This window comes from Malus sylvestris, chromosome 17 (genome assembly GCF_916048215.2).
Source record: "Malus sylvestris chromosome 17, drMalSylv7.2, whole genome shotgun sequence".
NCBI classification, from domain to species: domain Eukaryota; kingdom Viridiplantae; phylum Streptophyta; class Magnoliopsida; order Rosales; family Rosaceae; genus Malus; species Malus sylvestris.
The window spans coordinates 580,770-649,938 of NC_062276.1; the positions used below are offsets into that span (position 1 = coordinate 580,770).

At 36.3% G+C, this 69,169-nt stretch overlaps 7 protein-coding genes across 19 annotated transcripts; 5 read left to right on the plus strand and 2 right to left on the minus strand.

Annotated features, from left to right (window-relative positions):
- Nucleotides 1-243: 243 nt before the first annotated feature.
- Nucleotides 244-4,249, plus strand: LOC126611418 (uncharacterized). 3 transcript variants are annotated; one of them, XM_050279707.1, is made up of 7 exons: nucleotides 244-653; nucleotides 1,183-1,314; nucleotides 1,425-1,513; nucleotides 1,900-1,967; nucleotides 2,565-2,646; nucleotides 3,552-3,600; nucleotides 3,702-4,249. In XM_050279707.1, exons 3-7 carry the CDS (start codon nucleotides 1,437-1,439, stop codon nucleotides 3,765-3,767), a joined length of 342 nt encoding a protein of 113 aa, XP_050135664.1. In that variant the 5' UTR covers nucleotides 244-653; nucleotides 1,183-1,314; nucleotides 1,425-1,436; the 3' UTR covers nucleotides 3,768-4,249. The 3 variants fall into 3 exon arrangements, with proteins under 3 accessions (XP_050135664.1, XP_050135662.1, XP_050135663.1); XM_050279705.1 differs by having other exon boundaries at nucleotides 252-653; nucleotides 1,183-1,332; XM_050279706.1 differs by having other exon boundaries at nucleotides 257-653; nucleotides 1,183-1,332; nucleotides 3,552-3,629.
- A 15-nt stretch (nucleotides 4,250-4,264) lies between these two features.
- Nucleotides 4,265-8,314, minus strand: LOC126611421 (uncharacterized). 5 transcript variants are annotated; one of them, XM_050279711.1, is made up of 4 exons: nucleotides 8,269-8,314; nucleotides 7,995-8,060; nucleotides 7,828-7,916; nucleotides 4,265-4,475 (listed from the first exon to the last, which is right to left on the minus strand). In XM_050279711.1, exons 1-4 carry the CDS (start codon nucleotides 8,288-8,290, stop codon nucleotides 4,392-4,394), a joined length of 261 nt encoding a protein of 86 aa, XP_050135668.1. In that variant the 5' UTR covers nucleotides 8,291-8,314; the 3' UTR covers nucleotides 4,265-4,391. The 5 variants fall into 5 exon arrangements, 2 of the variants coding, with proteins under 2 accessions (XP_050135668.1, XP_050135667.1); XR_007618859.1 differs by lacking the exons at nucleotides 7,828-7,916; nucleotides 7,995-8,060; nucleotides 8,269-8,314 and adding exons at nucleotides 4,681-4,835; nucleotides 6,322-6,687; XM_050279710.1 differs by having other exon boundaries at nucleotides 7,828-8,060.
- Nucleotides 8,315-13,178: 4,864 nt separating this feature from the next.
- On the minus strand, nucleotides 13,179-25,240 carry LOC126611416 (ABC transporter I family member 11, chloroplastic). Of its 4 annotated transcripts, none has more exons than XR_007618836.1 (10): nucleotides 24,887-25,240; nucleotides 24,717-24,796; nucleotides 24,519-24,570; nucleotides 24,302-24,435; nucleotides 24,008-24,122; nucleotides 23,796-23,882; nucleotides 23,585-23,633; nucleotides 23,148-23,251; nucleotides 14,166-14,286; nucleotides 13,179-13,816 (listed from the first exon to the last, which is right to left on the minus strand). XR_007618836.1 is itself a non-coding variant. In XM_050279703.1 (10 exons), exons 1-9 carry the CDS (start codon nucleotides 25,061-25,063, stop codon nucleotides 14,208-14,210), a joined length of 858 nt encoding a protein of 285 aa, XP_050135660.1. In that variant the 5' UTR covers nucleotides 25,064-25,238; the 3' UTR covers nucleotides 13,179-13,810; nucleotides 14,166-14,207. The 4 variants fall into 4 exon arrangements, 3 of the variants coding, with proteins under 3 accessions (XP_050135660.1, XP_050135659.1, XP_050135658.1); XM_050279703.1 differs by having other exon boundaries at nucleotides 13,179-13,810; nucleotides 23,148-23,232; nucleotides 24,887-25,238; XM_050279702.1 differs by having other exon boundaries at nucleotides 23,148-23,232; nucleotides 24,887-25,238.
- Nucleotides 25,241-30,094: 4,854 nt separating this feature from the next.
- LOC126611406 (uncharacterized) lies at nucleotides 30,095-33,217 on the plus strand. Its single transcript, XM_050279684.1, has 4 exons — nucleotides 30,095-30,382; nucleotides 30,565-30,767; nucleotides 31,382-31,611; nucleotides 32,430-33,217. Exons 1-4 carry the CDS (start codon nucleotides 30,288-30,290, stop codon nucleotides 32,706-32,708), a joined length of 807 nt encoding a protein of 268 aa, XP_050135641.1. The 5' UTR covers nucleotides 30,095-30,287; the 3' UTR covers nucleotides 32,709-33,217.
- A 5,480-nt stretch (nucleotides 33,218-38,697) lies between these two features.
- LOC126611710 (probable WRKY transcription factor 75) lies at nucleotides 38,698-40,729 on the plus strand. Its single transcript, XM_050280090.1, has 2 exons — nucleotides 38,698-39,224; nucleotides 40,432-40,729. Exons 1-2 carry the CDS (start codon nucleotides 38,731-38,733, stop codon nucleotides 40,607-40,609), a joined length of 672 nt encoding a protein of 223 aa, XP_050136047.1. The 5' UTR covers nucleotides 38,698-38,730; the 3' UTR covers nucleotides 40,610-40,729.
- A 5,233-nt stretch (nucleotides 40,730-45,962) lies between these two features.
- Nucleotides 45,963-48,601, plus strand: LOC126612215 (teosinte glume architecture 1-like). 4 transcript variants are annotated; one of them, XM_050280573.1, is made up of 4 exons: nucleotides 45,963-46,117; nucleotides 46,402-46,745; nucleotides 47,239-47,387; nucleotides 47,742-48,601. In XM_050280573.1, the coding sequence occupies exons 1-4, from the start codon at nucleotides 45,986-45,988 to the stop codon at nucleotides 48,278-48,280; spliced, it is 1,164 nt and encodes a 387-aa protein (XP_050136530.1). In that variant the 5' UTR covers nucleotides 45,963-45,985; the 3' UTR covers nucleotides 48,281-48,601. The 4 variants fall into 4 exon arrangements, with proteins under 4 accessions (XP_050136530.1, XP_050136531.1, XP_050136532.1 ...); XM_050280574.1 differs by having other exon boundaries at nucleotides 45,965-46,117; nucleotides 47,251-47,387; XM_050280575.1 differs by having other exon boundaries at nucleotides 45,990-46,122.
- A 12,820-nt stretch (nucleotides 48,602-61,421) lies between these two features.
- On the plus strand, nucleotides 61,422-62,075 carry LOC126611689 (uncharacterized). The gene has a single exon (XM_050280068.1). It carries the CDS (start codon nucleotides 61,493-61,495, stop codon nucleotides 61,877-61,879), a length of 387 nt encoding a protein of 128 aa, XP_050136025.1. The 5' UTR covers nucleotides 61,422-61,492; the 3' UTR covers nucleotides 61,880-62,075.
- Nucleotides 62,076-69,169: the final 7,094 nt, after the last annotated feature.

Here is a 69,169-nt window from a genome sequence, read left to right on the forward strand (position 1 = left end):
ATTAATATAAGATGTTGACGTGGCTTATCTGTGATGGTTCGAATAAAAGGGGAGGGAAGGGGAGGAGAAAAAAGAGGGGAGAAAATCTTACTCCAGTAATCCTGATGACAAGACATCTTGTCGGGCTTTTCGAGAAACGGGTGAAACAGCTGGTTGATGCAACTGTTTCCGGTATCAAAGTATATCTCCGTGATCTTTTCTTGTTTTTAATGTACTAGATTATGTTTTGGAGGAGGTAAGGAGGCCAGTCTCATGGATTCAAAGTTTTGGAAATCTAATCCATTCCCTCCCCTATCATTTAGTTTACATATTTGGTTTTCAAATTTAATCTTCTTAACATTATGTTCTCCTTTGTTTGATAACTAACAAAACGAGATATAAGAGGGAGAAGTTAATCTAAGAACCTCGGATGTCAAAAGTAGATGTTCGACAACAAACGACATGTAGCTTTCTTCTTGTTAGGGGTGTTTTTGTCCAGATAATTGGTGAAGCCTGTGTAGGCCGTGACGGCAAAAAGTGGAGGGACTGGATTTTATCTTTACACAGAAAGAACTTGGACATCAACTTCTTCTTCTTCTTCTTCCCGGGTCGCCGCCGGACGTAAAGGACGACACTCTCTTCATAACTCGCCCCGCCGCTGTGAAATCTGCTGGGTAAGAGATTTCTTGCCTTTTCTATTTTCGATTCCGCTTCGTTCACTAATTTAGGGATTTAGAGATATTGCCGTTACAAACAGATGAATTCGAAATTTTCCAACTTGTTCAGTGCATGGTTGGCAGCGATTTTCTCTGCTTGTTAATTGTCAATTGTAATCAATTTTTAATAGCTTCTGAAAAGTGAAAACTATATATGAGAGTGAGACTAGTATTCATTGAAGATTCAAAGGGACAGAAACTGTCGAGTTCTGTCTATGAATAACTTTCTTTCTCGGTGTAAAGTCTGTTGATTCATTGATGCTTTCGTTGGGTGGCCGGAAAAATCAAACAATTAGCTTATGCATGAGAAAACATGCATGTGCAGATTAAGGAATTAACAGGTTCCATAAAATTGCGGAAATGTCATAAAACAAAGGGGACTGTAGGAAAATTGGCCTAAAGTTTCATCCCCCCGCACTTTTCATTCCTGGGTTTGTGCCTCTTCTGCATTCTACGTTCTAACATGCAGTTCCAAATGTCACTGCAGGTTTAATTTCATTAGATGCATTTTTCTGCTGCCGAATGTTTCCCAGATCATTTTTATTGAGCCTTTGGGAAGGCTTTGTTTGACAGAGTGGATAGCCGACTGTTTGTCGTTGGCTTCAGTTTTAGCACTCTGGTACAAGTCTTTAACATGGTTAGCCTTATTTTCACCACAGTTATAATTGTGATTGTTATTTGCCATCTCTGTCAATTGTGGTTAAATCTTCTTTCTGTTTTTATTCTCAGGAAGTGTTCAGGATGGCCATATTCCAACTCGGCCCACCCCAACTAAAAGGTTTGCCCTTCATACAGTTCAACAAGTTATACAACCTCAGGTAACAACTATAGATCCTTCATGTTCAGGGTTCATCTTATTTATATCTTCTTGTTTCCCAAAAAATTAAGTCTCTGTGTAAATGCATGCGTAGTTGTTTATGGTTTTGCTTCTCAAGACTGAAATACAGTTGTGATTTCATTCTCTTTCTGTTTGCTACATTTGGACACATTTTCTTTTGCTACCTTTGTCCTATAAAGGCTCCAATTTCTAATTTACCAGTGAGTCCTTTACTTTGATTCTAGGCTTTATCCTTGGTGTTCAGGGGAGCGTTGCTTCACCTATATCCTGATTGTACATTAGCCACATTTAAATCTTTATTATTATTTTTTCCGAATGCTGTTGATTGGTCTATAACAATTGGGCCAATTAATTTCTTTATGACAGAAACAAACAAAGTTGGTCCAAATCAGTTGTTAGAAAATATCTTTCGGACACAGGTTCAGGAACTGGTGGTATGTTTCTCTTTCTTGTACTTGAGGAACAAAATGTTTTGATTATACTTGCGAAGTATACTGCATTTCTAGTTCTTTCTGCATATGTTAGCATGGTGGTCGTCTACTGGAAATTATTGTTTGTGACATGCTAAAAAAAAAAAAAAAAAAAAAGACCTTATGCTTATTTGACGTGACAGTCATGTATCCTCTTTCTGATCGGTGCGCCTCTCTCTGTGTCTGAGCTTGATTCTTCATTTTAATCGAAGCTTCGAGAACCTCTAGAACTTCGCATTTCGTGTTTTCAGTTTTCCTATTATTGGACTTGGTCGAGACGCTGTGAAATTGCTAAAGGTTAAACATTATGTGAATTTCTTGAAGATTTTTTGGACAAAGATTATCTTAATTTTTTATTTATCACTCAAATGATCCTGTAATTTTCGCTAGATAGGAACTAATTTTTGAATTGATGAATCCGAAATTGGAAATTGATCGATGCATACGGAATTTGTTACTGTTCTTGGTCTAGATTAGTAACTGCACTTTTGTTTTTCTTTTCACAAGTAGATTCAGATTTTTCCATGTGATGCTAATGATTTGAATACTCGTGCTGTACAGAAACAGCAAAGAAGGATCTGGGCTGTGATTTTGGCACAAATGGAGATATTTACATTGAGAAGTTTAAGCAGTCAAAGTACTTTCAGGGTGCGTTTGTTGCACCGGATTGTCTCGGACTGGACTAGCTGCTGGGACTAAATTGGACTGGCTTATACTAGACTAAGCTGGACTAGTGTTGGACTATAAAATCGGATAATAAACAAACTATAATATTATATTATTTAATGCATATATTATAATATATTATAATATTTAATGTATATATTGTAATATTTTATATTATTTGATGCATACATAATAATATTTTATTATTTAATCAACCTTTTAACCTTTTTTTTCTCTTGGAAAACTATCACTCTGGAATCATCTCTTCTTTTCTCCTTCTGGCTCCGTCCATTTCTTCTTTTCTCCCTCATTTTCCTGGACAACGCAGGTGTGAAGCTCATCACAAATCCTTCAAAAAAAAGCTCATCATCTTCACCCTCTTGCCGCCATTAAGCATCTCCACCTTCCTCATTTTTTTTCTTCCAAAAATTTTCGGATCTCTCTTCCATCTGATACATGATTTGGCTTCTCTGCCTGCAAAGCCATCTTAGAATTTTCTGGCACGGGGTGGACTTTGAATTTGGTGGTTGGATTTGGTTGTTGTTATTGTTTTGCGTTTTTTTTTTAATTTTGTGGTTGGATTTTGAGATTTAGGCAGTGGGTGAGGCTTTTGTTTCAGATATGGGGGGGTGGGCAAACGGTGTTGCAGAGAAGAACGCTTGCAGACGATGCAACGGGCAAACGAATCAGATTTGGGAACGGGATTAGCAATCCCATACCTATTGGGAATCCTCGCTAAGACGACCTAACGAAAGACTTAGTTGGTGCGAGTCCGACTTAGTCTCATTAACGGTAGTCCTTGTTCGCACCAAACACTGGCTAGCAATCCCAGCTAAGCCAGTCCAATCCAAGGAAATTTAGTGAGGGCAAACAAACGCCCCCTCAGGCTCTTTTTCAGCAGTCTAATATCGGAACGGCTGTGAATGATGTGGTATTACTTGCCTCGGATCTTGTTTGTCGGTAATTTCCTTGGCTTTAACTCTGTAATTTACTACGGCTGGGTGTGCTAACCAAAATTTCTGTCTGTCCTAGGGAATTCGATCGGAGAGGCAGGACAAGTTGACTAGCACGTTATCAAAACATGACAGACAAAGTTGACATCGCTGTGTAAGAGTTTTCATACAACAAAAGGCAGAAGCGAGTATCAATGAGCCTGAAACACCAACTTTTGGGACGACTTTAGAGAACTTAACTCAACAAAAAACAGAGGTGACAAAGAACGACCTGAAGCTAATCAGCTATGAGCTAACTTTATTGCTCATATGGTTAAGGAGTACTTACAGGAACTTCGCTTTCATTATCAGACACTAGAAGAATAGTGCAAGTGAATGAACTGGCTTATAGATGGATGGCTTCCTAATCTGTATGACTACCATGTTTAGTGTTATTGTCGATTCTTCATTAATCCATTCATGGTAATTGAATGAACAATTGTCCATTTTACTGTTCAGGTTTGTCAAAAACTTGCTCAAAGAGTAGACTGTCAGTGTGATTTGAGCTGGTTGTAAATAGTATCATTTCTTTGTAAATAACACTTTAAAATCATCTCTCTCAGTATAAACATATTATATTTAAAATAATATCATTTTAAACGATCATAAAACCCGCGGTATCGTGCGGGGCTCAATTGCTAGTAATGACTAAAACATAATACTCTTGACTTAAAAAATCCATCCACGAGTTAAAGATGAATATTCTTTACAGATTACAAACATAAAGTCTTTAAGCAACATCAACGTCATGGGTGCCACCCATTGGTGGAACCCATTTGTTTCCACCTGATGCTTCCAAGTTTTCATCACAAATCTACAAATAAAATAAGAAAATTAGAACTCATAACTAAAAACGCATCATTGTAAAAATAGAGAATAATTGTAATAAGATAAGTATCTTCAAATTAGACAATTTGTTCATAGCAACACTTTTACTCCAAATAATATTCATGCATTTTGTTTTGTATTACTCTAAATAATTAATTGCAAATATTATAAAGAAAGAATATTGCCCGCACCCTTTCATGCATTTGTTTTTTCATTCATTCTTCGATCAAACATTTCTTTCATTTGATGTAGTAAGTTCATACCCTTAGGTATTTCTGTCGGCATCCCGTTCATTTACTAAAGGGATATGTTTGTTCTAAGTTACTTTTCTCCCTTTCTCACACCCCTGCATATAAATATGGTTTGGAAATGAAAATTTTAAAGTGCTAATGACAGTTCATTTTGATCAAATTAAGATAAAAGACATTGTTGTATGATATTGATCATAAATTAAGAATTAAACTTTCATTAGAAAAGTTTGATTGAATTTGTTGTTCTCTCAAGTATTGGGTTGATTTATTTAGAACCGTAGAAAAAATACCAAAGTGAATTATTATGTTCCTTGTTGCAAATCATTAAACTTGGATTGGGTACTGATATAAACTACTCTATGTGAGTTGTGAAAACAATATTACATAACTTATGTTAGTTTTGTAATCTTTACTTAGCTATGCAAAACGTTTGACAGTTCATTAAATATATAGAATGATTTTCTCACCGACTTCGGTAGATTTCAGAAAACTTTTGCAAGAGGAAAACGACGTAACCCTCGAAGAACAAGAAGTCTACCAGAGTTGCAAAGAAAATCCAAAGGTTGATTTGATTAAATGATAATTGAATGATTACAATAAAACAGCCAAAAGGTTTAATAAATGGATTAAAACTCCTAAAACAAATTACAACTCCTAAAACAACTCAAAGGACTATTAATTAAAACCAAATTAATTTGACATTAATCGGACGGCAACAAAGGTTTGATTTTTATTACGGAAATTAAAATTGCATTTTAGAGCTTGAAACGACATCGGATGGCTAAAAACTATCTTATGTCATGGCAAAACAGTGAGTTTTCAATTTGGTGTCGCTCTCTTTTCGAATAGGTATCATGGGCTCAGCAGCTTGGACAACAAATCTACAAATTCCCACTGTCTTTTTGTTTTTCCACAATGCATTTGTCCATTTGTTCTACATCTATTAATTAGTAAGTACTCTAGTAACAATTCAGAAGGAATTTTAAGTGCAGGTTGATGCAGATACACTATTCATTGGACGACATCTCTAATTCAAGAGAGCCAACTACCTCATTGAAACCAACAAGTTTACCAAATAAGTGCTTGGGCCAAAAAAAACCCTACCTAATGGATAGAGCCGGCCCTGAGGTTTCGGGGTCCTTGCGAAAGTGAATTGGAGGTCTTAAAAAGTACTAAAAAATTTATTTTTTTGTTCAAAAAAATAATATTAGTTTTCAATTGAGCTTCTATAAATTCTAATAGAACAAACAAATTTAATAAATCAACAAGTGGAAATGTGGCGTATTGTTTTTTCTTAACTATTTAGAGAGTCAGGGTTCGAATTTTTATGTTATTGTGTGGAAATTTTATATTATTTTGTGGAAGCATATGCATTTAATAAAAATAAACTGAAAAAATGATGGAGATGAGTTTTGAACCCATCCCCTAGCCGGATGTAAAGAAGCAATAATAACACTTGCGCTAAGACTCAAATTTGTAATATTCTACACGTACAACTATATATATGCATATGCATGCAAAATTGCAAAATCGGGGGCCCTTCCGTTTTGGAGGCCTTGTGCAGTGGCACCACTTGCATACCCTCAGGGCCGGCCATGCTAATGGAGAGGAAATTGGAGATGTTGGACAGAGAGACGCAGGAGCGGCACCATGTGAGATTCACATCCCGACGTGCACTCGAGACCAATAACTCTAAAAGTTAAAGTTTTTCTTGACCGGAAGCTGCTTTAACTTCATTAAATCTCAATATTTATTGGACGGCATCTCCAATTTAAGAGAGCCAACTACCTCCTTGAATGATTAAATCTTAATATTTATTGGAAGACATCTCTAATTCAAGAGAGCCAACTACCTCCTTGAAACCAACATGTTTAAATTAGGGACAACTTGATATAAGTCCAATTTTTTTAGCCAATAGTAGGAATGGTCTAATTTATTAAAATAAGTCCAATTCTTTAAATTTAATTATTTTATTATCAATAATTATCTATTCAATGATAAGATTTATTATAAAAATTAAATTTCTTCCTAATTATCTCTTTGATTATTTCTTTTTTTTTGTTTGTTATTTCTTGCTCTTCCTCCTGCTTTAAACCCCATTTATAGATTTAATTTTTAATTTTTATAATCAACCTATATCACAGGTTAATTATTTTTATGTATCTATATGACATATTTTTTTTTATAATCAATGTGTCACAGATTAATGTGTCTTGCTTGTATGTATATTATGTTTTTTTTTAACCTTTTAGTTAGGTTTCATATCTCGCTTACAGGTATAATATACCCACATATATTTGTTACTTGTAACTTGAGTTAAGGTAGAATGTTTTGTAGATAATTTTTGTTAGTATATTTGTTTTTTTTGTTATAAGATATTAATTAGTTTTTTTGGAGTTGAAAAATGCATAATATTAGAATATTTTAATTGATTTTTAATATTTAAAAAAATATATAAAATGAGTATAAAAGAAATAAAAACATGTAATTAGATACCTGGACTCACTCCTAAAAAGCATCTATGTTTTTTTTATCTAGATCTAAAAGCCCCTTTAAATTATTAAATCTCAATATTTATTGAACGGCATCTTTGATTCAAATCTGCCAGCTGATAAGCAGGATCGTCGTGTCTTGGGAAGTGAGTCACCTCCGAGAGTCGAATTAATTGAACTGTTGACTCACCTTCACCAGTGATAGCAATCTGAAGTCTCCCGAACTTTATAACCTTTTTGTAATTATCTGAGACTGAAAATTAGACTAGTGATAAGTAGGAAATAACAGTCGTGCAACATCCAAAACAAAATGAGGAGAATAATAAGGAAAAACCATATCGAGAATTACGTATTTGAGGCTTTTTTTGTCGACTTTGCCTGTTACCTGGAATCATAAGCTAATAGTATAAGCTAATAGTATTCTATGACATTCTGAGGATTCCAATCACAGTTGTTCCTTTTACTTTTGATGTTTGAACCACAGAAGGAAAACATGCAAACGAAAGATACGATTTTGGAAATCTTATTTTGGAAAGATAGCTTACAACCCCCACTGATATTAAAATTATCTTTGGGTATGAGTGAGGGTACTGACCTTCGCCGGGCATGTCGTGTTCGAAATTGGAAGAGTTTGAGATGTGATTTTGGTGGAAAATGGGTAGTGCTGCAGAGAGAACCATGTTTCTGTGGAATCGAAATTGCAGAAATCAAACGATGAGGATTTCGAAGATTCCGAATGCAAGAAAGAGAAGAGAAATTTACCTTTGGGGAAGAGTTGTGGCGGCTGCTTGAAATTGAAGAGATTTTGGCAGATGAGTCGAGAAGGTTCTGATAAGAGTGATTCAAATACCTGATTAGTTAAGATATAATTAAATATCTATAAAATTTACATGTTGTATTAGAGGTGGCTAATTGAGTTTTGAATTCATTCAATTGTTGATAACAGTACACAATCCAATTTTAATGATTTGCAACAAGGAACACAATAATTCACTTCGGTATTTTTCCATACGGTTCTAAATAAATCAACCCATACTTGATAGAACAACAAAATCCATCCAATTTTTTGGATGAAAGTTTAATTCTCAATTTCTGATCAATATCATACAACAATCTCTTTTAACATATTATGTGAGATGGAAACAGATCCTCTTCGAACCCAAAGGAATTGAGCCCACTCATCAAATGATCTGAGTTATTGAAATTTGATTCAACAGTTATAAACAGGAAACCTTCAAATGTTATAATGGTCGGGATCATTTGATCCTTGGCCTCAATTCCTTGGAGTCCAAAGAGGATCTGGTTCCATGTGAGATTAACACATGTGGACCACACTTGCAAGCAATTTGATGAAATTTATTTCAAAACTTGTATGTCTTGCTATAATGAATGCCAACTTGAAACAAATAATTTCCGTGTATATGTTCTGAATTTTCTAACTAACTAACTAACTAACTATATATATATATATATATATATATATATATATATATATATATATATATTAGATCTGTGAGACCTTGTTAAGTTCCTCACTCATTTTGTGGTTTGGTTTTCATTCCAATGTGAATGTTGTGTTTTTTCATAAGATTAGTATGTCGATCTTACCTGATTTCGAAAGATTAGATTTTAGAATTTTCTATTGACTATTTTGTGGTGATCTTGATAGTGTTCTTTCTGAGATCAGATCATTTATTGGCATGCGCCTGTTAATTATCTTGTTCCATAAAAATTTAGTCAGCAAAACAACAGGAGATGGGGCAAACAAGATGCCGGCCACTTTGATTTGAGCGATATAATGCAACTTATTGACAGGCGAGGATGCTTTAAACTCCTAATTTCTTTCTCCACGTATCAATCAAGTCAATCATCAATTATTCAGCTTTCTTTCCTTAGGGGATATATGATGTAGAGAAAACTCGAAGGAGATCATCCTTTATGTAAGTTGGTCGGAGATTGGTACATGGGTTGTTTTCGAAAAAGAAAAGTTTGCCATTTAAATCGCTCTACAATCTACATGCTGCAGTTCGCTCAATCGTTGTTAAGATTAAAGCGCTTTAAGATTGGACGTAAATGAAGATAGTTGCCAAGGGAGCTTGGAAACTTTGGTCCCAAAGTTGCTAACAATAAAACCAATTTACAATAATGTAAGGTTCTTTCTTTCTCTTATATGAGATTAATTCTCTCAACAGAGACTGCTTTGTCCAAGGGAGAGTATTGTAAAAATGCATGGTAAATATGGATGTCCATTATGAAATTCAAGTGTGGATGCCACATATGAAGGATGTGTTGGATATAAGTCAACAATCTGTGATAATTTATATATGCTAATAAATAATAAATGCAATAGAAACTAACAAAATATAAACTAGAATATGAATTATAAAACAGACAACTTGAAGATCGAGGCTTGCGTACTGCAATGTCCTTGAAACAGAAATTTTGTCCCTACTCTGTGCTTGTAGTTCTACGGACGTCTGCTTCACCAGGATTCAACGATCAAGTTAAAATTCCAGCACCGGAAAATTTAACTTCTGGCGAATTTAGTGTGGTTCTCTCAGTAAGAAGGTTTATGAATGTAGAAGATGAAGTTTATTATTTCTGTGTTCTAAATGCTATGCAGATGTATGTATATATAGCATATAGATGCCTATTTGCAACAGGTATGAGAATGGGGTGTGACTGTTGGGAGACATCTCTTCAGAATGGTGCTTTGCTCTGTGTTCAGAAAGAACTCTCAGACTTCATCTGAAAAGATGAGTCTTTTCATAAAAAAATAATTAATTAATTAAATTCGAATTTAATTAAAAAATAATTAAGTAAATCCGAAAATAATTAAAAAATAATTAATTATATATTAATTACCAATTAATTATTACACCCCAAAGCCCAACCCCAAGGGTGAGCCCAATTTTAGTCTCCAGGCCTATTACTCCAATTACTTTCTTTAAAGGACAAAACCTTATAAAGTGATAAAATCTTTTGGGAATGGCCAATGTGGGACAAGGAAATTTCTACTCAAACTACTCAAATTTCCAACATGATGTCCACTATGTAGTGGGTGTGGTAGGTGAAGGCTTAATGGGTGTAGTAGGTGAAGATATTAAGTGAGTGGTAGGTTTTGATTTAACATTTTGCCTATTCATTTGCCTATATAAGGAAGGCCAAAGTGTAAGAAGAGAACACACATTAAGAAGAGAGGGAATTATGAAGACAACATCAAAGAGAGGAAGAAGAGATGAGAGAATAGAGAGAGTTATCTTTGAACTTCTATTATTCCAGAAAGTACGATTGATGCCCCGAGGATGTATTCCAGATTATAAATGGGATGGAACTCTCAGAAGAATATGGCATCTAACCAGCTAATAGGTAAGTTTTAAAAATTTCAATTGCACAAATGTATGCTGAAGCTATTGATTTCTTATCAAGTTTAGGATTGAATGCATGAACCCAACCACTTCCCATGCTACCTCATTATGACCAGCCCCAACAATGACCGTTCTCCCTAAGATTTTTACTTTATCGTAAATATCTGTGACTGAAAATACAAGTAGTAAATAAAAGTCATGCACCATCCAAAACAAATAGAGGAGATAAAGGAAAAACCATATCCAGATTACCTATTTGAATCTCTTTATTACGTACTTCAGTTGCAATCCTGGAATCCAATGCTAGGAGTATACATACCATCAGAGAAAATCATTGTAATGATGGTTGTTCCTTTTGATTTTGATATTGGGACCATAGAAGAAAAACCTGCAAAAGAAATATATGATTTTGGAAATCTTATTTTTGAAACATAGCATACAAACCCTAGTACCAATTTTTCACACATTTAGGTTTTTTTTTTACCAATGTCCTTTAGCAGTTTCCCAAAGAAAAAAAAAACAAAGAAACTAACTTTTAAATTCATGATATCAGTAAGTAAAGAAAACAAAAACTTCAATACATGGGAATTTTAAAGTCACCTCTTGAAATTTTTGTTGTAAGTATCATGAAATACAGCGACCATGTATCCACCAGCAAAAATTTCAAGAGGTAACTTTAAAATTCCCATGTATTGAAGTTTTTTTTTTCTTTACTAACTGATATCATGAATTTAAAAGTTAGTTTCTATATTTTTTTTTTGGGAAACTGCAAAAGGACATTGGTAAAAAAATAAAAATAAAAAAAATAAAAAAAACCTAAATGTGTGGTAGTGGGGGTTGTATGCTATCTTTTGAAATTAAGATTTCCAAAATCATATCTTTGTGTTGCAGTTTTCTTCTATGGTCCCAATATCAAAATCAAAAAGAACAACCATCATTACAATGATTTTCTCTGATGGTATGTATACTCTTAGCATTGGATTCCAGGATTGCAACTAAAGTACGTAATAAAGAGATTCAAATAGGTAATATGGATATGGTTTTTCGTTCATCTCCTCTATTTGTTTTGTATGGTGCAGGACTTTTATTTCCTACTTGTATTCAGTGACAGATATTTATGATAAAGTAAAACTCTTAGAGAGGACGGTCATTGTTGGAGCTGGTCATAATTAGGCAGCATGGGAAGTGGTTGGGTTCATGCATTGAATCCTAAACTTGATAAGAAATCAATAGCTTCAGCATACATTTGGAATTTTAAAAACTTACGTATTAGGTAGTTGGATGCCATATTCTTCTGACAGTTCCATCCCATCCCGCGTACACCATCTTCCACACAAACACTGAATTTCAAGTCACACAAAACTTGCATCACATAGTGAGATCAATGCCCTTCGAATATCTGAGTACACATCAGACCTTTCTCCCAATTCAAAAGTCTGATGATCATGTCTTCTGCTCCGCCTGCAACCGATCGCTTGCGCGTTACAAATTTTGCTGACCCAAATGCAAGCAGAAACATTACAAATCAAACAAGGTTTCATGTCAATAGCGTTATGAGGGATGCTCTCCTGCGCATCAAAACACAAAAAGCATTCAACTTATTGGCAAGGCAATGCCTAAGTACCCTAAATTCCAACGTTAAACACTTCAAATTTTGCTTACCTATTTAGTCAGCAAAACAACAGGAGATGTGTGTGCCTTTGCTTTATGCATGTTCTTAGAAATCCATGTACAAAACAAGTCAATCATCAATTATTCAGCTTTCTTTCCTTACGGGGAGATATGATGTAGAGAAAACTCGAAGATTGGTACATGGGTTGTTTTCGAAAAATAAAAGTTTGCCATTTAAATGGCTCTACAATCTACATGCTACAGTTTGCTCAATCGTTGTTAAGATTAAAGCGTTTTAAGATTAGACGTAAATGAAGATAGTTGCCAAGAGAGCTTGGAAACTTTGGTCCCAAAGTTGCAAACAATAAAACCAATTTGCAACAATATAAAAAGTAGTTCAATTACTTATAATCACATGTAAATTTTTTCTTTCTCTGAGATTAATTCTCTCAACAGAGACCGCTTTGTCCAAGGGTAGGCAACAAAAAGATAGTGCTTAGATGGGGTATTTTCTTTGTCATCCCAAGGCATAGGAATTATGCCAGTATACGATTTTTATTTTGTTTTGAGACCATCCATTTGAGGTTATCCATTTGAGATATGGTTTAATGTTTTCAAACTCTCATCAATGTCCAGATGGGTAGACGCGGCATTCATCCTTCATTTAATCTAGGAAACCCGATCGAGAACATACAAATGCAGTTACTTGGGTGGCAAGTTTGCAATTAGGATCACCAATGTTATACAGTTGCTTGGCCGATAGTGCCGAAACCGTAGGCAATCGGATGTCGATCACACTCACACTGTCGGGGGTTGGAGGAGTCACTCTCAGAAATTTGAAATATTTATTCCGGCTTCATCGCACCGGCCACTCGGCCACCCAAATTAAAGCATAAATCATATGCTAATTCACACAAACTTTTCATTCGAACACCAAATCAATCGCCATTGATACATACATCGATCGTTAAAAACCACCGACCTCAACGGCACTTGATTAATAATAAGGCTTCTTGTTCTAAAAGACTGACATAAGTTTTTGTTTTTGTTTTTGAACAAAAGACGGACATAAGTTAAATATTACAAATGTGTTTACCTCACGTTCCAGAAGGGCAATTTTCAGTTGCGCGGTGTTTCTCCTTTCCACAACATCCACAAGGACCGTATCTAAGTTTTTCTTCTTCTTCTTCTTCTTCGGGTGTCAGTTTCGTCCCAGAGCTAGCATCCTTTCTTTCAAGGTATTTATCCACTGTTTTCGTGGTTCCGTTGTCAATGGTTAGAAGTGAAATAAAAAATCGGTTTACATGCACAAACTATGAATATATTTTCTGTATGGACTCTTCACTTTCTCTTCAGTCCTTCGTTTGCGTTGTGGAATGATCGAGCCCACTTGTAAAAAGGTCCAATCGAAGATGTACGCGTGCATGGCTAATGACTCTGTCTCTAAGCCTACAGCAGCTTTACCCTTTCCTAATCAATTAACTTCCAGAGATGCTCATGAAGGCATGAGATGCTAATATTCAGGGCCATCAACCTTGTCCTGCTGCCTCCTCCATCCAGAAGATGCTTAGACTTGAATCCAAACACTATAGCTATTTACTGTACCTGCACGCAAGGTTTATATACTTAAATAACAGAGAAAATAAAGCGAAAGATGCACCAATGACATCAGTGAAAGCTGCATCAATGTGCCAATGAAAGAAAAATGGGTTTTCTTTCCCTTCCTGTGACCCAAATATAGACATGGCACATATATCACACCATGCTTTCACAATTGGTCATCAAAGCACCCACTATCCAGGAAAAGAACTGAAAATGAAAAAATCTCTACCCAAGTGCGTGCTATTTCATGCATTCCACTTTCATTTTTTAAGCATATTTTTCCTATTCCTAAACAATCCATGTCAAAGATTAATATGTTACAAGTAAATATCAGTAAAGATAAAAACCTCACAGCAGACGATGTTTATCAAGAGGCAGCAGCATATTGCTGAAATTAAACGGGTAGGGGCTCTTCCCTAAGAACCCCACCCATCTCCATCCTCCAAGAACGATCCACTATAGCTGCTAACTCCCTGAAAGAGAACACAAAATGCGTATAACATGAGACCAGATAAGGTAATTCATTTATAACTACTTTTGACAAGTAGTAATGAATCTAGGTGGTAGATAATACAAGTTTCAAGGAAACTACTACCAGTTTTTTGATAATATGATAAACTTCAGCACCCAATACACTCAACTTTAAACTGACTCGGTATGTCATTTCAATTTGCAACAATAATCAAGTTATGGAAACTTAAAGAGCATATTGCATTGTAAATGTAATTTGAAATAACTCCACAGGCTTTCAATTACAATTATATCCACGTTGCTCATCAAATACTAATAGAACACATTATGATTCTGACACTCTATGTTCTCTGGTTTTATAACTTTGATGCCAGGCTCACACTTTTTCTTCAAGTTCTGGACAGAAATGTCCTTCACAAAGTTAATAAAGTTGCCACATCTCATACCTCATTTTTTGACACAAAGTTATTAGGTGTTAGATGCAGAAACTTTCTCAACTTGACAGAGCCACATCCATCATCTCATGTCCTTGTTAAAATGAAAACACATGGGTCCATACATTATGGGTAGCACTAGTAAAGAATACAACAACAACAACAACAACAACAAAGCCTTTTCCCACTAAGTGGGGTCGGCTATATGAATCCTAGAACGCCATTGCGCTCGGTTTTGTGTCATGTCCTCCGTTAGATCCAAGTACTCTAAGTCTTTTCTTAGAGTCTCTTCCAAAGTTTTCCTAGGTCTTCCTCTACCCCTTCGGCCCTGAACCTCTGTCCCGTAGTCACATCTTCGAACCGGAGCGTCAGTCGGCCTTCTTTGCACATGTCCAAATCACCAGAGCCGATTTTCTCTCATCTTTCCTACAATTTCGGCTACTCCTACTGTACCTCGGATATCCTCATTCCCAATCTTATCCTTTCTCGTGTGCCCACACATCCCACGAAGCATCCTCATCTCCGCTACACCCATTTTGTGTACGTGTTGATGCTTCACCACCCAACATTCTCTGCCATACAACATCGCTGGCCTTATTGCCGTCCTATAAAATTTTCCCTTGAGCTTCAGTGGCCTACGACGGTCACACAACACGCCGGATGCACTCTTTCCATCCAGCTCGTATTCTATGGTTGAGATCTCCATCTAATTCTCCGTTCTCTTGCAAAATAGATCATAGGTAACGAAAACGGTCGCTTTTTGTGATCTTCGCTAGATTGCTCCGGTCATTAGTGTGGATAAGTATATAAATGGATAGAGATAGGAAAGCAAACACAAGATGTACGTGGTTCACCCAGATTGGCTACGTCCACGGAATAGAAGAGTTCTCATTAATTGTGAAGGGTTTACACAAGTACATAGGTTCAAGCTCTCCTTTAGTGAGTACGAGTGAATGATTTAGTACAAATGACATTAGGAAATATTGTGGGAGAATGATCTCGTAATCACGATACTTCTAAGTATCGGAGTGTGGTGTCGTCTTGACTTGCCTTATCTGTCTCATAGGTAGATGTGGCATCTTCTCTGGAAGTACTCTTCCTCCATCCAGGGGTGGTATCTTTAACTGGTGGAGATGCACAAGGTAATGTATCAATTTCACTTGAAGCTTACTTGTAGTTTCAGGCTTGGTCAAGCGCAATACAAACCATGTAGTAGGAGTCCCCCAAGTCGCCGGGCTAGGGGGTCTGCTGAAAGAGGTGACAGACAAGGTAAGCAATCAGAGCTCCGACTGATTGTTCACCTTCTCCCCATCTTGCAGCAGCATGAAGGATAAAGAGAAGAAAAATGAGAAGAGATGATATGAGATACTTTTGCTTTTGAAGAAGTAACTTTCCACAGGCTTATTCTTGAACTGAGCTGGAGGGTTTTCTGGTTTCCTCCAAAGTATAAGGCCGACTGAAGAATTTGAGGGTCAAAACAAGTCCATCAAATCTAGAGTACGTTCCACCCTGCTGATATGGGATACTTTTGCTTTTGACAGAGTAATGGATGTATCGGCACGTGTGCTGTTACGCTTGTCTCCACATGCTTCCTTGTATCCTTCGCACTTGCCCTATCTGTTCCTCAAGCAGATGCGGAATCTTCCCTGGAAACATAAGATGTTGAAGATGAGTACTCGAGAGCAATGCCAGGTAAGTAATCAGGTAAGGGGTTCCAGGCAGTCAGTTCCTGGCTGGAAGCTTGATTCCAAGTGCTGACTGATTGCTCTCTTTCTCCTTGTCTTGCCGGTAAAAACAAGGCCAAAAGAAAAAACAGGGAAAAAGCATGATATGGGATACTCTTGCTTTTAACCCTGATGATATGAGATATTCTTGCTCTAGTATAGCTTGTTTGCAGAGGTATTATCGGGGGGAAAGAAAGCTGAATATTTCGAAAGGCTTTGTTGGGAGTGCCCTATCAGATATGATGAAGGGTTGAGCATTTTTGCAGGTCTGCCTGTCCGTTGGGGATGGAGGTCGACATATATAGGAGTCTCCCTAACAACAAGTAGTAATGCTATTCCTTTACCCTGCTTGGTCATAGCACGGTAGTGGGAGCTGCCAGTTTCACATGTTTTAACTCTGTCAGAGCACTTTGAAAAAGTGGTCTGTGGTATCTGGCTCTCGAGATTCGGAGAACGATGCCTCTTCGATTTTTGAGAAAGCAATCATGTTGGGGGTCTGACTCTCGAGATTCGGAGAGCAGTGTCTCTTCGATTTTTGAGGAAGTAATCATGTTGGGAGTCTGGCTCTCGAGATTCGGAGGGCGGTGCCTCTTCGATTTTGGAGCAAGCAATCTTGTTGGGAGTGTTGTCTCGAATGTGAGTAAAGGTTGGACATGTTTGCTAGTCTACCTTGCCACGAAGCACAAAGGTTGACACATAGGGACTTTCCAATTATCCAGCAATGGTACTGTTCCTTTACCCTCTCTTCGATTTTGAGAAAGTAGTCATGTTGGGAGTCTGGCTCTCGAGATTCGGAGGACGGTGCCTCTTCGATTTTGGAGCAAGCAATCTTGTTGGGACTGTTTTCTCGAATGTGAGTAAAGGTTGGGCATGTTTGCTAGTCTACCTTGCCACGAAGCACAGAGGTTGACACACAGGGACTTTCCAATTATCCAGCAGTGGTACTGTTCCTTTACCCTTGTGGGTAATAATATGGTAGCTAGACCTTCAAAATTTATGTGTCTAAACTTTGTTAGTGCTGTTTCTTTGCTATTCTTTTACCTTTCTTGGTCAGAGCGATGTAGTGGGAGCTGCAAGCTTCACGTGCTCAACTTTGGCAGAGAACTTTGGCAAAGTGATCTGTGGTACCCATGAGTTATTGTTGCGTGTGGGAAGTGGGTGATTGAACAGTAAGATTCATGTGCTTTCTCCTTCACCAGAAGTCTTCGACAGAATGCCCATAATTTCTGCAAAGCTGAGTGTGCGTGTGACAGGTGCTGACAAGGCTAGAAAAGTAGGTGCCTCTTTGATTTCTGAGATCGGCCCTCGTGGTCTCTGAGCAGCCCAGCTTTTGAGAAAGCGAGCGCCTCTTCGATTGATTCGGAGAACGGTGCCTCACCGATTTTTGAGAAAGCAATCATGTTGGGGGTCTGGCTCTCGAGATTCGGGGAGCAGTGTCTCTTCGATTTTTGAGAAAGTAATCATGTTGGGAGAGTGGCTCTCGAGATTCGGAGGGCGGTGCCTCTTCGATTTTGGAGCAAGCAATCTTGTTGGGAGTGTTTTCTCGAATGTGAGTAAAGGTTGGGCATGTTTGCTAGTCTACCTTGCCACGAAGCACAGAGGTTGACACACAGGGACTTTCCAATTATCCAGCAATGGTACTGTTCCTTTACCCTCTCTTCGATTTTTAAGAAAGTAGTCATGTTGGGAGTCTGGCTCTTTAGATTCGGAGGACGGTGCCTCTTCGATTTTGGAGCAAGCAATCTTATTGGGAGTGTTTTCTCGAATGTGAGTAAAGGTTGGGCATGTTTGCTAGTCTACCTTGCCACGAAGCACAGAGGTTGACATACATGGACTTTCCAATTATCCAGCAGTGGTACTGTTCCTTTACCCTTGTGGGTAATAATATGGTAGCTAGACCTTCAAAATTTATGGGTCTAAACTTTGTTAGTGCTGTTTCTTTGCTATTCTTTTACCCTTCTTGGTCAGAGCGATGTAGTGGGAGCTGCAAGCTTCACGTGCTCAACTTTGGCAGAGAACTTTGGCAAAGTTATCTGTGGTACCCATGAGCTATTGTTGCGTGTGGGAAGTGGGTGATTGAACAGTAAGATTCATGTGTTTTCTACTTCCCCAGAAGTCTTTGACAGAATGCCCATAATTTCCGCAAAGCTGAGTGTGCGTGTGACAGGTGCTGACAAGGCTGGAAAAGTAGGTGCCTCTTCGATTTCTGAGATCGGCCCTCGTGGTCTCTAGGGAGCCCAGCTTTTGAGAAAGCGAGCGCCTCTTCGATTTCTGAGATCGGCCTTCGTGGTCTTTGAGCAGCCCAACTTTTGAGAAAGCAAACGGCTCTTCGATTTCTGAGATCAACCCTCGTGATCTCTAAGCAGCCCAACTTTTGAGAAAGCAAACGCCTCTTCGATTTCTGAGCAGGCGCCTCTTTGATTTCTGAAGCTCCGTCGAGTGCAGATTTTTATAGGGGCTGGCATTAAGTTCCAAAGCACACTTGAATCTCCACCAGTAGAAGCTTCATTCTTGCACTTCTAAGATCTTGATTTGTCCGACCTCTTCTCTCTTCAACACCTTTGAAAATGTCTGGCCCCTCCGACCGTCGTTTTGACTTGAACCTTGTTGAAGAGGCAGCCCCGCCTTCTCCAGACAACATATGGCGCCCATCCTTCGTCTCCCCAACTGGTCCTCTTACCGTTGGGGATTCCGTGATGAAGAATGATATGACCGCTGCGGTGGTGGCCAGGAACCTTCTCACTCCCAAAGATAACAGACTACTTTCCAAACGGTCTGATGAGTTAGCTGTTAAGGATTCGCTGGCTCTCAGTGTTCAGTGTGCAGGTTCTGTGTCTAATATGGCACAACGCCTATTTGCTCGAACCCGCCAAGTTGAATCATTGGCGGCTGAAGTGATGAGTCTCAAACAGGAGATTAGAGGGCTCAAGCATGAGAATAAACAGTTGCACCGGCTCGCACATGACTATGCTACAAACATGAAGAGGAAGCTTGACCAGATGAAGGAAACTGATGGTCAGGTTTTACTTGATCATCAGAGATTTGTGGGTTTGTTCCAAAGGCATTTATTGCCTTCGTCTTCTGGGGCTGTACCGCGTAATGAAGCTCCAAATGATCAACCTCTGATGCCTCCTCCTTCTAGGGTTATGTCCAGTACTGAGGCTCCAAATGATCCCCCTCCGGTGCCTTCTCTTTCTGGGGCTCTACCGACTGCTGAGACTTCTCCTAAGCAACCTTTGTGAAGGCTCCCTCTTGTGTGTTTATTTTGACTCCTGTATATGTACATATTTGTAGCTTATCGGGGATATCAATAAATAAGCTTTCCTTCATTTCAACGTATTGTGTTAAATACACCAAAGCCTTCTTCGCTAAGTTCTTTGAATTTTCTTTTGTTGAAGCTTGTATGTTGAAGCTTTCTGAGTGGAGCATGTAGGTTGGGGTAGTGTTCCCTTAATTTCCCGAGTGAGGAAAACTTCTTGGTTGGAGACTTGGAAAATCCAAGTCACTGAGTGGGATCGGCTATATGAATCTTAGAACGCCATTGTGCTCGATCCTGTGTCATGTCCTTCGTTAGATCCAAGTACGCTAAGTCTTTTCTTAGAGTCTCTTCCAAAGTTTTCCTAGGTCTTCCTCTACCCCTTCGGCCCTGAACCTCTGTCCCATAGTCGCATCTTCTAATCGGAGCGTCAGTAGGCCTTCTTTGCACATGTCCAAACCACCGTAACCGATTTTCTCTCATCTTTCCTTCAATTTCGGCTACTCCTACTTTACCCCGGATATCCTCATTCCTAATCTTATCCTTTCTCGTGTGCCCACACATCCAACGAAGCATCCTCATCTCCGCTACACCCATTTTGTGTACGTGTTGATGTTTCACCGCCCAACATTCTGTGCCATACAGCATTGCCGGCCTTATTGCCGTCCTATAAAATTTTCCCTTGAGCTTCAGTGGCATACGGCGGTCACACAACACACCGGATGCACTCTTCCACTTCATCCATCCAGCTTGTATTCTATGGTTGAGATCTCCATCTAATTCTCCGTTCTTTTGCAAGATAGATCCTAGGTAACGAAAACGGTCGCTCTTTGGTATTTCTTGATCTCCGATCCTCACCCCTAACTCGTTTTGGCCTCCATTTGCACTGAACTTGCACTCCATATATTCTGTCTTTGATCGGCTGAGGCGAAGACCTTTAGATTCCAACACTTCTCTCCAAAGGTTAAGCTTTGCATTTACCCCTTCCTGAGTTTCATCTATCAACACTATATCGTCTGCGAAAAGCATACACCAAGGAATATCATCTTGAATATGTCCTGTTAACTCATCCATTACCAACGCAAAAAGGTAAGGACTTAAGGATGAGCCTTGATGTAATCCTACAGTTATGGGAAAGCTTTCGGTTTGTCCTTCATGAGTTCTTACGGCGGTCTTTGCTCCTTCATACATATCCTTTATAGCTTGGATATATGCTACTCGTACTCCTTTCTTCTCTAAAATCCTCCAAAGAATGTCTCTTGGGACCCTATCATACGCTTTTTCCAAATCTATAAAGACCATGTGTAAATCCTTTTTCCCATCTCTATATCTTTCCATCAATCTTCGTAAGAGATAGATTGCCTCCATGGTTGAGCGCCCTGGCATGAACCCGAATTGGTTGTCCGAAACCCGTGTCTCTTGCCTCAATCTATGCTCAATGACTCTCTCCCAGAGCTTCATTGTATGACTCATTAGCTTAATACCCCTATAGTTCATGCAATTTTGTACGTCGCCCTTATTCTTGTAGATAGGCACCAAAGTGCTCGTTCGCCACTCATTTGGCATCTTCTTCGTTTTCAAAATCCTATTGAAAAGGTCAGTGAGCCATGTTATACCTGTCTCTCCCAAAACTTTCCACACTTCGATTGGTATATCGTCTGGGCCTATTGCTTTTCTATGCTTCATCTTCTTCAAAGCTACAACCACTTCTTCCTTCCGGATTCGACGATAAAAGGAGTAGTTTCTACACTCTTCTGAGTTACTCAACTCTCCTAAAGAAGCACTCCTTTCATGTCCTTCATTGAAAAGATTATGAAAATAACCTCTCCATCTGTCTTTAACCGCGTTCTCTGTAGCAAGAACCTTTCCATCCTCATCCTTGATGCACCTCACTTGGTTTAGGTCCCTTGTCTTCTTTTCCCTTGCTCTAGCTAGTTTATAGATATCCAACTCTCCTTCTTTGGTATCTAGTCGTTTATACATATCGTCGTAAGCCGCTAACTTAGCTTCTCTGACAGCTTTCTTCGCCTCTTGCTTCGCTTTTCTATACCTTTCACCATTTTCATCGGTCCTCTCCTTGTATAAGGCTTTACAACATTCCTTCTTAGCCTTCACCTTTGTTTGTACCTCCTCATTCCACCACCAAGATTCCTTTTGGTGTGGGGCAAAGCCCTTGGACTCTCCTAATACCTCTTTTGCTACTTTTCGGATACAACTAGCCATGGAATCCCACATTTGGCTAGCTTCCCCCTCTCTATCCCACACACATTGGGTGATTACCTTCTCTTTGAAAATGGCTTGTTTTTCTTCTTTTAGATTCCACCATCTAGTTCTTGGGCACTTCCAAGTCTTGTTCTTTTGTCTTACTCTTTTGATATGTACATCCATCACCAACAAGCGATGTTGATTAGCCACGCTCTATGAAAACCTCCATAGTTGCCTGTCTCCCTGCCCACGTGTCCATTTAAATCTCCTCCTATAAATAACTTCTCCGTCTGAGCAATTCCTTGCACCAAGTCTCCAAGATCTTCCCAAAATTTCTCCTTCGAACTCGTATCCAACCCTACTTGAGGTGCGTACGCACTAATCACATTGATAAGTTCTTGTCCTATTACAATCTTGATTGCCATGATTCTATCTCCTACCCTCTTGACATCTACAACATCTTGTACCAAGGTCTTGTCCACGATGATGCCAACACCGTTTCTCGTTCTATTTGTGCCCGAATACCAAAGTTTAAACCCTGAGTTTTCTAGATCCTTTGCCTTACTACCAACCCACTTAGTTTCTTGTAGGCACATAATATTTATCCTTCTCCTCACCATAACTTCCACTACTTCCATAGATTTTCCCGTTAAGGTTCCTATATTCCACGTTCCTAAACGCATTTTGCTCTCTTGAACTCTACCCTTCTGTCCTAGCTTCTTCACCCTCCCCCGTCTAATAGGATCAAAGTACTTCTTTTGTGTGTCCCGGGTAAAGTTGATAGGAGCATATGCTCCCAAACAACTTTGAGTGGAGTCGTTCGAAAAGAAGTTTCTATGGCCCCCTTGCTCATTTAACACTGCATCCGGGTGCCGATGGAGATACAGCGACCCTTGCTCACTTATCACTGTGCTCGGGCCACACAGCGCGCCACTTACGGGTGACGCCCTAGCTTTAGCGCGATTTTGTTCTGGATTCATTTTCATAAGGATTCGACGTGATCATGGAGTGCCGGCTGTCGACTACCTGACGCCCTCCCCCTCCTCCTTTATCCGGGCTTGGGACCGGCCATGTAAGACATAGGCGGAGTTAGCACTAGTAAAGAATGTGGAAAGAAAAACAATGAAACATTAAGGCAATGCACCAAGTGATAATGATAATATAACAAGTGAACAACAATAAATAATGTACAAAGAAAGACCATAGAGAATGAAACGTTACAACAGTGTAATCAAAAGACATACTTGAGATCATGGCTGACAACAAGTATAGTCAATTCTTTCTTTAGATGCTTGAGAAGCTTCACAACATCTGCACGTGCCTTCCAATCTGATCAAATAAAAGTTATCTAAACAGCAGCAGAAAAAGAAAAAAAAAAAAAAGATAAATGTAAAAACAAATACCAAATTAAACAATTTGAAAACGAAGAAGAAACAAACAATATGGTTTGCCAGATAAACCCTAGAAACCTAAGTTTTGAAGCCAGAAGCCAGAGCACAACTGGAACTTTGGCTTAAGTCTATTTTGAAGAGTAAAAATGTTTCCCAAGTAAAGCATAATTGGCATTCTTAATGCCTGATTATTTAAAAAGTATTTATACATTAGTTCAACTTGCTAGGAAGAACCAAATAAGAAGACAAATAATGAAGAGGAACCAAACAAACTAAATTCATCTCCATACCAAGACCGGCAAGAGGTTCATCCAGTATCAATAAATCAGGGACTTGCACCTGGAGATTGAGGTCAATTGACATGTATGAGTGATTTCATGCCAAAGCAATAACCAGATTTATAAGACTGAACTTTATCAAAGCACATAGTTGAAGTGTTATCAAATATATATTACACTGTCATTTTGGTGTATGCATTTGTGTTTACATCTAAGTTCTTACTAGTTGAATTGCCAAGGCAAGCCGACGTTTGTAGCCACCACTTAGGGAATGAGGATCTCTATCCAATGAGATGCCACTTAAACCAACCTACGCAATCAGTTAAACTAATGAATTCTTTTTTAGAATAATCAAATCATAATGAGCATCAATGGAAAAAAAATGTCATAATAAGTAGAAGAAAACGTGTTCATGCTAAGAAAGGGCACAAGTACCCAATTGATTGCTCTTTGGAGTCTCAGAGCAAGATGCTCCTTCATTTGAAGATCACCCTTTTGCCTTGGCCACCCAAATGTAACTTCATCAAGCACATTATCTGCCACAAAATACCTAGCTTGAAAAGGGGCATAACATATTATCAAACACTAAAAAAATTGTAAATGAACAGACATGACACAAACAATCAGGGATATGGCCCATATGGGAGCACAATTTTGTAATTATGAACTCGTATCATGATTAATTGAAACAGGAAACAATTTTTTAGTTTCGTAACTAATATTCAATACCTCTCCGGAAACTGAAACACAATGCCAACTCTTCCGGCTGATAAGGGTTCGGGAGACTGAACTGGGTTGCCATCATTTCCATATTTTTGAATGTAAATTGAACCTGAAGTTGGTTTGCTCATCCCTGCAAGAAGCTGGAAGAGGGAAAGAAAATCAATTCATATACAATACACTGCTTAAAAAAGAAGATGAACATTACATAACATCAACACACAACCTGCACAAGAGTAGTCTTTCCGCTACCGCTCCGCCCAAAAATTAAGCCAAAGCTGCCACATCAAAATGCACAAATTAAGCCTCACACTGCAAAATCTGCTCCACGCATCACATAGATTCCCACAAAATACTGAAATTAATTATAAAAATGAAGAAAAAAAATCACTTAATAATTGATTACCAGGCCATAGATTTGTACCTTTTCTCCGGAAGCGAAAAGCTAACATCACTGAGGAGGCTGAGCTCAGTCCCCGGCGGTTGGTAGCTGACATTGCTAACCTTCAAGTTCAGATTGAATACTTGACTGATCAGAACAAGTAACAAATTACGCTTTAGGGATTGTGAATTTGGGTTGTAAGATGAACTTACTTCGAAGCTGGAGTAGCCGCATTTGAATTTTACAGATTGGGGTTTTCGGAAATTCACACTCCCAAAATTTGGACTTGATACTTGCCTTGGACGTGATTTGGGCGGGAATCCGGCTGCTCGTTGGCGCGCTCTCCGCCCTGTGAGGGGGTTGAAGGCGACGACGGAGGAGCTCGCCATGTGTTTGCGAGAGTGGACAGGGGAGGGTTGTGGGGTTTGTCAAATTTAGTCGAACACAAATGCAGCACAATACCGTTGGATTTGCGCTCTGAAGCGTTTTGGGTAGGTGGATTTGTGGAAGTAGGAATCCTTCCTCCTGTTCCTATCACCTTCTCTTTCTTCCTCTCACATTTTGTTTTTTACCCTTAGAATTGGATCCGCTCCGAACCTTAGTGTCTAAAATCTAGAGATCAAATTATCTGAAGATTGGTGTGTAAAAGAAATCAGAGCCGTTGATTTTGTGTGATGGCCAGAAAAATAAGTTAATGAGAACCGTTGGATTGAATTTGTGCGGCCTAGATAAATTGATTCCTAAGCTCTAGATACTAAAGTTCGGAACGAATCCAATTCCTTTATCTTTTTATCTCTATAAAAAATTAATATAAAATATTAACATAACTTAATTGTAACCGTTCAATTATTTATCTTTATTTTAGTAAAAAAAAAGAGAAATTAAAAGGGAAAAAAAAACTCTTCCGAATTTGTGGTCTTTGAGAGTTTGGATATCTGAATTTTTTTTTTTTTTTCACAATAGCATATTTTATTTAAATTATTTATGATTATGGAGATTCGATCATTCACTAAATTCGAGGAGTCTCACAGGAGCTTCACAATTCGTGAGTTGCTATCTATATATTTCTAAATTAATTAGTTTTTATTTTGTATAATGTACCCTTAAGTTTGAGTTTGGAATTATAGATAAGAGCAGAAATTTGATAAGTGTCATCGAGAGAATTCATCAAGTGTTTTTGAAGTAACCTGTTGAATGATGTCAAAACATATCATATGCTTAGCAGGAACTACACCCAAATATTTGCTGGACAAAAAAAAAATCTATACTAAACCTTTAAAAAGTTCTCGAAAAACATTCACATCTGTATTTTTTTTTAAACACGAGTGATTTTGGAAGTCTAGAACCATCTTGATTTGAATGCACATTATTTAAATGTTGGTATTGTCCCACATTTACCCGCATTTAAATGTGGGTAAGTTCAAAATTAAAAAAATGCAGGTATGGTACCATTTTCCAATTATTTATTTGCTTCTCACTAACCTGACACCAGCCCGCACTTGTTGATGATAATTTAATCGTTTACATCGACGAAACTTTAAAAAAGGGCCTTTCAATCCAAGGCAATTGACAAATAATCAATCAACAATGCTTGGTTTACAAATTTCTGAATTAATTCATTTTCGAAACACTTCATCGTCGACTTATAACGCTTCTTTTTCATGATTAAAATCATTCTTAAATCACCATGTACAATGATTTATAGTAAAATTAACTGGAACTAAATTATCTAATTTCTTAATTTTTTTTTTACAAAGATGTAATAATTTATAATATGACTAGTTATGGTCATAACCACAAAGTTTCAGACATTCACTGCAAAGAGCTTAAAGTAGAATTTTTTTCACAATTGTAGTGAAGTCAGTATTATTCACAATGGTAACATGTGTTAAACGGATCAATTATAACAATGTGCTCTTTTACTATATTCAAATTGAATTTTTCTTCTTAATTATAGTGTAGATGAATTAATATAACAACCACTTGTATTAAAAAAAAAATTAAAAGGGGTAGTGGTTAGGCAACTGAAAATAAAAATGGAGTGATAGAAAACAAGAAACGGATGGTTGTCACTCTTTTTGTTTGACCTAGCCTTTCATGTTTCACTCTCTTTTTCTGATAGGTGATGCTAATATTGCATACGTAGAAGTAGCTGGGCAACAAGCATGCTTGCATACAAACGCGTATCAATGTGAACGATTGGACTCAAAAAAACAAAAACATGAATGTGAATTCTGAACAAAAATATTGTCCTAATTAATGTAATGTAATGTCAATTTCAAATATTGTTTAGTTATATGTCAATTAGGTCATGTCAAATCCTTTGTTTTCTTCTTTTTCCTCCAATTGGCTTGAATTTGCCGGAAATTAAAAATCTTCTTTTGTCTAGCCTTTTTTTATGTAGAGTTTTTTTAGTATGACCTAACATCTCATCATAGGTTTGTTTGGAACTATTTTTTATATGATTGAAATTGATTTTTGTGAAAATATTTTTGAAACTAATTTCTAGTAAAAATGCAACTAAATTATGGAGAAAAAAAAATATTTAAAGTGCTTCCTACAATAAGTACATCACTGATGTTTCTTGTAGGAAGCACTTTAAATGTTTTTGGAATTTAGAAATATTTTCTCAAAGGTGTTTTTAGTTATTTTAAAGGTACTTCCAAACGAGCTCCAAATTATTATCTATTAACTTGTGTAATAGCACATGAATTTATGTACTAGTACTATATTCTAGTTATGTGTCTGTTGATCCTAAAAACTACTAAACCTACGTGGCATATAGACCAAGTAATTAATAAGCTAACTACGTCATTCAGTTGTGTGCAGGGCGTGCCAACTCGTCGACCGAGCTCGACCAGGGAGTAGAATGTGTTGCGCTGCTAACTTCTTGATCTTACGACTGTGGTCGAGAAATGAACATGTCTCGGCCTTCGAGTTCTAGAGCCTGAAGACAAGGCTGCTAGTTATGCGAAGTTCAATATCAAATTCGGCTTTCAATGTGTCAAACGTAGTAACCTGTAATACCTCACTACGCCAAGAATGCTGGTAAGATGACCTCTACCAACAAGGACTCGAAAATCCTTGTCGACCGAGATTTGGATAAATAACCAATCGGTCGAGAAACAGTGTTGTTTATCTAAACTGAAGGTGATCCTTGATTGGCTGATTCTATGGCTTCACGGCTCCAGTGTTGTTTATCCAAATTGAAGATGTTGCCAGTTGCATTCACAGTGCTGTTTATCTAAACTGAAAATGTGTTGGCGAAAAAAATACACTATGAAAGTAACCGGCAACATCGTCTTATATTTATAGCAATGAGGTCTCATTCATACTCTTTAGCTGCGACCTGCCAAGACGTTTTCCAAATTGCACCCGTCTCTCTGTGATGCTATCGAAATATTCTTGATATACCACCAGTGACCAAACCAAATCCATTTTGATCTCCTTGTGAACTTAAATTTTTTGATAGAAATTCAATGCATATGTCGAGCTCAATAACGTGGCCTTCCATTAATATTAAAACAACTCATCCAGCCTTGATATCTAATTCCACATGCTTCAACATGCAAAGCTAATTGCAAGCAGATTGCAATATCACCTCACTTGTCATTATCACATCACATTAATTTTACTTCATCATTATCCCATGCATATATGCATGAAGATCATGCATCCTAACAATTCTGATCAAATCCATGCTGCTCCAATTCGATGACAAGAACCCCAATCTCATTCGAACTACACCGCTTACTTGGGGATATAATTAATATTTATCCTATATATCATGTTTTAAAATATGCCAAGATAATTCATATTAAAATATAATTATTATGATAAAAATCATAATATTATCCTTTTATCAATAACAAAATTATCTTCACTTTTTCATCCAACAGTTGGGAGCTATGCTCACTCAACGACCTTGATTGCACGGGCTGATAATGTAATTTTAGGTCCAACAGTGTCGTATCAATCATGTGCATTAATTTATATTATAACACGCGAATTAGTGGTATTATATATGACCCTCTGACAATAATATTGAAAATTTTATCATTTTCGCCAAAAATCTCATGTATTTGTGCAAAAGAAGTCCACTCTTTTCTATTCGTACAGCCACTATCTTTCATAAGATTTGAGTTCCTTTTCATAATATAAGAGTTGAATTCATAACCTCTTTTGCTAAGACGAAATTTAATTGGACGTCACCAAATTAAATAGTGTTTGAGTCAAAATCAAGAGAGAAATTTACGTATAAATTGTTGCTATTTAGTACTTACCTAGTAATTTGCCAATGCTATCGTTTGACCGAAAGCCGTCTGATTCTTGGGTCAGTTGGGTCAAAATGTCAAGGTCATCTTCAACAAGCCTTCACAAAAAGTTTCAGTGCAACTTCCATACATCTTACGACTGTTTGAAACCCAGTCCGGTCACAAGACTCACAACCACCACCATCACCAAACAAACACCACGAACTTACCACCACAAAATCCCACTTTGCCACGTGTCTAAATTTGATTGGAAATTTGTATTTGTGGTGCATGGAGAAAAGAAATATTTGACCAACAAAACATTAGGTAATATAGACCGAAGAATGGAAACAATCGTTCTCCACAAAAAAAAAATAGAATCAATAAGCTAAGTGTTGTTATCTATTGATTAGGTAATGATTTACCTTCATTCCTTTATTGATTTACACCAAGAGGTATGAGAATAAATTTGTTGTAAATTCGTCATTTTTAAAATTTGAATTTAAAATTTCTCACATATTGACTCATTTATTCATGAATATTAGGTACGAACCTTACATATTTTGGTACGGTATTATTAGGGTTTTCATCCCATATTCACTCAATGATGTTTATTTGATGATTTTATCCCTAACGAAGATACACCATGAACGATATGGTTTTGGAGCGAATATTTATGAAAACATAGTTTCAGGTAATTTGTGAATAAATAGTTGTCGGTGTCATCAAACTTCTATTTAATTACAATATTATCACCGCATCCACATACAATATATTTATAATACAGTTATCGCTCCATTGTTTTTGTCTTTGTTAAAACTTTATAAAGTGTTATTCATTACATATTTTTTTGTACTCTGAAGAAGTTAATTAGTCAAACATCAACAGCCACATATGAAAAATTACTATTCTGTCAAAAAATAAAAAACGTCAAATTAATATATTATGTGTCGTAATATAAGTGGGTAGTACCGAGACGGTTTTTAACCCTACATTGCGTGTGGCCAATACCATCACAATCTACGGGTCTCTCACCGGGTCGGTCTTTAACCTGACAATTACTCAAGCATCGAGCGTCACGAATTGATTCGGATATAAATCTGCACTGCAGCTCAAATTACTGCAGAAAAAAGATTAAATATTTAATCCCTATTCTTCCTCGCCGTCAGCGCGCTCCAAGAATCTAAGTCGCTCGTTTTTCACATCTTCTTATTACACACCAACCTTTTTTAATCATTTCAGTCAGCTCCAAACTTTTTTTAATTATTTTCAGTTTACTCCAACCTTTTGTTAATTCAATCCAGTTTAGTATATAAGAGAGTCGGCAGGCACCCTCATCCTGAATTATATCAGCCAACAAATGGGGAGTCCTCCTGCTAAGAAAGTCCTGCTCACCTCCAATGGTGACGATATTTCACAGAGCATCGCCTTCTCTCTGGCCCAACGCGGCTGCAGGTGATTATATCTCCATGGGTTGAATCAAATTTGAAATTTTGAATTTCGGGTTTTCTGGGACGGATTCCATTTGGGTGCATTTTGTGATTAATCTGACAAATGGGTTTTGAGATTTATTCTGTTCTGTGTATTAAAGATTTGATTTTTTGGTTTGTTTGTTTGTTTGTGTTATGAATAAGCAGGTTGGTGTTGATGGGGAAGGAGAGCTGCCTACGGGGTATTGTGCAGAAAATAACGGGCTCACTGGAAGGTGCGGTGGCGCCGGTGGAGGTGGTGGACGTGGACATGGAGGACGAGAGGGAGGGAGCTTTTGATGAGGCGGTGGAGAAGGCATGCAACATCTTGGGCAATTTGGATGCCTTTGTGCATTGCTATACTTACGAAGGTATAAGTTTCCTTCATGACTGCTCTAATCCAACTTTTTTAGCCCAGAGATAATTTGAAAGATGATTTTACTTTCAAAGTCCATTGAATTTAGCGAGTTATCTAATCTAAATCAATAATGTGTACCAAACGAGGCGAGGAGTAATACTTGGGACTCAGATTCCTGTAATGTTCTAATAAGAACTAAGAAGTCGTCACAATTTGGCGTCTTTATTCATCTTTTGGATTCAGGGTGGCTCCCTTGGTATAGTTTGGAAATATTATTATTATAAAAAAAAAAATATATATATATATATATCTGATTGGTTGTTTAGCTTGTGGATCTTGGTGTGACCATGGTCAACAGTAATAGTATATAGTACAGCAATAAATGCTGATGTGGAATTGACCTTTTGTAAATTTGACAAACATGACAGTAACTTTTTTTAGGAAGATGTTCAAATTTTTCTTGGAAATCTGTTGATCCCGTGTGAAAACATGTTTAACAAATGTTTTTATATACGGGTGTTATTCGCCATCTCGTTTTTAGCACTCCTTTTTGTTATGTGCATATGTAAAGTTTGTTGCAGTTTAATTGAACCTAAGCAGAGCGACCATTTCTGTTTTTTTGAACAGGAAAAATGCAAGACCAGCTACAATTACCTGAAGGTGAATTCAAAAAGATAATGAAGATTAACTTTATGTCTGCGTGGTTTCTGTTAAACGCTGTTGGCAGAAGAATGCGAGATCACAAGTCAGGAGGTTCAATTGTGTTCTTGACCTCGATAATTGGAGCCGAAAGAGGGCTTTATCCAGGAGCTGCTGCTTATAGTGCATGTTCGGCAGGCCTTCAGCAGTTAGCTAGGGTATGTTTATTGGATTCGTTCGTGTACATACACTCTGATATAACTGCTGCTGCATATGTTTTTTGAGTAATTTGGAAAATGAACTTTTATAGTATCAGTTAGGAGTCAAAACTATCCCAACCATTCATATCTGTATACGAAAACCAAATTTGCAACCTTGGTTTTACAGGGTTTTATGTGCTTGATCTCGCATTAGGTGGCTCGACATAACCAGAATCAAATTAATTTTTAAGGAGATACACTGAGATGTCTCATGATCATGATTGATTTTTATCACGTCTTACTGTGGGATGGATAGCTAACAGAACAATTGCTTATGTGTTGGATGGTGTTGGGTCAATTCAAGAGAGATAGAATAGGGTAAAAGTGGAGAAATATAAGTTGCCACATCGATGAGGAGAAATCTCATTGAGTTTGCAAGCATAGTCGTAAAATTTTGATCAGTCTCTTCTGCTAGTACTTTGTAGACTGTAGGGCTTTTGAAGTACTTGAACTTCAATCTTTGTTCTTCACATCAGTTCTACACTTTTAGGTGTATCATCATTGGGACAACCTTGTAAGGTGTCGTTGTTTTGGCATCTCCTAATACAACATTACAGTTTACACACCAAAGGCATAAGCATTGAACAGTTTTTACAACGTTGTTATTGTATTTTGAGGTTGTAAGTTCAATTTAGGATGCCTCTGTTGCATACCTCCAAAACTTTGGTGCATTTTGAACTGCTTGTTGCATATCTCAACTCATAGTACACTGCTTTTACTTTTTATGTTTCATTTTAGTTGAATATTCGGAAAATTTCTCCCGTTGCTATTTTCAGACGTCAGCCTTGGAGATTGGACGATACCAGATTAGGGTCAATGCTATTGCCCGTGGTTTGCATCTACAAGATGAATTTCCAATTTCCGTGGGAATAGAGAGAGCGAAGAAGCAGGTGATGGAGGCAGCTCCATTGGGGAGATGGCTTGATGTTAAAAACGATCTGGCTTCAACTGTCATATATTTAATCAGCGATGGGTCACGGTACATGACAGGCACAACAATATTTGTGGATGGGGCACAGTCTCTAACGAGACCTCGGATGCGTTCTTTTATGTGATTCTTCTCCCCCTTTTTTTCCCTGGCCATTACTTAGGTCTTATCTTAGGTGGATTAGCCATATATTCACATGGAGTCTGTTACTTGTGGATCATAAAGGTGGTTAATTTTGAAGCATTCTGAGGCTCAAAATCTCAAAGATGACTGCTTTCGCTGTGGTTTCATGATCAGTGATGAGAATGTGTAAACAACCATTTAGTTTTGGGATGGAAATAAGTTCAAATGGACTGGTCCTCTTTTCATGCTAAAGCTGTGAGCAGAGCTGCAGAGGTTAAAAGTTCCGTTAAGATTCTGTCATCTGGTTATCTCGACGTTTGAAGACATGAAGAAACGAGCTTGGATGGAAAGTAGGTGACTGCATTTTCTCTGCGTCTGTGTTGGAAATTATTAGGGTGCCTACCTTTTTGTCACAGATTGTTGAATTTACAACTGCCTTTCTGGTGTATTACCGTCATTCATTGTCAATTCGAATTATCAAAGTACTTGAATAAACAGAGAAACACTTACAAACATGAGTTTTTACAAACGATATATAATTTCATCTAAATTGTGGAGAGGGGAGAGTTTGAGCCTGGGTTGAAGAGAAAGTTGCTAGCAAACATGACCTTTAAAATCCAACAGGATCCTCTCTAGATCCTTTTGGTGAGGATCATGGGGATCTATAAATTGTATCCGTTCATCGTTCGTGCAGTTAATTTTTGTCAGATACTGTTTGTGTTTAATTTTGAATAAAAATATTTAAAATGATTTTTGACAGCACGATGTACAATGAACGGACATGATTCACGGATTCACAAAGAGTATCCGGCAAGAATCCGGATTCCTTTAAGATGACGAAAAAGGCTTTTAGCCAAAATGGTCTTTAAGATTGTCATAACTTCTTATTTTGGTTTTTCAAATTTAAAATCGAGAGAAGTGGTCTCTTAGATTGTTCACTATTAATTATTTTATGAAAATTTCTCCTTTAAATTGAAGAAACCACCAGTTCAATGAGAATGGTTGATTTGACAAAAATACCTTCAATTTAATTGAAATTTATCGCAAAATAACCAAAATAATCGGTGGTGGACAATCCAGGAACCATTTATATCAATCTGAAATCTCAAACTAAAATGATGAATTATAACATTCTCAATGATCAATTTAACTAAAAAACTGAGGAAAAATATGTGTTGGAAACAAAAATCAAGGACAAGGGCTCGTATGCATGATTGTACCTTAACATGTGTGGAATTTGACCGTATTCAACATCTTTTGAAGAAAAATTCCAAATAATTTAAGGTTTGCTTTTCATATTTGTTGTTAAGGAGGGCTGCGCGGAGAGGTCCAATCAAGTGAACCCATTTTTTCCGAATTCAAACACGTCTTTGTATTTGTGACTCTATCTTTAGACCAAACTAATCAGCTTTCGATATACCGGTGAATGTCTGAACGAGATTAGTGTTTCTGTTTTAAAATTTGGTTCTAAACTCCAGAGTTTGAGTTTTTGTTTAGTCTATAAAATATTCAAGAATGCAAAGCTAGTGGCGGATTGTTTTCATGAATAGAATCTAACTATTCACTTCACTTAACCTAGATTCAAATTCTTTTTAATCTAGATTAATTAATATACTAATATCACTTGTAATTAAGAAATAAAAATTAAAAAGATTTTATATCGAACATATGTCATTTGGTGATGTAATTATAAGTTATATCACAAATGTTTAATCTTGGTACACACAAGGGCATTCTATTATCAATTTTTTTTAGGGGCTCACCTTGTATAGGTGCGGATATACAAAAAAAAATTAGTTATGAAAATACTATTCTAGAAAATCTGAATGCTGGCTACCATTAAAATAAGGAAAACTAATGAAAAGGGCTTGAAAACTTTGAGTTTTAATGATAAGGACAAAATAAAGGGTAAAGTGAATAGTACCAGGATTGACTTTTTAGTGTAAAAATGTGGTTTTTCGTTAAAGTGAACAGTACCAGGTGCTTTTCGTTAAAGTTCCCATTAAAATATAGGTGTTTGTTCTTAAAATGCGCATGATAAATAAATTTTAAAAAATATATATGAATGCTGCATTATGTATGACATAAAGGTTTGACTAGGTGTATTTTTTTTAATGAATAAAAATTCACCTCATACCGTCGAGCTTTAAAAAAAATGAAATGTTATAATGAACAACATTTTACATATTTATACTAAACTAGCTACTTCGTGGGACCTTCGCAAAGAGGATTCTGTATGCGCGCGCGAACACACACACACACATATATATATATATATATATATATATATATATATATATATATATATATATATATATATATATATAACCCTCTATATTATGTACTAGAAAACCATGAATCCAGCCCTAAAATTACCTTTCATGATTCGATCAAAGTTAATTAATTAAGGATTATATTATTATTAAATTTAGTCCATGTTGGACGCGCGACGTATAGTCCATGTTATGCAAGATCCAATTGAACTTACTCCAGTTCAAAGGCAACTGCTGTTAGTCTACGCTTTAACTTTTACCAATTGTGTGTGATATATGTAGATCTACACTACCTATTAATAAAATTTTGGTTGTCAACTAAAACTTTTAAGAAATTATCATTTTAACCCCCTCACCAAAACTGAACTCAATTAAAAAATATGAGCAATTTAGTAATTATATGAACATAAATTTTGCTTTTTTTTATAACAACCTCACAGTCAGGTTAGTATAACATGCCCTATTTAAAAATTTAAAATAAAATAAAAAGTATTCCCGTCTTAGAAGAAACCACTCATCATTATCATAACAGATTTTTTTTTTTTTAAGAATTTTAAAAACTAATCCCACTTCATAATAAAAAAGAGTAAACTGTCATTTAACCACCTGAACTATCACGTGAGTTTCAATTTCCCCCTTGAACTATTTTTTTAGCCAATTGACCCCCTAAACTATGTTAAAGTGGCCAATTAACCCCCTATTGTTAAGTATCTTTAACTCCATCCAATTTTCTGTTAGAAAGTGTCATGTGCTTGGCACATGACCACCTTTTTACATTTTATGTCTAAATCTTTACAAAGAAAACATATAAAACAAATATTAAAAAAAAAAAAACTTACAAACCCTAAACTTAATCATTCAAAATAATAGAAAAGGTAAGGCTTTTTATATTAACACTCCACAAAATGTTGAATGCACCCCATATTAAAATTTAATATTAAATGACTTATTTACTCTACTATGCAATGACAATTTTGACCTTATTAGGTTTAAAAAAAAATTATAAATACACCCCAAATCACTTTTAGCGTATTATTTATCTTCTCAACTATCAGACCCTCTCATCCTCCATTGTTGAACAAAACCCTAACCAATGAAATTACAAACATGTTAATTGAGAAAAATTGTTTTTGACAAATGAAACACGAAATCGATGTTTTTGAAGCTTCACATGAGGTAAGACTTCACATTTTTCATTGTTTTAGTGATTTCGATGACATCGATAATTATTTAATCTTGTGTTTGCTGCATTATTTAAACTTATATATTCATATTCATATTCATCTTTTAGGGTTCATATTGAAAAATAATGCAGCAAACGCAAGATTAAATAATTATCGATGTCATCGAAATCACTAAAACAATGAAAAATGTGAAGTCTTACCTCATGTGAAGCTTCAGAAACATCGATTTCGTGTTTCATTCGTCAAAAACAATTTTTCTCAATCAACATGTTTGTAGTTTCATTGGTTAGGATTTTGTTCAACAATGGAGGATGAGAGGGTTTTGATAGTTGAGAAGATAAATAATACGCTAAAAGTGATTTGGGGTGTATTTATAATTTTTTTTTTTAAACCTAATAAGGTCAAAATTGTCATTGCATAGTAGAGTAAATAAGTCATTTAATATTAAATTTTAATATGGGGTGCATTCAACATTTTGTGGAGTGTTAATATAAAAAGCCTTACCTTTTCTATTATTTTGAATGATTAAGTTTAGGGTTTGTAAGTTTTTTTTTTTTTAATATTTGTTTTATATGTTTTCTTTGTAAAGATTTAGACATAAAATGTAAAAAGGTGGTCATGTGCCAAACACATGACACTTTCTAACAGAAAATTGGATGGAGTTAAAGATACTTAACGGTAGGGGGTTAATTGGCCACTTTAACATAGTTTATGGGGTCAATTGGCTAAAAAAATAGTTCAGGGGGGAAATTGAAACTCACGTGATAGTTCAGGGGGTTAAATGACAGTTTACTCTAATAAAAAATAAAATAAAATAAAATTGTTCACACGTAGTGTGTGTGGCCATCTGCTAGTATTATTGATAGAATAATGCTTAGCTACTCAAAGATAAGTAAAAATTTTTACTCAAAACTCTTCGTGTTTGAATTATAGAGTTTTGTGTTTACGATCAGAACCGTTCATATTATAAACCACTTTGTAAAGATCATCTTTGCAAAAAATGAATTAAAAATAAGGTCGTTTAGTCAATCGATTGTAGCAAATATATAGACAGTTTTTAATACTTTTACCAATTCAGTTCATCTATTTTTATATAGTTCGAAAACTAAACAACCTTAGTTTTAATTCTTTTTTTTTTTTTTGCAGAGATTTACAGAGTAATTTATAACATGAAGGATTCTGATCATAGAGAGAAAGTTTTATGAATCAACAACAAACAATTTTGAGTTGAAACTCCTATTTCATTATTCTTATTAATATTACCAAGCACGAAGGGAACTGAGCATGCATCACTACCAACTTTGTTAAACTCGCATTGGCTTGTGTATTCTGCTTTGAACACTAAGACGAGGGCAATTTTTATGGCACAATTATATTATATATTATTGTAGTAAACTATGCTAATCACACGACACCATATAAGAAAATGTACATGTAATGTTGTATAATTCGGACGGTATTGACAATATACCCATGTCATAAAAGTCGTTTTACCTCAATCCTTAAGTAATTTATCCAAATTAAATAACTAATAAAAGGTAAATAAGCAACGTAATAGTCGTAATGGTAATGATGAAGCCGCCACCATTATTCGAACAAAGTATCAGCAGCTTCCTCACTACCATCATCACCCATCTTTATCTAATCACATCCGCGAATGAAGCTCTCATTCTGGAAAGATTTTTCAATGTGACTAATACACGGGATGGTATACAACGTGTCACTAAATAAGTGATGGGATATGTGTGCTAAAAAGTTAATAACTTAAAAAATAAAATTTCCTACCATTCCTATTAAAACACATGATGTACAACTTATATTTCCGTCAAAACTAAAAATTTCTCCTAATCCTGCTTTACTACCTTGGACAAGTTTCGTGCCCTTTACGACATTTCTCAGTTCTCACCCTCTATACGCACATCATCTCTCTCAAGATTGTTGAATTATTTAGCCATTAATTTATTTTTTACATCTGGTGGTGATAAAAAAATATAGAAAAATGTTAAGGAGATTCTCTTAAAAATGGAATTATTCATGAATTATCTGTCATCTCATGTTTTTGGCACAATTTTCATACCAATTAGCATTTCTCTAACGTGTAATGCTATGAAGACCAAAATTTTAAACCAAATTTTGTAAACAAAATGACGTGGCTGTTGATGATTGAATCATTACTTTAGCATTGATTTACGTGCTTATTTTCTATTAATGACATATCATTTAGTGTGCAAATTTAATTTAAGAGTAATGCTAGAGAGACCAACTTTTTAAAACTAAATTGCAAACTAAATGATGTGTCACCAATAAAAAACAAGCACGTTAATCAACACTTAGTTAATAATCCAATCATCTATAACCACATCATTAGTTTGCAAATTTGGTTTAAAAAATTTGACCTCCCTAACATTACTCTTAATTTAAAAATTTAGTCTACTTAACACTATCATATATCTAACATATACTTGCAACTTAAAGATAAGTTGTTGGTCATAGTTTAGCCGCCTCTAGCTAGCTTTATATAGGTTCATTTGTTTTAGCTAGCCACAAGTTCAACCCTAGATACCCCATCATGGAGAAGTATCAAATGTTCTTTCCTTGCACCTCATCAGCTAATTACCCAAACCCTAATTCCACAAATATAGATCATCATCACCGGGTGGGAAGCTCTCACGTTTACACGAATAACTTTGATGGGCGTGTTGATCAAACTTCAGATGCATTTTTGGGGTTGAAATCGACGATGACGACAACAGAAAACCACGTTGGATCATCGTCAGATGAAGTATTAGTTCATAAAGATGGTCATCCGTACCAACAATATTATCAGCAGCATTATCCGAGTGCAAATGCAGGCATGAGTAATGTTATTGTTGGAGCTGATCACAGCAGCGTCGATCCTCATCGGGCCAATAATAATGATTCAGGGAAAAAGAAAAAGGGGGAGAAGAAGATGAAAAAGCCGAAATATGCTTTTCAAACAAGAAGTCAGGTCGATATACTTGACGATGGCTACCGGTGGAGAAAATACGGCCAAAAAGCTGTGAAAGCCAACAAGTTTCCCAGGTGTATATATATACATATAGCTATATATTTTTACCTAGATACCTTCATTATATTTTTGCTTCTTCATCTTTCTAGCTATATGACCAGTGAATTTTTTCATCATGCTTTGGTGTATAACATAAATCGTGACAAAGAAAAGTTAAATTTATTTTCTTTATATATTGTATAGTCAATCAAAGAATCGAAAGAAATAATGAGTCTATAAACTCGGTGCCTACCATGCTTTAGTGCATAGTTAAATACTCATGATCCGTACTTGTGCATTTGATGCTTCATTTAGTTTTCTTACTGCGATTTTGATCCATGTGTTTCGGATTTGTTTTGTTTGTGGCGCATATATTAGTACAAGCTAGCTAGTAGATTCCACGGTCCACCATACATAATCCTTTAATCCTTAAGACATGCTTAATACGTGTGGCTTTTCCGAATAAACCAATATCCTAACTTGATTTTCCACTAAGAAATGTATCGGGCTTTGGGGGAAGCAAAAATGGGTGATATCTCTCCTTTATTTACTCTAGTTTTCACATTTTGCAATACCAAATCAAAATTGAAAATAGTTATTAACCAAATATTTGTTTTACAATTTTCTTTCTAAATGTAAATTAAAAACAAAAATTGAAATGATTAGCACAACATTTCTCACATTACTAGCCCAACACGTGATTTTTATCAAAAAATATCTCAGTACAATTAAAAGTGAAGCTATATGTAATTCATTCAGATTTATGATATATGAGATCTAGCTAGGGTTTGGTGTTCCTAATTAACTGGGAGCAAATTAAAACCTTTGATTCATGCACAGTGTTCCTAAGAAATATGTAAATATTAGGATTGCGTACCTATTGATCCATGCAAAGTTTTTCTAAGATATACAAGTTGTGTGTAATATTATATCTGAGATGTACATGTCATGGCTCATTACTATATGCTAGAACTCCAAGTTTTCCTAAGAAGGATTACATATTCAGTCTATTAATTAATAGATTTGCTTCTGTTCAATCTTCTGGGAACTGCACCAGGTAGTAGTGTAAGATCATCATTTCAAATTCCAATGCCTAAAGAATAATGCATGTTCCAAACTGATATTTATCTTTCAAAGTGAATCATATGATTACGCATATGCGTGCATGCTTGCTTTGTATTTGTATGATATGTCCTGATGGATATGGAATAACACTGCTGGATCTTGCTAAATAATTTGCAGAAGCTACTACCGATGCACGTATGAAGGGTGCAATGTTAAAAAGCAAGTCCAACGCCTAAGCAAGGACGAAGGCGTTGTGGTGACCACTTACGAAGGAATGCACACCCATCCCATCGACAAGCCTTCCGACAATTTTGAGCGTATCTTGAATCAGATGCAAATTTACACCCCCTTCTGAAGTTATAACTAAGTATCATTCATTCAGTTTACATAACTACATATATCTATTGAAATATTTATGCTTGCTTTTGTAAAATAAATTGAAGTACTCATCAATATTATTATGGAGATTTTGTGACATATATCTTAATTGATTAGGCGGTGGCCAGTGGATCTATTGACTGATATAGTTTAAGCTAATTTATCAAGTGCATGCAGGTTTATATCAATTATATTTTTTTATATAGAGCTGTTCTGTTCAATTCAATTAGTCAGGGAAAATGACCAACGTCTGCTCTTTAGTTCAGTTTTATCGTTTTTCTTTTGTTCTCAATCACATATTCATGAATATGTCAATTAGTTTGGCAATTTTCTGTTCAATCTGATCTCAGTAGGTTTCGTTTTGAATTAGGGAGATGTCCCTAGCATCTCACGTGACATATCTGTCTCAGTAGCAAATTTGCTACCGATTGACTATAACGTATATAATTCTTGGGTTTGTAGTTAAAATAATTAGAGAGTATTTACGTTAATATTCAAAGTCTTAAATTTAATTACTTCCTGTAGCATTATCGTTTGTATCGAAATAAGAAAAAAAAAATACAACGATTCTCTTAAAAAAATCGAAATGAGAAAAAAAAATAATACAACGATTCTCTTAAAAAAAACTAGGGACCAGATTGATGATTTTCCATTCTGCACGACAAAATTGTCCATTTATAGGTCTGGGAGGGAAAGCCCATTATCCATTTAGGAACCTCATGGCTTTATTCGGATTATAGCCCAATATTAAGCTTTTAATTTCTACTTTTATTTTCAAATAGTTTTACGTATGCTGCTTCCTGCTTGATAAACAGGTGGACTTTGTACTTTCATTCAATAAATCAATTGAAAATAGTGAAACCTTTGTTGTCTTCTTCCCACCAAAATTCACGCAAAATCTGTGTGTGATTATGTGTTTACTTGTTACAATCTCGTATTTTTATATTAACAATGTTTAGTTATTCAAAAATAAGTATAAAATTTAAAATTCATGTTTAAATCATAAATCTTTGTGCTGATGATCAGAAGAACCATTCATATCAAATCATCTTTATAAAGTGATTTATAATAGGAACAACTAATTATGATCATAAACATGAAGTTTTATAAATTGACAATGAACAATTTTGAATATAAACTCCTACTTATCTTTTGAATAGCCAAGTGTTATCCTTTCATATTTGTTGCTGTTTTTGTAAAATAATATGTGTTTTGAAACCAAGTGTTGTGATCCTTTAGCAAAATCCTTATTGTTTTGTTTTAGTTCCATCACCTTATTACAACGAACGAGATTTTAAATTCGTCGACTCCTTCAAGGCATCAAGCAGGTGTAGTAATACAAATTTTAAGCTATTGCAGGACGATTCTTCACACTAACGGGAATATATAGAGAGAGAGCATTAGTGTGACGACCCGTCCCGAATTAATATATATATTTATCCTCAGATGTGTGGAATTGATGATTATACCCTCGAGTCGTAGTGATGTGGATGTACGTTTATAGTTTTAAATTTTTTTTTAGCAGACGTGAGTAAATTATACGTGACATCACGAGAGAGTTGACGCGAGTTAGGGCCGAATTGGGTTCGTAACAAAAATGTTACGAATAAACGATTGTGTAGTTGAGCTAAGGAAATGGACCAATCATCATATCTCCTACTTTCTTGGGTCCAATTAGAATTGTGGGTTTGTTTTGATTTAGATTGTTAGCCCTAAACCTTATGGCCCAATCAGGGCCCTACTCTTTTATTTCTGCCCAATCCCGTAACACACACATACACCCACACATACAAACTTTCTCTCCTTCTTCTTTCTTCTCGACTCTTCTCCCTTGTCTGTACAATCCGAGCCTTCAACTCTCAAACACCATTCAAACTTCACCGATCGAGCTTGAGCTTTGCACCAACGTGTTTTTGGTGACTTCACGAACCCATCCGTACCATTGGATCAAAGAATGAACCACGGGAGCCTGAGAACCTAAGAGCTCCGACGTGGTGCTCTATTGCTCCGTCGTGATTGTGGTTATTTCATGAAGTTTTAAAGCTTAAGGGAGTCTTAAAACTACTTCATAGAGACCTGGGAACAAATTTTGGGAGGATTTGGATGTCGAGATAGGTCAGTTCCACGAGTTGCAGACTTAGCCGAAATATCGAAGGATTTTCCGACCACTTTTCGTCGGTTTTAGGACCTCTAAGAGGTAAGATCATGTTCTACTAGTTCAGGGCTTCAAATTGATATAAAACTTGTGGAATTTGGTTGAAAAACGAAGAAGATATTGAAGTTTTACTATTTTCCAGTTTCCGGTGATGCAACGATGGCAGGCGCTGGATTCTGACGAACCATCGGATAAGGAAGGAAAATATTCTGTCAACTTTGACGGAATATACTAACGGCGTCAGGTAAAAGTTATTGATATATGCTACTATTTAACGGAATATTCCTTAACGGCGTTAAAGATTCCGTCCGTGTGCCAAGCACGTGCCTGCGAGTGGCCGGCGCTTGAGGGCACGTGGAACGTCGGAAAATTATTCTAAAAATTTGGGGATGCTCATGGTGTTGAGTAGGCCACGATGATATATTCAAACACTCCAATTGAGCAACGTATGAGAAGTAATTATACGATTTTGACTATGTGCTTAAATTAATGTTAAATTAGTGGTTTCACATATAGGCGAGACGTTCACGGAGGACGAGCGTAGCCAGGCGAGACTTGAGGGTTACGACTCAGCTACATACCAGTGAGTGGGCTTTTTGTTATATATATATAACGTATATATGATTTACATTTTCCCATAAATGGTTTTAAAAGAAATTATGTTTTAAATGCCATGTCGATTTCATTATATTTTAGTATATGCATATTATTGCATGGTGCTGCGGACGCACAGGTAAGCTTCAGGTGAGTACATATTGATGATAGCGATTGTAGTGTATATGATTATGTTGAGATACATTTAGTGTTCATTATCCTGCACCCCGGTGTTAGTGTTCTGCCTGAGGCCAGGGCTTAGCCTTCACGTGATTGTTCACCTCTCGCACCATACGCTCACCTTGGATCCAAGACAGGTGCCAGCCTGTCGTACAGACCACCTTAGGTGGTTCCGACTCGTAGGTGACTTGCGATACTTCGCACAACCTTCATATGATCGTAGCACTTGAGCGTATTTATTTGCAACTAGCCTGTCGTACATACCACATTAGGTGGTTCCGACTCGTGTGCAGGATTTGGTAGATGAACTATAGGTTCATCCATACAAGTGACTTCAGTTGACATATCACTTTATATTGATTTATTTCACCTGACTTACTTATTTCATTGCTGAGATACTTGACATTGCATACACTTGGTTTTCACTACTCTTGAGCAAGATTTCTATATACATATGTATTATTATTTTCTAGGAAGATTATATGGGTTTCACGATGAGGGGTTATATTATTTTTGGAAAGAGAAATGGTTTCAAAAAGCTTTGTTTTTTCCCACTCACATTTTCTGTTTTTGAGCCCCAGCAGATTCTAGTTATAATTCGTGTTGGTGGCTCATGAGGACTCTACGACGGTTCTAACAGACATCCATCAATGTAGGGTTTTCTTTCATATCTTGTATAATTAGTATTTAGCCCACTGGATTGCACTTTGGTACCTACGCTTTGATTATGTATATCTACACTCTAATACTTCCACTCACATTTATATACTTACCTGGTGTAGAGTAGCTAGTTCGGTTTTTATTTACCCACATTATCTTATCACCTTCACTTCCGCATGGCGCACATGGCTACGTCACCCTCCCGTGACTGCCAGCATGTCTCGATTTAGGTCAGGGTATGTCAATTAGTCTCATTTTCTTATTTACTTAAATTCATGATTCCTGACTCTTGAATTTAATATTAAAAATTGAAATTATAAACACTAAAAACACATCTATATCGTTTAATATCAAATCTAATGGTTATATATACACACACACATACATATATTTACTTGAACTATATATTTATTAACATCACTGTAATGCTAGGAAAATTACTGTAGGAGCATAAGATTTAAGGGAGATTCTAATTAATCTTCCGTTGTATATATCTTTGTGATTATTTCAAACGTAACCAAAGAAAAATACTTAAAACATACACGACGGATTCTCAAGACAAAAAACTTTTTTATTTTTTCTAATGACGGTTGACAAATATTTGTATAATCGACCTGTGGTTGTCTTTAATTAATCACTAATTAATCAATTGACCCACCACCAAACCAGGAATATGAAATTATGAATGGATGAAAGAAAAAAATGAGTCCGACTCCTAATAGCACCCAAGCATTATCCTAATACTAGTGGTGGGCCCCATTCCATAAAAAAGATTGAATTAAAGCTGTGGAAGTGACCACTGGGCAATGACTTTCATCACTAGTAATTAGTTTAATTAAGTGTTTAAGTACTCATTCTTATCTTGATGAATTGGATAACCTAATTCCTAAGCGGCCATTAACATTTTTTTTTAATAGGAATTTTATTGATATGAAAAAAAATTACACCTAATTATTAGGGTAACATATATCTTACTTCTCATATAATAAGAAAATTAAAATACAAAAAATAAGAGACATAAATCTTATCCTTTAAAAAAAAATACAAAAAAGTAAAAGACATAAACTTTTTTTTTTCGTTTTTTTGGGTACAAAAGACATAAACTTTACTTCTCTTTGAAAAGAAAAGTGGAAATCAAATGGAGCCTGGTCATACTCGTGGGACATGCATAGATGCTGAAATTCTTATGATTATAATATGGATGCTGATGTTTTATTTTCTGGGTTTGCGAGCCTACCACTAACCAGCACGGATATTATCCTAATTTTCATTAACCAGTAGTATATGTGTGCCATTTTATAACAAAAAAAAACTAATTTAATTTTCGAGTAAAACCACACGCTTGTATGATTTACAGAGAAATGTTGCTTAGACACATAATATAACATTGTTGATACACACCCGCTAATACACGTGTGTCTCATATCTAACGTGTTTAATTCTACAAGTATAAAAAGCATTATTAAATTTTAATTTGAATACAAGTTTTCAATAATAGATTTTTCGATATACTGGTAACACAATCTTATATATAATTATATCGTTCACTCATATCATAAAACGATATGTCACATAACAAGTGTTTGAGTACACAGAACTTTTTAGTTTTCGAGGGAATTTCACATTAGTAACACTATTCTATTCTCCATGTTGATCATTAAAAATTAGCCAATGTACTGAAAAGCAATAAGATACTGTCTCTTTCGCTACCATTCCTTTCCCTCTAATTATCTTCAATATTATACTACTTTTGTTCGTTAAACTATGTATTTATTTGCACTCCTAAAATTTAAAAAAGCTTCAAACTGGGCCGATAAACAACGGACAAACAGAAAAATAGAAGCAAAAACAAGCCAAAAACTCTCTGCCTCAGCTGGTCCTCCCTTGATTTTTTGGGTCTGGTGTGGTCCTCCTTTGATTTATCTGCTCTATTTCTAGTGTTTAAACAATAAAAGTCGGTAATTATGGGGAAATTTATAATTTATGTTCTCTCTGAGTCTTTTAGTGGAGGGGATTAAATTTATATAATTCCAACCTGGGTTTTTCACTTTGCAACGAATCCTTTGACCCTCCTTGTATTGGAGGGAGCAGAATAATCATAGTTCATTAGCGCTAAAGTATCCCCAAAACTCAACCCAATTTCTTGGAATTTAATTCCTCTGATTTTTTTTTTCCGGCAGATCAGAGCAGCAATGGAGTGGGACTTCAAGGACAGCGACCTTGATGCTCTGGTGGGGTCCAGCATCTCACAACCCCAGATGAAGAATCGACCAGCTGAATCTCTAGGATTGGAATTCAAGAAATTGCAGGAGGATTCAATAAAGCTCTCATCGTCGAGAAGGATTAATGGCAGTAAGAATGGAAGTGATCATCTGAAAGTTCTATGCTTGGTCGACGATTGCAGGGCGGACCTCAGCCGTTGTCGGGAATATCATCGGCGGCACAGAGTCTGCGAGCTCCACTCCAAGACCCCTGTTGTCGTCGTAAAGGGAGAACAGAAACGATTCTGCCAGCAGTGCAGCAGGTGCATATATATATTATCAGTTCACCATGCTTAATTAATTGTTTTTTGTAAAAAATACAATCTAATTGTTTTATTTAAATTTGATAGCAAGGGTATGTTTTAGATTACTTTTGTCATGGGTAAAAGCAAATTTTTAAAATTTAAAAACCCAACTACATGGGAATTTTTTTTTGAAAACTCTGACTGCATGTGAGGAAAAAATTAAAAGCTGTCGTAGACATACTTTCTGGAAAAGTATTGGATTTTTAATAAAAGTTTCTACATGTTTGTAACAATGACACTTATATAGAAGTTTTTAAGAAAAGCAGTCTCAAACGAGAATAATTCATTGAGTGAGGTTCAAGGCTTGAAGCTAGCTATGTGATGAGGTATCTTTCTAAAATGAATTCTCGTATGCCTTTTCATTGTTTTATATATATTGTCTGCTAGGTTTTTTGGAAAATTGACTAAGAAAGAAGCTACCTTCGTTTTCAGTTTGAGTCACAATATTTAGATGTGATTGTAGAGTCCATTCTCTGGTGGAGTTTGACGATGGGAAGAAGAGCTGCAGAAAACGTCTCAATGGACACAACCAGCGCCGGCGGAAACCTAAACCGGAATCCTTCTATTTCAGTTCCCACAACTTCTTCCCCACCTACAAGGGTATGGAGTCCATGCACCAAATCACTTGAATTGTTTAATTAGGACTAGTTAACTATGTTTTTTTGGCTGTCTTCAGTTTTGATAGATACTTTCAGAATTGGATTTATTTTGCTAAATTGTGATTAACTCTTGGTTTAGAACAAAAGGGAATTGAGACTTGAGAGAACTGACACACCGTTCTTATAACAGAACAGATTATTGGCATCATTTATCGACAAGTTATCGATACGATATCCACTGAGACATTGTGCACACAGAATCGTTATTTTTTTCATTCATTTGGTAATCATTATTAATGATCATTGCCTCGTGGGATTGTTATTTATGCCTCTCTATTTCTTAACTAACATTCAGGTACGAGAATCCTGCAATTTAGTAATCCACAAGTATGTGCAACAACTAATTTGAGATGTATGTGGCCTGTGGAGGATAAAAAAGGAGCAGAATCCATGCATTCCAACCGCCACCACCAGTGGCTGCGTGCTACTGACGAGCCAAAGCCTCCCAATTCCTTCAACGGAGCAGGACACGAACCTTTTATTTTCTTGCAAGCAAGTGACCCTAAAGCCGCTGCAGGCAACCGAGCAGCCCCTCAAGCTTTCACGTGCCAGCAGCAGCCGCTTCCAATAACTGCTGCTGCTGGCTCGCCAAAAAGCACAAGGGGTTGTGCTCTCTATCTTCTGTCATCACATCCAACACAAAATCCAGTTACTGGCCTAAACCACTTGGCTCGGTCCACTGTCACCACTACTCATCCAGGTCAGATCCTCGACCCGATACTTCAGATGAACCGCGGTTTCTCTGAATTCTCATGCTCACATGATGAGGAGGACCGGACTGTAATTCCAGAAATGATGTTTCTTCCGGGGCCTGATGGCTTTTCGAACAACTGAGTGCAAATGCTTCCAATTTTACTGGAGTAGCTTGTGTTTTTGGTACTTTACTAGTTTCTCTGATGTTGATTAATAATCTGGGAGAAGTCAACTGTAGAAGACTCCCAACCATTTGATAGCTTCGAAGTATTTGTGTTTTGTGGAAACAAAAAATTATTTGCTTTGAATTATTTGTGTTTTATGGAAACGAAATTTTTTGTTTCTTCCATTTGATTTCCAAACGAGGAGATGAAAAGTTAGTTTGATTTGTGCTTGATTACATACATATGTAAATCAAACTTTGTGGAGTGAAGGTTGATGATATTTGGAATTTTCGACGTACTCCTTTTCTCTAACCCGAGCAGAATAGCATATTTATTCCTTGAATGTGACCACACTCTTTAATATGAACACCGTGTTTATTTCTAGAATTTAAATTGAATAAATCAAAAGAAAATCAAATGAAGAAAATAAAGAGCGTCAAAAAAGCAAAAATGTAGTGCCGAAGTTATATTCCCATGATATCCCACTACGGTTTCCTCTCTTGTTATGGAAAAGCAATATCATCCCATGGTTGAGGCAGGAATTCAAAGAGTTATTGACTTCAAACTAAGCAATCATCTTGAATGACGTCTGAAAAGCAATTGCTGCCAAACGATCCCAACTATAGTCAAATTAATCATTACAAAAGAGCGTGGTAACATTTTTGCTGTGGCCTTTTTCCTCTGTGGAATACATTGTGTTTCAACATGGGATGTGATATCCACACATCATTTTTTACTTCTTTCATACCCTTTTAATTTTTGGCCGTTGGATTAGATGAATTGAAGAATATCAAATGACATAAATTAATAAGGTGTGTGTAATAAGTAAGGGGTATGTGGATAGCACACCCCTTTCAACATTTTCATTACAAAAGGCCGAAAACTAAGGGAAAAGGGAGAAAGCCCAAAACTTTGACAAAATGCACTCTCCTTTAGTCAGCTTACATAGAGGGAAATTTAGTGTTGTCCAATTTGAGTAATTCTCACACTGGTAAGTGTTGTGCCTTGGCCTGTTGTTTGTGCGGAATCGAGATTTAGATTACAACCTCACAAAATCATTCACAGTTGTATAGAATAAAATACAATAACTAAAGACATCGAGAAATTTACGAAGTTTGGAAAAAACCTACCTACGTCTCCAGAGAGATATTGCTCTTCACTATGGTACCGTTTGGTACGCAGACGGGACGGAACAGGACGGGACGGGACGGGATGAGACGGGATGGAACAGAACGAAATAGAGGTTCGTGTTATGTTTGGTATGCATATGACGGAACGGTTCAGATTTCGTGTTAAATGACTAACTTAGCCTTGTTTGTACACCTTCTTCCCTCCGACCCACCAAACTGTTTCACTCTCTCTCCCCAACCTCCCTCTCCAAATCAGGCGACTCCGTCCTAATCTAATGGTCCGGCATCGACTCGCCCTCCCGACTCGACTGGCTCAGCATCTACTCGCCCCCTTCCTCCCACCACGACAACTTTATAGACTATAAAGTTCCTCTCATCCGCCCCCATATGGAAATCTGGGTCGGGCTCCATTTCTCTCCCTCTGGTCAATCTTTAATTGAACTACTCCTTCTGGATTTTCCGCTAGAACGAGTCCGAGGTCGACCCCAACCACCTCGACCAGGACCACAACCCCCTCCCCGGCATCGCCCACCTGCTCGCCACCTCAGATGACGAGCTTAGCTTCGAATCGGGTCGTGTTCCGGATCAGATCCACCTCGCTTACACGGACGAAGATGACGAGATGCGGGTCATGTTCCTGACGCCAGACAGCGCCGTAGAAGAAGAGGGTTTGTTATGGTGACGTTGTCGTCGTCGGATGGGTTTGCTGGGATTGGGTTAGCAGTTGGGTTACTGGGTTTGTGGTGGAGGAAGATGAGGGCTACGGGAGAGACAAGGGTAGAAGAGAGAGAGGTTACGGGAGAGAAAGAGAGGTAGACAATGTAATTAATGAAAAATAAGATGGGTATTGTTGTAAAAAAAATATATAATTTTGTGTCCCACGGGATGGAAATACCCGTTCCAGTAGGGAGGGGGAACCAAAATCTAACCCATTTTCGTTCCGTGGGACGCGCGTTCCACGTAATTTTAGCGCACCAAACGTGGGACGGAACGCGTCCGTCCCACTCTGTTCCGTCTCATCCCACGTACCAAACGCACCCATGAGAATAACAGTACAAGTTACACATGAGTAAAATCGACATAATCCAATCCCAAATCTCTTGTACACCTACTCACATAATTTTTTCAAGAACCTCACTCTACCACAAGAGTTCTTTCACTAGAAGATCTTTTCACTCTAGTTCTCTTGATTTTCTCTCAACCCATGTTCAACCTTTCCCATGGGAGAGCCGAATGCTCTCCACCTTGGATAATTCTCTGATGCTTACCCTGTCACTCGGCAAGCCTAATGCACAAATATTGCATGCTAGTTATAGGCATTGTTGGAAGTTTTGAGACTCTTGTCCCACATTGGGAAAAACAAGATTCCCAATGGTCTTTATATAGATTTAATGTTTTAGTCTAGTAATTACAACCTGGGCCATTTGGAAATGGATTGAAGGCTTGGGCCTTATGGTTGTGTGGATTATGCTTGTATAATATAGCCTAAATACAATTGATATTAATTAATCAAGACAAGGGCCTTGGGGCCTTGGAATTTAAAATTAATCTGATTCATTAATTTTAATTTTCGGATTAAGTTTTAATTAATTTATTAATTAAAAACATTTTGATTAAAAGACACAGCTCTTAGAAAGAGTTGTGTACCTTCAAATACACTGAACAGGTATTTGAAAGGGTGTGAAACAGCCTATATATATCTGCAATCACAATTTCCAAATGGATCATCTTTTCTTGCTCTTTCCTTCTGTACGAATTTTCGAGAGAGTAAACACACAAAAAGTAAATTCGCTAGAGTTCTAGAATCCAGTGTGGATTGTAGAATTAGGTAGTTGAATCCTGATCAAGCAGACGTTATAGAACCACAAGCACAGGAGTGGGACGAAAATATTGTTCAAATGACATAGCTTTTACGCTAGCCTCTACCTTTTATAATCAAGTTAGTAACATTAATTTCTGTATTTATTGTGTAATTTTCGTTTTGTATAGCAAATATATTTTGGTTAATAAAATATTAGAATTATTGTTATTTTTGTTTATTTTTGAATTGTTCTCCAATAATCTTCGAACAATATGGAACAATCAGGAACTAAACCTCATTATGAGAAGCCTGAGAAATTTAAGGGCGGAGATTTCAAAAGATGGCAGCAGAAGATGTTGTTTTATTTGACAACACTGAACTTGGCTAATGTTTTGCGTGAAACTGAGCCTACTGCAGATGGAGAAAATATATTTTCTGCAGAAACTTTAACGGCCATTGATGCCTGGAAACATAATGATTTCCTCTGCAGAAACTATATTCTCAATGCATTAGATGATTCGTTGTATGATGTCTATGTGGCATTCAAAACAGCCAAGGAACTTTGGGAATCACTTGAGAAAAAATATAAAACCGAGGATGCTGGTTCAAAGAAATTTGTCGTGGGCAAATTTTTGGACTACAAAATGGTGGATTCCAAGTCTGTTGTCTCTCAAACTGAAGATCTCCAGAAATCATCCATGACATTCATGTTGAAGGGATGGTAATCAATGAGTCTTTCCAAGTGGCGTCCATTATAGAAAAATTGCCACCTTCTTGGAAAGAATTCAAGAGTTATCTTAAGCACAAACGTAAAGCGATGACTGTTGAGGATCTCATTGTAAGGCTGAGAATTGAGGAAGATAATAGAAAGAATGAAAAGGGTATGGTTTTGAGTATGAAAGCCAAGACGAATGTTGTTGAAGGAAGTTCATCAAAGCAAAGGTCGAAATTCCAGAAAACTAAGAAGAAGGAAAGCCACTTTATCCCTGGTGCGAAAGGCAAAGACTTCAAGAAAATCAAGGGAAGTTGCTGGGTTTGTGGAAAGCAAGGCCATAGGGCTCAAGAATGTCGCCATCGAAGGGATCAAGGTCCTGGAAATCAAGGCAACAACAACCGCGCAAACCTGATTGAAAACAATGTGGATGCACTGGCTGTAATGATTTCTGAAATCAACCTTGTATCTGACCACGCTGATTGGTGGATAGATACCGGTGCAACTGGCCATGTATGTGGTGACAGAAATATGTTCTCTTCGTACCAGAAAATCGAGGGAAACGAACAGCTGTTTATGGGAAATGCATCCGCATCTGTTGTGGCTGAAATAGGGAAGTATGTTCTGAATTCCACTTCTGGAAAGGAATTAACCCTTCTTGACGTGCTGCATGTCCCCGATAAATGGAAGAATCTTGTTTCTGGTCCTATCCTTGGTAATAAGGGATTCAAACTAGTTTTTGAGTCCAATAAGTTTGTATATACTAAAGGGGGAATGTTTGTAAGGAAGGGTTACCTTGCTGATAGATTATTCAAACTAAATGTACTTGCTAATGCTATGAATGAAATAAATAATGTTTCTGCTTATATTGTTAATTCGTCTAATTTATGGCACTCTATGTTAGGACATGTAAATTTTCATTCTCTTTTTAGAATGCATAATTTAGGTTTGATGCCCAAAATTGATTATCTAGATAATGTTAAATGTGAAACTTGTATAGAATCGAAATTTGCAAGTCAAAGCTTTAAATCAGTGCATGAAAAATCCAATAATTTGTTAAATTTAATTCATAGTGACTTGTGTGATTTTAGATCATATCCAACTCGTGGTGGAAAGAACTATTATGTAACATTTATAGATGATTTCAGTAGGTATTGTTATGTTTATTTACTTCATAGCAAATATGAGACCTTGGATATGTTTAAGACATATAAGGCAGAAGTTGAAAATCATACATGGGAATTAGTCGATTTGCCCCTGGCAATAAGCCAATTGGGTACAAATGGATCTTTAAGAAGAAATTAAAACCAAATGGTACAATTGACAAATATAAGGCTCGTTTGGTAGCTAAAGGATACCGTAAAAAACATGGTTTGGATTTCTTTGATACATACTCACCTGTAACGAGAATTACTTCAATAAGACTATTGATTGCTATAGCTGCACTCCATAACATGGAAATACATCAAATGGATGTAAAGACTGCGTTCTTAAATGGAGACTTAGATGAGGAAATATATATGGAACAACCCGAGGGGTTTGTAGTTAAAGGTAAAGAACACAAAGTGTGTAAACTTGTGAAATCACTATATGGGCTTAAACAAGCTCCAACGCAATGGCATGAAAAATTTGACCATGTTATGATCACACACGGTTTTAAGATAAATGAGTGTGATAAGTGTGTCTACACAAAAACTCAAAATAATGCTTGCGTTATGTTGTGTTTATATGTAGATGATATGCTTATAATGGGAATTAACAAAGAGATAAAAAAATTGGACCAAGAAGATATTGAAATCAAAATTCGATATGAAAGATCTTGGACTAGCTGATGTGATTCTTGGTGTAAAAATAAAAAGAAACCAAGAAGGATATATTTTTACTCAGTCCCATTATATAGAAGCTACACTTAGGAAATATGGTCATTTGGAAAGTAAAGATGCAATTACTCCTTTTGATGCCAATAGCAAACTTAAGAAAAATAAAGGTGATGCTATATCTCAACGTGAATACTCACAAGTTATTGGAAGCCTTATGTACATTATGAACTGTACAAGGCCTGATATAGCATACTCCGTAAGTAGACTGCGTAGATAGACATGCAATTATGGGCATGATCATTGGGAAGCTTTAATTCGAGTTTTGAGATACTTAAAGCATACAATGAATTATGGATTGCATTATACGAGGTATCCTCCTGTGCTTGAAGGATTTACTGATGCGAATTGGATATCGGATAGTACTGATACGAAATCCACAAGTGGATATGTATTTACTTTGGGAGGAGCAGCAATATCTTGGAAATCTTCCAAACAAACATGCATAGCCCGATCAACTATGGAATCGGAATTTATAGCTCTAGATATGGCTGGAGGAGAAGCTGAGTGGCTAAGAGATTTTTTGGAAGATGTTCCCATATGGCCTAAACCTGCAACGGCAATATGTATACACTGTGATAGTTTAGCTGCACAATATCGAGCTAAAAATAGTGTATACAATGGGAAGTCTAGACAAATTAGACGAAGGCATAATACAATAAAGCAATGGTTCTCTAGTGGTGTAATTTCTATTGACTATGTTAAGTCAAAAGATAATATTGCGGATCCGCTTACTAAAGGCTTATCTAGAGAGCAAGTTAAGCATACATCGAGGGGAATGGGTTTAAGGCCAATAGAGTAAAATGAAATTGCTAAACGGAAGCCTAAACTTAGTTGATTGGAGATCCCATGGTCTAGGTTTAATAGGCAAACTGGTTTGGCTAGATTCAAGAAGAAACACACTTACATACCCATTCCTATGATGGAAGAAGTGTGGTGACTGCTGATGGTATATGATACATTAGTTTAATGATATTGGTACTTGTAAATCAAGTAGAATAGTAGCAGCCTATTCATAATCAATATCACCTATATGATAGTAAATGTGGGGTCGCATTTATGAGAATTACATGACTACATTCTCTAAAGCTCTCATGAATCTAGGATTTGTTCAGGACCAAAATGAACACAAACGTATGATTTTGCGATGTGTTGGTGTGACATATGTTTTGCTTATTGTCTTGGTTTACTGCGGAGATGAACAGTTCAAGATTTTATATTCACTGCGTCCTCTAGTAAATCCGATAAGTATATACTAAGGTAGGTTTAAGTCCAAAAGACACATTTCCCGATGTATGTCACATCCATTGTCTACTCTTGTGTCTCAGTTTCTCTATGACCAAATAGTTGTCTCAAAATGTGGGGTATTGTTGGAAGTTTTGAGACTCTTGTCCCACATTGGGGAAAACAAGATTCCCAAGGGCCTTTATATAGATTTAATGCTTAGTCTAGTAATTACAACATAGGCCATTTGGAAATGGATTGAAGGCTTGGGCCTTATGGTTGTGTGGATTAAGCTTGTATAATATAGCATAAATACAATTAATATTAATTAATCAAGACAAGGGCCTTGGGGCCTTGGAATTTAAAATTAATCTGATTCATTAATTTTAATTTTCGGATTAAGTTTTTAATTAATTTATTAATTAAAAACATTTTGATTAAAAGACACAGCTCTTAGAAAGAGTTGTGTACCTTCAAATACACTGAACAAGTATTTGAAAGGGTGTGAAACATCCTATATATTTGCAATCACAGTTTCCAAATGGATTATCTTTTCTTGCTCTTTCTTTCTGTACGAATTTTCTAGAGAGTAAACACACAAAAAGCAAATTCGCTAGAGTTCTAGAATCCAGTGCGGATTGTAGAATTAGGTAGTTGAATCCTGGTCGAGCAAATGTTATAGAACCACAAGCACATGAGTGGGACGAAAATACTGTTCGAAGGACATAGCTTTTACGCTAGCCTCTACCTTCTGTAATCAAATTAGTAACATTAATTTCTGTATTTATTGTGTAATTTTCTTTTTGTATAGCAAGTATATTTTGGTTAATAAAATATTAGAATTTCTGTTATTTTTGTTTATTTCTGAATTGTTCTCCAACAGGCATAAACTAACAACTATGCCAACAATCAAGACAAAAAAGTCTTGAGTTCACATGGCATATTCAACACCTAGCCTACCTAGCATGCAACCCTTTTCTCTCTTTGCTATGTAATGCATAGAAGAGAAAGCATGCACAATTGCATGCAACAGACTTTGCACCCCACAAAGTCAAGACATGCTTCCAACTTTCTTTGTGGTAGTGATAATGTCTTTTCTTGAACGAAGACTTCCTTGCCACAACTGATAGCGTTCACATGGTCTTCACTTGTTGTCAACACAACTCATAATTACTCACGAGTGTATGAGCCAAACACAAACTGTTCGTGGCAGGAATTTCCGTCGGGGATGTTTCCTGGCCGACAAGCACACAGCTCCCCTGGAGGTTGGCGCCGGTTGAGGGCTGCTGTCGGGCTTCTGCTTCGCTGTCGGGCGTTGTCGGGCAAGTCTCGTCGGGCAAGGCTGAAAGAGAAGGACAACGTTAACTTTGAGAGGTGCCTTTGTGGGGCCTTAGGTGTAGGCCTTGAGGCTCACAATCAAGGTTAACATTTAGGTGCTCAGGCGTGCCACTGCCATCTTTAGCATGGCAGATGTAAAATAGCAGTCGTGCTTTAGTTGTATGTATGTATGTATCTAAGAAACCGTGTTAGTTATAACAAGTGCCTTTGTGGGGCCTTAGGTGTAGGCCTTGAGGCTTCCCATAAATAACTAAACTAGTGCTCGAACGCATCATATTCATTCTCGTGATTGTAGGAGTTTTCTAACTATTATACTTCTGATTACCCGAATCCAAGAAGTAGGATGAACCCAAATATGTGCCTTTGTGGGGCCTTAGGTGTAGGCCTTGAGGCTTCCCATCAGAGTTCATTCTTATAATTAGACTCTTTAGGTCGCTGAATGGAATGAATCCAAATGGATGCCTTTGTGGGGCCTTAGGTGTAGGCCTTGAGGCTTTCCATTAGAATCCATCCATGCTCAAGCGTTCTATGATAATCATGGCATAATAGAAAGAAAACTAGAAGGTAGGTTGATTACTTGCGCCCCAAGTAACTTCGGACTTCTCGTTTATCAAGGACTGTCGTGGATGGGTTAAGTCCACATAAGGTTCTTTTTTATGCCTTGAGGCCAAGGACTTTTAACTGATCAGATTTACATGCCCGAGGGCTTAGAACTTGGATCTGGTTTGAACACTGACGATATATTCAAATCGGATTCAAGTACTGAGAAAGCCTCTTAATAATCATGTTGCTAGAAATAACTTGCATATAACTGGAAGTATACAACATATTGAAAAGACAAAACTAAAGCAAAGAAGGTCGGGCAAGGTTAAACCTTATCGGGTAAGGTTGCTCGTCTTGCAGGTCCCTATCTTTGTAGTTTTGTCAAAGGTCTGAAAGCTTAGAGGGGTAGAGAGAGAGAGATTACAAAAGATGAATCAATACTACAGCGAGGTTGAACAAGGTAGCAGAGCTATTACAAAAGGTTGAAGAGAGGGTTATCCCGAAAGGGATAGAGGTTTATCCCGAAAGGGATGAAGGCTGACTACAGCTTTGTTTTGAAGGCAAATCTGGCTTTGAGCAGAGTTTGTGCTTGCATTTGTTTGTTTGATTGAGTGTCCTTAATCCTTGATTTTCTTTCTTCTTATATAGACAACTCGACTTGGCCTTTGGTAGCAGCAGCTTTGCCCGAATGCGGTTTAAGGGTGATGACTCATCAGCTATTTTACATGTAATGCCACCATAAAGTACTTTATGGGCTGTGTAGCTGACCAGCCTACACCACTTGGCCTTTGGGTAGGTAAGCAAGTGGTCTTCATGAGCTGCATCAAGTCAGAAAAGGCCTTCTCCTGCCTTCTGGGCTTCGACTGGGCTTCGGCTATCTTCCCTTTCGGGCCTCCTTTTGGGCCAACTCCTTTCTTGAGCCCAAAGTTCAAGTTTTGATCCAAACACAAACACTGGTAAGGCCATTGTGAGTCCAGTAAAAATGATATTATATGGTTTTCATGCTTTGAGAAAGGTGCATTTTGAATAACATCGTGGTTGGTGGACACCCCTAATCAAGTTTTTTCTCGCTTCCATGCTAATATAGAAGATTTTGAGTAAATTAATATGAGATCCTATCTTGGGGACATTTCACGTTGTTATGGCCTTTGAATTGGGACAGTTGAATTCCTTAACGATTGAGAATTCCAAAAAGTGCAAAAGAAATATCTGTTGTCATGTTAAGGTAATCACTCATAAATTAGCTTAATTTATAAATTTTGGTTCAATTTCTTTAGAAATTTGTTTTTTGTTACAATCGGCTTCGAATTTTGAGACAACTACTGTAAAAATACTGTAAGTGGTGAATTAATATGATGGATACAGTATTTTTCTTCAACTTGCTGTAACCCAAGTTCAAAGTCTCTCATCACCGCTTTGAAAACCCACGAACACAAAAGTTGTGGATGCAACGCAATTACACCAATTTATCAGTTCCTGAATATATTTGATCACTTTACGCATAAAAAATTTTAAAATTCGAAACGAGAACATAGTAAGAGTCAAAGACTGGGAGGGAGGAAGGCCTTACATTATTAGTACGTAATTTTTCTTTTTGGAAGAAGAAGAGAAGATAGCAAAACAAAGCAAACATGGAAAATATACAAGAATTCCAGCAAGCACTGATAAATCAACTTGTATATAGAGAGGGAAAGGAATAGGAGACTTTTCAATCAGGTCGAAATAGAATATCTTATCCGCGAAATTAAAAGTTGAGAAATGTGGAAGCTTTTATCATAGAGAGCACATGTCTGAGTAAAGCAAAGCATCCCCATTTTACAAGTACCTTAACCACAGCTTGATCCATCATATCCTAAAGTATACATCATAAGATCAGATTCTCCTCTTTCTATTTCATTAACCTCCAAAATACAACTAATAGGAATGGGCGGAATCAGGATCTAGTGTGGGTTGGGGGAGGACGTAGGGGTCTTAGTGTGGCTTCGCCACTGTATATAGAGATAGTATATCTTTTTGTACATATATGGTGAATACATGGTCTTTACTACAATGCTCATATCTTTATTCTGATTTTGCTACAGTAGAACGAAATTCTTGCTAAGTAAGGGCTCGTATATATACAATTTATATTTGGGAATTTTAAGAAAAAAAACTCCTAGTTCACTTTAACGAAAAATCATATTTTTACACTAAAAAGTCAATCCTAGTACAATTCACTTTACCTTTTATTTTGTCTTTATTGTTAGAACTTAAAGTTTTCATACCCTTTTCATTAGTTTTCCTTTTATTTATCTTCATACTTCAGTACGTATTATTAAGATCGTGTGTGTGTATCATGTGTCTGAGTTTTAATTCTCTCTATTTGCTATATGAAAAGCAAAGAAATCTGAATCTCATCATATATCTGATGAAAGTGGATAGATCGAGGTGCTAGAGTACTTTGAAAAAGACACCGTTCTTATCCCACCAAATATATGCCCCCTGCAAGTTTGACAGCTTAGGTTTTTTTTTTCCCTTTTCTTTTTCATGAAATTATGCTTGCTCTTCACTTCTCTAGCACCATATGCCACGACCCAAGTACACAAACAAGAAGCATGAGATACTGTCTAGTGCCTGCTAGCTACCACTATATACTAATATACATATATTCTCTCCGTAAATCTGTGATGACGAGGACGATCGGTTGCACGATATTTTCCATGGTCAGTTTCTTGAAAATTGATCTGCAACACATGCACGATCGATCATTATTCTTTCGAGCACTTATTCTTTTTGGAGACGTACGTATAATCTATGTGGTTATCCTCATGGATCAAGCAACGAAAAGTTGATTAAAATACTTCTTTTTAAAACTTGGTGAATCATCAGGATATGCAAATTAATCATCTAATTAATACACTATCAAAAACATGTCCTTACATGGACTAATAGCCAGAGCCGGTCTAGAGATTTTTGAGGCCCGAGGCGACGCTAAAAAATATGCCTTAACTTCACATAAGAAAAATATTTATTTTCACATAAATGACATCGATAAAATTATATTTAGAAAAACATTTCGAACTCAATAATTTTGAAACACAGAAATACTAATTTATTTTGTATCAAGAGAAGGAAACCAAAAAACTCTTGGCTTCCAAGTAGATAAATGAGTTTTGTTTTTCATCTTAACTTTTAAAGTGTTTTTGTATAAATCGTGAGATGTTTTTTCTTATTTACTAACCTTGTCAATATGGGACTAAAAAAATAATAATGTTTTCGAGTCTTTAATTGATATGTATAAGTAATGAATGGGCACTAAATTAAACCTTATAATGACATGTCATATGATTTGTAAATTTGCTCTAAAAATTTGGTCTACGCATTACTGTTTGTTGAATATTAGACTTGAATTTGAATGAATATTTAAAAATAGCAACCCATATAGCTACTAGCTAGTAACTAAAAATAAATTAACAACCAAACAAAAATTTGTTAAAATTGAAAAGAATAAACACGCACATAGCATTTCAAACTTAGGACCTCTCGTTAATTTTAAACAAAAAAATTGTAAAAATTGAAAAGTAAATAAACACACGTGGTGTCTTGAACCCAAGACCTTCTCATTAATTTCAAATTACAAAACCACTACTTATAGTTAAATTCTTTTGTCATTAAACCAACCTTTTTAAAATTTATACTCTTATAAAAACATATATAAACTGAATAATTTTGGTGCCCCTAATTTTTTTGGGTCCTGGACGGTCGCCCTGCCTGCAATGGGCCTGGGCCGGTCCTGCTAATAGCAATAAGTTAGCTAGTGGGAGAAGCATATAATTCTTGCTTAATTCTCTAAAATGGCACATTTAAATGTAGGACAATATGTGGCCTCTCTCTATAAGTTCTTGATTAATTAGTTTTTAACTGATTCTGTTATCTTTATATATTCTAACGCTTACTTATTAGTTTATTACTGTGCAGCCTAACTCTTGCCAAGCTGCCTAAACTCCCCAACCAATGTGAAGGATACAATTAATCAAACAATAATTATTGGCTCTAGAAGTATAATTGTTGAAATTAATCTGACGTTGGAAAGTTGACAATACAAATTGCAATAGATAATACATGGTGTTATTCTAATTGTACCGGGAAGTTTTATGATAAAACCCAATTTCGACTGAGCTAGCATGTGGATAAGTTGTGGATGATATTGTGTTGGACTATTACTCCGTCTCTTTGATATTTGACTATAATTAAAGAGAAAATTCTCATATCTTATAAAGTATTTGTTAACTGATTAGTATTGATCCATACATCGGAAGGAATGGAACAATTACATATTAAAGATGATTCTTCCAGATATTTAGTAGAAGGACCACGATATATACTACCTGATCGATCATGTCTATCTGCACTAATTTCAACTTGATCAGCAACTTTTTCCAACATAAAAAAGGAAAAACAATGTTTACCCCACCCAAAAATGTTATATATAAAGACCCCTCAGTCGTTGCACTACAACATAGATACTTTCTCTAACACATTTGATAGAGCTACATTGCAACAAGAAGGAGTCAGAATACGACTAATGGAGTCGAATCGCAAACGCAGAGGTTTCATGAAGGGCAAGTTGATGCCGTTCTACCGAGCTGCAAAACCTAATTCGACAACAAGTATGCAATATAGTAGCATGGCCATGGCCAGCAGCAAGGTTAAGCCGAGCCAGGCCACTCCTTCGCCAGCTTACTCTGGGTTTATGGTCCACGGCCAGGATTATGTGATTGCAGCAGCTCAGCCTAAGCAGAAGGTTTCATTTATTGTTCCGTCAGACGCTACAGATCATCATACCAAAAACAGCCTCATTAAGCAGCAGTTTGATCACTACGGCGCAGGTGACGAGAGTGTCGATATGAAGGCTGCCAGCTATATTTCCTCGGTTCAAGAACGTTTCAAGCTCGAACGGATCAACTCTTGATCACAAGGAGGAATAATCAAGAAGTTTCCAATACCCGTACGATCCCTCACGCAATATGTATAATTACCATATGTTCGATCTCGTAATAAAAATCTATAAACATGATTTATTATTTGTGTCGAGAGATCGAATCAAGACCGTATGTACGTGCTTTTCATTTGTTTAAATATATGTGTATCACTATATTTAAAAGCTACTTAGGAGCATGGCATAAAACTGAGTCAGTACTGCATGCATGCATGATTAATACGATGTTCGAATCAACGGTCAATTTGTAATAATTGATTTCATCTATGCACCTGATCTTAATTAACTAGTTATCACAGTCTTCATCACAAGCACGAAATCAAAATATATGCACAGCCCAAATTTAGATGAGTGCTGTGTACATTTTGAATTTGGTGATTAATGATGTGGATTTAGTCAAATTCTAATTCCTGGATAGATCAGCTGCAGAATAAATAAATAAAAGTAGTGTACGCTTTCTTCAGTACGTTGGAGGGTTTCAAATCCTAAATCATCGTACATTTTCGAATAATGCATGGCAACATAAAAAAATAAAAAAAAATAAAAAAAAAAGGAACTAGACTTTCATTCAAACTAGAAGTGAAAAGCTTATTAGAATTTAGGACATATCTGAATTATTGCGTGAAAACTTAATACATAAAAATGAAAAATCAGGAGCTCGACAGAATTTTTTATTGAAGTTTTAAAATTCTTAGTTGAAAAGTTAATAGGTGAAAATGAAACATCGTAATGATTTGTTTTCTTTACTTTTGCTTTTTCTTTCTAAAGTGGAATTAAGAATCCTGTTTAGGGTGTGGATCCTACCCATACAATTTGAGGTAAAAAAAATCTTTTCCCGGTCCTTGGTTTTCATTTTGGTCTTCATGTTAAAAATTTGGCAAATTTGGTCATTGCGTCACTCTTATTGGTAATCTTGATTTCTTTTGCCTAACTAGTAGAATAATAATATAAATGGGTTAAATAGTTAATAATTAGGAGAGAATCGATGTGGATAAATGTGCATCAGGATGCATAAACATAATCGTTTTTGCCTAAATCAATGTTATTTATTCTAAATTGTGCTCATACGTATGCGGCACGTAAGCACATTAATATTACTGAATTGGGCAAAACAATCAAAATAATAAATACGAACACTAAAACACAAGGATTAAATTGACGATTGAAAACACAAATTTTCAAGTTAAAAATTCGACCAGAACACAAAGATCACACACAACTTAAAAATCCCAACTTGTATGAAAAAGAATATACATCGATGAACAAGGTAACTTCCACAATCGAAAAAAAAGAGATACATATTTACCACTGTTTTAAAAATCCCGCTTAGGCACTAGGCAGCTGGCCATTGCCCTGTTTGATCTCCAAGCATTTGAAAATTAAGAAATTGCGCCTAAACTCACCTAGGTCGTGACACTAACTTAAACAAAACCTTGATTATTTTCATTTTGTTTTTATCTTTTCAATAAATTGTAAGAGACTTGTTAAATACTTTTGATGAACACTCATTATGTGCTTCTTCCCCATGTTTTCAGTATTTTCTAATACTTTATAATCGATATGTCATTTTACTTTGCAATTTATGTATTCCAATACAATTATATAATTTTTAAGTATAACTAGATATTTATATATGTCATGTATAAGAATTAAAAATCCGCCTAGGCGGCTAGACCCCAGCTCACCTTCCGCCTAGCGTCTAACGTCTTTTAAAAACTTGATATATATTTACAGAACGAATTAGCTTATTCACTTTTAGTTAGTTCAATCAAAGCAACCAAAACCTTGAAGACGGAACATACCTATTATTTTATCAATGAAATGGAGAACCGGCCGGTAGCGGACCGCAGCTTATCACCGTGGCCGATCGAATAAGCTGCTAGAACATGCAGCACGTACTTTTCAATCAAATGCAACTTATTACGATTCAAGCTCTGTGATTTCCAGCTATGTTGGTGCTCAAAGTTGATGTTAAATTATTGCCTTATTGGTTCACTTTCTAAATACTAGGAGGAGCTACGTCTCGTACCATTTCTGTGAAAGCATACATTCGCGCCAAACATAATATTAGCACGAGGATGGATTTATTAAAAGGACAAAGACACTATCATCAAAACTAATTGGAAACGGAAAGTACTAACCCAATATTCTTAAAAAGTCATGTAGAATTCCTTAATTTTCTGTGAGCACGATGAAGCAAGCCCCTTTTCATAGTGTCAGCAGTGCAACAACCTTGGAGAAATTCCACTCCTAAAAGTCCCATTGGGCTATAGGCAATTAAATTCCCTAAGTGAGCAAGAATTGTCTTTAATGAACAGTAACTGTCTAAATGCATCTTTACCGTTAAACTGATTTTAATTTAGATAATAATAAAATATTCATTGAAAGTATTTGAAAATATTGAAATGTGGTAAAGTGGAAGAACATGATTAGGCATTTATAAATTTAAAAAAAAAAATTGTATTTTTAATTAATTTGTATAATTTTTTAATGTTTTTTTCTTTTTTTCTTTTTAATTTTTTTATTATAATTTCTTAATAGTAGCTGATGTTAGCGTGATGTCACATAACCAGAAGTTGGGCCAGTCAATTTAGGCCTGGGAAGGAGTCAGGCTCCCCTAGTGCTCAATAGATTTGTATGGATTGGAGTTGCTTTTATGAGTTAGACGTGCTAGCTAGTGTTACCTACTTCTTCCACTCTTCAAGTGTGAGGGCTTCGCGTTCTCCAATTGGTTGATCTTAACGTACTAGCCGCTAGTGCATTTCGTATAATGATAACGCTTTCTCTTTCTTAACGCTCCATCCTCCTGTATGGTAAGGAGAAATCATGCGCACGGCTGTGATTTTCAAAATAAGCCATGAGGTTTAAATTCTCATAATGCACCTTGAGGTTTTGAATTTGCATATTTACGCCTTTGTCTCTTTGAATGTCTAAACCTTCATTAAATTGATGAGGTTTTGTGTCAATATTGTGCAAAATATGGCTTACACATTATCTCATATAACATATATTATATAAGAGTCTCACACTCACAAATTCATCAATTTAATAAATTATCATACAATCAATTGAAGTGGAGACAAAAATTGATACAAATACCACAAGGTGCAACATGTGAAAATCAAAACTTCATGATCAATTTTAAAAATTACTCTAAATTTGAAAGATGTAAAATAAAGTTAACCTAACATTTTTCTTTTATGACCTATTTGGTTGAATCTCCGACTAGGTAGAAAATTAGAAAATCGTGAAAATTTTAATTAGAATGAAGTCCAAAATAATGAAAAAAAAATGCTCTCTACTAATATAATGACATAAAAAAATATTTTCCTCTGTTTCGGAAACATTGAAGCATATCTCCAAAATGACCATGGGTCCGAAAACAAATCATGCGATGGTGTATGCCAAATGCTGAGCAAAGCCTTGGTGTACGCCAAATGTTGAGCAACTAGACTGGCACCTGTTAGACATCGTCGGTGGCAGTCCAATCCACCAAAAACTGCAGTCATTGACTCCTGTTTTGCTTTCTCTAAGGACTTAACTTCAGGACTACGTTTTCCCCTTCTCCTTCTTCCTTATTCACTCGTTCCAAATTTCCCCGCAATCGAACGCCAAGTTGGCAAATATCTAAGTTAAAAATTTAAGACTATTCAATATTCCGGAGGATTATAGAAAACCTGATGTATAGAGTTCTTCTATGTGTACTTTACGCAAATAAGTAACGTAGTAGTACAACTTCTTACGCAAAAGAATACGTTTACAAGTAGCTTATGAGTTATAACAACTGTAACATAGTTAGGCCCTCGAAACTTTTATAATATATTGCTGTATTAGACAGCTAAATTTGCATGACTAAATTATAAAGTCGCAATCTAGCTGGTCAAACGCGGCCTCATCGTTAGTACAAGTACCAGTTACAGCTACTTAAAGGATTAAGAATATCCAAGCCCAGTTTGAACAAAAAAAAGCCCAGGAATTGGGGGCCCATTTGAAGGGGTGGGGGTGGAGGGGGGTTTCCCACATATGCCGAAAGGGATGGATTAGGGAAAAGCAGAAAAAAAAATTTGGGTGTGCTGTGTGTCTGTGCAGTGCGAGTGGAGAGAGAAGAGATTTTTCAGTGTCATTAGTATACGAAGTAGTACACTACGTATTATTATATAAATAATAAAATATGTGTGTTAAAAAATTACTAACTTAAAAAATAAAATTACACAACTTACATAAAAAATGTATTGTACAACCTATGTTTCCAGATGAAGGATCGAGGGGAGACAGAGAGAGGCTGTCGTGAAAAGATAGGTCACCCGCACACCCACCACGACCACGACGAAAACCGACGGCCAATTCCAAATGAGGGTAATTTTTCCATATTTGATAATACACGTAAATATGGAAAATGATGTGGACGTGGTTTGATGGGACAAAAGCAAAAGTTTCCTACTGCTTACCCTAGCTGTGGGGCCCCAATTTTACCAAATCAGGACAGAAGAGCATATCTTCGGGTCACCAGGAAATAGTAACTACTATTTATAGAAAATAAATAAATTTAGTTTTACCTAATTTTGGAATCCAAGTGAAGCAATAAGAAACAAAACATACGGAAAGTAGAATTACCCAGATGGGCGTTTGATTGATCGTCCTAAGAACGAAGAATGGATTGAAAATTTAACATGGAGTTGCCTTTTGACTAAGTAGAGATGTGCATAGAGATGTAATTCTTCATTACACGCAAAAAAGAGAGTTACTTTCCAACACAAAGAAGTAAAGGAAGACGCAAAAGCTTTGGCCTGAGTAAAATAAGACTTAATTTCCATAAGTTTGTTAGTGCAACTCGTTTGGAAGAGATTATAAGGAGAGACATGATTGAACTAATCGCGCGCTATTTAGTATTACAATTTAGTGATTTTTTTAATTTATAAATAAGAAATTTTAGATCCCAATCTTGAAAATAATGAATTCATAATCAATTTATTCTCTCACATCTTTGGTTAAATATATCATTGCATAAAAAATAAAAAATCAATCAATTTCAGCCTATATCAAACATGATTATATCTTCTTGTCATATGAGCTTATTTTAGGTAATTTAAAATGAGGCTGAAGTAAAAACCAGCTCAATCCAAGTCAAACCAATTCAAGTCAATCTATGTAATTAGTCCAAACCAAGTCAATCTTATGTATCAAAATATTTAAAAGGGTTTGTAATCAGTTGGTTAAAAATAATTAGATTTGTACCGATGTTTTGAGTGCAGTCTCCCTTCTATAGCTAGTATCCCTTAAAAAATAAAAAACAATAGCACACACAAATAAAACAAAGGAAAACTAATAAAAATGACTTGAAAACTTTGAGTTTTAATGATAAAGACAAAATAAAGGGTAAAGTGAATAGTATCAGGTTTGACTTTTTAGTGTAAAAATTTGGTTTTTCGTTAAAGTGAACAGTACCGTGGGCTTTTCGTTAAAACTCCCATAAAACAATCATAGTATAAAAGGTTCATTAGACGGCTAGATTTGCATAAATAAAATATATTTATAAAATTTTAGAGCAATTTGAATACTTTTAAATTTCAGGTAGACGGGCGATGATCCATTCCAACAACACAGATATTGTTCCTACTCGATCATCTGCTCAATCCGTCAGGTGTGGGGTTTTAATCCAAAAGGCATCGGTGTAAGTTAGAGTAGGGTAATTCTATTTAAAGGGCTTGTTCTCAAGCCTTCTGGCCGATGTGGAACAGATGAATTCTAACACTTCCCTGCACGTGAGAACCCATCTAATAAGTCACACGTGAAGTTCCACACATCAGTAGCCACGTGGAGCCAAGCCGAGGCTCACCCTTTCGTGCTGGGCCAATGGCACATGACATCTTTTGGTCTACATGGAGCCATGTCGGGGCTCACCCATTCACGCAGGCCCAAAGGGGATCCTTCCGTTCACGTTGTAGTACGGACCCGTCCCTTGTCTCTGATACCATCTTAAATTTCAAGTAAACGGACCATGGGCCCACTCTAACAACACTGATATTGTTCCCACTTGAGCATCTGCTCAATCCGTTAGGTGTGATGTTTTAATATAAAATGTCTTGATGTTAGTTAAAGTTGAATAATTATATTTAAAAAACTTATTCTCAAGCCATCTGACCGATGTGGAACAGAAGAATTATAACAAATGCGTAATTGGTCAACACACTCATAAGAGTGTACACTGTAAAATGTCGAATAATACTCAATTGTAAAAAGAACTACCTGACCAGTGATGAGACTACTTTGTTTCCATCGCACATAACTAAAACCAAAATAGAGAATTTACCTTTAAATAGAATAACTTTATTTTGTTCCGAAAAATCAGAAAAATATCCTATTTCCTCAGTTAGAGAAAATTTTCATTGTAATCATAATACAAGTGGTACATCACGTGTTTTTATATAAATGGTAGAAAAATTTATTTTTTAAATTATTAACTTTTTAACACATATATCCCACCACCCTTGTTAGCTTCCTCAACTCCCACCTGCCAGTTCCTTGACGTGTGCACCAACAATAAAACTTTCCTCCTATGGGTCCGGTACATTCCCTAGAAACCAAAATAGTTACATTAGAACAAAATAGTAATATTCACATTACTTCAGTTTTACTTGATGTTTCAAAAGAGAATACCTGTCATTTAGTATTACGGTATAGTAATATTCTTCTTTACTTATAAGGGAGAGATCTTACGTTCTATTTTCACCAAATGTGAATTTGAACCACATTTATTGCTAGTATATTGTGAGGCTTAACCCGCATTCCTACTTTCTTAGTGTACATAATATCGTTTGTTTAAGCAAGAACGGTGTACCTTGATAAGGTTTAAATATTTGGAATTTTTTGCTTTATATATATTTTTTAACAAATGATATTATATATATTAAGGGAGTGAGATGTGGGCTAAGCCTCAAAGTGGGCTTAGCTAATTTGCATTTGGTGAAAATCAAATCTAAAACCTCTTACTTACTAGTGAAGATAAATACCACTAGACCGTAGTACTAAACGGTTTTGTTTTATACATGTTAACTCAAAATTTTAATTTACATATTTAAATATAAAAATTCAACCACTTTTCTAAAAAATAGTTAAGAAAATATATTTGTCATCGTATATGAAACTTACATGTTAGGTGATAAATTATACATGTGAAAGACGAATATACAAAAATAAATAAAATTTAATCTCTTATCATGCATAAAAATAGTTCAACGAAATTTCATCTTGTACACGTTTATG

Coding starts and splice junctions, on each gene's coding strand:
- LOC126611418 (XM_050279705.1), top strand. Junction 2,647..3,551: donor TTTAAGCAGTCAAAGTACTT/TCAGGGTGCGTT, acceptor ACAAACGCCCCC/TCAGGCTCTTTTTCAGCAGT. Junction 3,601..3,701: donor GAACGGCTGTGAATGATGTG/GTATTACTTGCC, acceptor TGTCTGTCCTAG/GGAATTCGATCGGAGAGGCA.
- LOC126611421 (XM_050279710.1), bottom strand. CDS start 8,290: ATGGATTTTGTTGTTCTATCAA. Junction 8,061..8,268: donor GGATTTTGTTGTTCTATCAA/GTATGGGTTGAT, acceptor CACTCTTATCAG/AACCTTCTCGACTCATCTGC. Junction 4,476..7,827: donor ACACGACATGCCCGGCGAAG/GTCAGTACCCTC, acceptor TTTTATTTGTAG/ATTTGTGATGAAAACTTGGA.
- LOC126611416 (XM_050279703.1), bottom strand. CDS start 25,063: ATGGCGAGCTCCTCCGTCGTCGCCTTCAACCCCCTCACAGGGCGGAGA. Junction 24,123..24,301: donor GTGTTTCAGTTTCCGGAGAG/GTATTGAATATT, acceptor TTTTCAAGCTAG/GTATTTTGTGGCAGATAATG. Junction 23,883..24,007: donor TCCAAAGAGCAATCAATTGG/GTACTTGTGCCC, acceptor CTGATTGCGTAG/GTTGGTTTAAGTGGCATCTC.
- LOC126611406 (XM_050279684.1), top strand. CDS start 30,288: ATGGGGAGTCCTCCTGCTAAGAAAGTCCTGCTCACCTCCAATGGTGAC. Junction 30,383..30,564: donor CTGGCCCAACGCGGCTGCAG/GTGATTATATCT, acceptor ATGAATAAGCAG/GTTGGTGTTGATGGGGAAGG. Junction 30,768..31,381: donor GCATTGCTATACTTACGAAG/GTATAAGTTTCC, acceptor TTTTTTGAACAG/GAAAAATGCAAGACCAGCTA.
- LOC126611710 (XM_050280090.1), top strand. CDS start 38,731: ATGGAGAAGTATCAAATGTTCTTTCCTTGCACCTCATCAGCTAATTAC. Junction 39,225..40,431: donor AAAGCCAACAAGTTTCCCAG/GTGTATATATAT, acceptor AATAATTTGCAG/AAGCTACTACCGATGCACGT.
- LOC126612215 (XM_050280573.1), top strand. CDS start 45,986: ATGTATTTATTTGCACTCCTAAAATTTAAAAAAGCTTCAAACTGGGCC. Junction 46,118..46,401: donor GTCCTCCCTTGATTTTTTGG/GTCTGGTGTGGT, acceptor TTTTTCCGGCAG/ATCAGAGCAGCAATGGAGTG. Junction 46,746..47,238: donor TTCTGCCAGCAGTGCAGCAG/GTGCATATATAT, acceptor CACAATATTTAG/ATGTGATTGTAGAGTCCATT.
- LOC126611689 (XM_050280068.1), top strand. CDS start 61,493: ATGGAGTCGAATCGCAAACGCAGAGGTTTCATGAAGGGCAAGTTGATG.